The following is a 60948-nucleotide window of genomic DNA, read 5'->3' as shown; positions in this document are numbered from 1 at the left end:
TGTATGGGGACACAAAGTCTCTGAGTAGAAAACAAAAGGAAAAAGGTGAGGTTTATACTAAATTATATTCACTGACACTCAACAGGACCTAAAGTTGAATCCTGTTAACAATTTTTAAAGAATATTGTTTTTGTTTGTTTGTTTGCGGAATCCTTTAGGACTGATGCACAATGAGAACACTACTAGTTTTTTAAGCAAAAAAATGTTAATATGAATTGCATTTTCAATTGCACTTATTTCATATTGTAAATGTTATTCATCAAATTAACATTGAACATACAAGCCCTCTAAAGCTTAAGTCACTGAAAGGTTTGATTCACCTTTTTTTAACATGTTGATAGCACATTTTGTTTATATGTGTTCTTCCTTCGCGGTTTTTCATAAATGCTATTAACTCACAATTTTTTTTAAAAAAAGCAGAATGAACTGTACTGGATGTTTTTTATTTGCCTCTCCATTTCCACTCTCCACTGTTTTCCAGGCTGCTCTTTGCTGTGGGATTCTGATCTGCATTCTATATATGCTACATTAATAGTTTTTCTTACTCCATGGCTTCTGTTTTGCTTCAAAGAGGGAGGTCACTAAAGGTACTTACTTCCTCCACTCCTCTCCTGCCTTGGACTCACTACATCTCAACACTAAAAGCAACTCGTAGTTGAACACGTGGCCTCTCAACATGGGTGTTCTCCCCTCATCCCTTTAGATCTGGGGGTGGGAGTATCACAGTTGTTAATAGTTCCAGAGTATTGCATTATTGCTTGTTACCCTACATTCATCTTTGCAAATACAGCTGACCCTAGAACAACATAGGTTTGAACTGCACTGGTTCACATACAGGACTTGTTACAGTACTGTAAGTGTATTTTCCTCTTATGATTTTCTTTGTAACATTTTCTCTAGCTTACTATATTGTTAGGAACACAGCATATAATACATATAACATGCAAATGAAACATGAGACAGCTAAAATGTGTTCCTGAGGTTTTCACAATTTAAAATGTCCTATATTCTAATTTTGGAAATTAGAGGCAGCAGATTTATTTGTCCACCGAGATAATTTCTTCACAAGAATTATACTATCTACTTCTCAGACTGTTTAAAATTACATGAGAGAATGTTAATGTTTATGTTACTGGTAAGACTTCCAGTCAATAGGCTATTAGCAGTAAGCCTTTGGGGAGTCAAAAAGTTATACAGACTTTCAACTGCGCCAGGGGTCAGTTCCCCCAACACCCACATTGTTCAAGGGTCAACTGTCTTTTGCAGCCTCTGTCTCAATCTACAACTTGGGAAAATTGCAAATTTCCTTGTGACCATTTCATATAGGAAGAAAAAGCCTGGTTATGGTTGGAACTGTATGGTAAGCCAGATGTTCTATTTGTTCTATTTGTTCTATTTGACTATGGTATTTGCATTCAATTTTTTAAGGAGACATGCAGAATATGTTCTGCATTCCCATGCTGTTAAAATATGTTCAATAAAACCTAGATATGCTGTATTAGGTAGGACCAAAGAACTTTATATTTATTTTAAATATCAAAATAACACAACAAACTAGTTCAATATACAATACACTTCCTAGTCTTCACAGAGAACTGAATTTTTCTATAGACATTTGTATTTATGAAACATGAGACAGCTAAAATATGTAACTCACAAGATACTTCACACACAGTTGACAAAATAATGAATTTTGATATTTTAGATTTTCCTTTGTAATTGCTTTTAAGTGTCCTTTAATGATTAAAAACAAAACTTATGATTTGAAACTGAAGACTAAGTTCAAAAGCATTTCCACTTTAATGTACATCATAAATCCCCTTAATCAGAATATTTACTACACAACATGGAGCAGCTAAATGCCCACCTCTGTACTCATTATTATTATTATTTTTGGCAGCCACACTCATCAATTGTAATACAGTTGTGTCTATAGGGATAAGAAAAGTCCAATTGTTGGAAGAAACAAAAAATTCTGTATTACACCACAGTACACTGTCCAACTTTAACGCAAGCAGGAATACCAAGCAAAGAGGCGAAATAACAATGAAAAGTGTACATGCTCTTCATTCAAGAAATGTTTTAGAATCTCCAACAATGCAAGCACTAAATTACTTTTGTACTTAAGAATTAAAAAAAGATATGTCCGTCTTTGTAGAACCTCTATTCTGATATAATTCTTAATTTCTTTTTATATAAATGGCTGCAGAGACTAAATTTAAACTCTCTTGGGATTTTTTAATAGTCATAGATTTAAGATCAATACATAGCAAGTTGAATGAAACATGAAGAGGAAACAAAACATAGTCACTCTCTCTACCAAGACCTTCTTTCTCTCATCTTCCACACAACCTAATCCTATTTCTTCTATCTTATTAATGCTACTTCCAAAGAGAAGAGCAGAAAGCATGCTAATATTCTAGATAAAAGTATCTTTAAGTTGAAATAACATTAGAGGAAACAAAGGGGTGATCCCCCCAAAAGAACACTACAGACTTTACGGAGAGGAAAGTGAGAAAGAAAGGGAGGGCGGAAATCTAAGGAAGAAGTGCCTATAGTTCCTAGAAATTACTTAGAAAACTGTTCTCACATTATCCATTATTCACCCTAATCGCAAGTAATATTTACCATAATACTAAAGTTTTAGAAATGTTACCTGTTCCTTATTAAAGAATGTATTTTTAGTCATTTTAAATTTGACACTGAATCTTAGAATTATACAAGTATGACTTTAAAAGTCCTAAGTTTTCCTGAGTTCATCAACTCAAATTATATGTTGGCTGGGATGTTGCTGCTCCTAATGAGAAACTCATCTCGAACCATCACCTCTAGTTCAGTTTTAGGCAAACTGAAATGAGAAGCCATTCAATGTAGAGCTGTGTGGATATGGGGAACTGATTATTTTTAAAAAGGAAGGTGGGGGGGGGAGGAGAAGACAGAGAGGCAGACACACTACTCATTTTATTTTATTTGTCAGATTCCTCTAATAAGCATCTAGAGACAGGCCCTGGAGTGGCTTCACAGTAACTATAAAGGCCACAAAAGAGTTAAAAACAAAAAAACAAAAAAACAAAAATAAATGTTCACACTATTACTTAGTGCCATTTTCCTAATCATAAAGTAATCTAAAAAAAGTATTGCCTGACCAGCAGGCAGCACAAACATAAAACCCATAACAACAACAACAACAACAACAACAACAAAATCAAAATCATTTATTAACCAGTACAATCTAGCCAGCAGAATCAATTTTAAGCAACTACAACACATTGAAAAGGCACAAAGTATTCAATTCAGAAAAGATTGGGTATAAAAAGGACACTGTCGAAGAGCTAAGCTTTAAATCTGACTTTTCATCAACGATATGTTAGAATGATCTGGTAGGAAGAGAACTCAAACTTATAAACATACCAGTTTAACTGTAGTTTTGTTTGCGATTAAAGACTGAAAAGCAATGAATGATATTTAATTACTTATTAGCCCTTAACAGTTTACAGTCACTCTGCAAAGATGTTTGACACTTTTAAAGTTGACAGAAATTAGTGTACCTATATCATGACCTACAATCACTCAAAAGGAAGTCACTTAATAAAGCACCAGTTTAAAACCCTATTTTTGCTACTCCTTTTCTCCCAGCAAAAACAACTAAATTACTTAAAAGTATGCAAAGATCATTACCTTTACAGTTTGTTGGTTAAATCTTGCTGGCATGAAGAACAAACCCTAACCTTAAATGGTATTTTAGGCTGCAAAAAATAGGTGGGGTTTCTTATAAAAATAACTTCAACTTGTCTTAAAAAAAAAATTCTAAGGCAAAATTATTTTAATAGTGTAGTGTAAAAAATAAGCTTATTATTTAGCATTTAATAGTGTCCACTTAAAAGATAACATTCAATTAACTGAACTGAGGAAAACTGAGTATTCTTACTTGTAATTGGTTTGTCAGTATGACTATTCCCAGAGTATTTTCTTCTGTTTTTATTTTTATACATATAAACACAAACACTTAATCTTAGTATTCAAACTAATGATTTTTCTTTTTAAATCCATAATCCTAGGACTTCAACTGTGCTTCTTTGGACAAATATTTATTCGAACAACAAAGAATTTTAATTCTTTTAAACTATTTTAATACCTACTAAAAATCTTTGGTGCATTTAAGGAAAAACTGATTAGGTTAACACATTTCTACACTTGATAAATTATTCAATTTACATATTAAGTGCTAACTGCTATCAGCTAAAAAATTAATTTAAAACAATAAATTATGCTCATAAAATAAAAAATTCTGAATGAGGCTAAACTTAGTTGCAAGATTCAAAAATTTAAGTACAGTTACAAAATTAATGGATTTTAGAGTTAATGGAACACTTGTCCAAATACTCCAAATTAAATATTACAAAAGTTTAACTGAAAAGAGTAGGCCTCATTTCATATTTTTTGTGCCAACTTCAACAACTTATATACATTCAGTTTGCCCAAATCCATGAGGTTTTCACAATTTAAAATGTTCTATATTCTAATTTTGGAAATTAGAGGCAGCAGATTTGTTTGTCCACCCACTGAGATAATTTCTTCACAAGAATCATACTATCTACTTCTCAGACTGTTTAAAATTACATGAGAAAATGTAGTGCCTGGCACACAGTAAGCATTTATTAATGCTAGCTTTCTTTCCCTATTAGTAGCTCTGCCATTTTTAATGCTGAGAGCTTAAGTGAGTCCTTTATCTTAACCTCGGATTCTTTATCTCTAAAATGGGAATACAGCATGTCTTTTCTCTTTCAGATTTGGTTATGAGGTTAAACGAGAGAACTGTGAAAGTATTTTATAAAAGAGTAAACCAGTATTCAAGTTTATCTACAATAATAACTAAATATAGTTCTATTTCACTTTATGTAAGAGATGTATTCCAGAAAAGTTTCGTTCTGTAAACCAACTCCTATGATCAAATTATGTACTTATAGAATTAGGAAATTATTATTAAAAGAATCCTAAATACCTTCAAAAAAGCAAAGTATTCTTTTCAATGTGAAAATGCAACACCCTATTTCTTTCTTGCTACCAAGCATATAATATACCATACACAGACACATATATACCATTGCCTTTTTAGAAGTCCAAACTTTTCTACAACGGTTTATATGTAAGGCAGGGTATACTTTTAGGTATTACTTCATTTCATTATAGTAAGTTTTTGAGTTGAAGGTCTTGTTTTCATGAGAGGAATCAAAAAACATAAAGACATATTTTTAAAAGTCAATTTGAAAGACTAACAGACTAATAGTACCTTATACAGTCAAGTTTTATCACATAAGTACCCCAGATATAACATTTTCACACAAAAGTAAAAGTGTTTTGAAAAGAATACATTAATTATATCTACTGGTCCTAGACTAATTACAACGAAACCTTGATAACTGAGGCAAAACTCGGGTTGGTTTTGTTACTTATATGAGCTACTTTGGTTAACTGCCTCAATCTCAACATTTTTTTCTTTTATTTCCACTAATATGATGTGAATGTTCCTGTAAAGTACCTTCATTTCTTAAGTGCTTCAGCAAACAAGTTTCCCCATTAGTAAGTGGTTAAATTTTATTCATTAAAACTTCATTATTTTATTTGTGATTTTTTTCACAAGGGCTGGGCCAGACTTTACAGTTTACACAAAAAAAGTGCTTAAAGCAATTAGGAGTGTAAACAAAACTGAAATAGAAAAATCTTAAAATTGCTATTTTCCAGTAGTTTACATACAAATGACATGCTAATAATAAATCAACCCTGCCTATTCTAATCCTTCAAGCAGCTCCTAGGAAATATCATCCTAGTTTAAGTTTAAATGGACTTGAAAATATGGAAAGTGCACATCTTGAAAGGTATTTTGTAATTTTGACTGACTTTTTCCTCAATTTTTATCAGTGAGGTTTTTGCTCTAACTGCTATTTCCTCTCACCAAGTCCTCAACTTTTGTCTCCTACAAAAATAAAAATCAAGGATAATTACAGGCCTTAGGCTTATTGAAAAGCAAAATAAAGATCTAGATTACATGTAAATCTGTATACAAGTAGTGGTTCCCTTTAATTAAAGTAAACATGGAGGTTAGTTGGACATAAATTTTATAATTTGGCACCTTTCCTAACAGTTACATACGTAATACGTAGGTTCTGTTTCCCAGAATTTCACTTAGCCAAAGTAAATGAGACCAAAAGTAGCTTATAAATTAAATTTCACTGATTAGATATAATTGCCCCTCCTTTAGTGAAATGAAGATATATGCTATTATGTGCTGTTATTGTTTCTAAATAAATGACAAAATATAAAAGGTGAACTTACCTTGAAAGTTATCTAGTTAAAACGGTCATAATTTGCTTTCAATACCTTTTCAACTTTGTATAATTTAACACCTGCACATATGTTTGCATTTTGTATTCATGGTAACTAAAGCACTGGCAAAAACCAATCCTTTGAATAATTATTTCAATTCTGCGTTTCATTTAATAAGCTAATCTTACATTAAGTTAGCTTTCTGGCTTTGAGTTTATCAAAAGACCAAAGGATTAATAATAACCTGAAATTATGGCCAGATAAAAAAACAACACAAAAATATCCAAGATTTCCCTACAAATTTAGATCTAACTTCAAATTTTAAAAATGCAGAAGAAATGATAATGAATCTTAAGTTAGGATAAGAAGAGTTGCAATTATCAGTGTATTCTTATAGTCTTTCTGAAAGGCTACATGGTCCTTAAGCTTCTCTGGAAGATGTGGAAGGGAGAAAAGAGGATTGAAACTAAAGAAGAATAAAAACGTCCACTGATGATTAAAAACAAAAACAAAAACAAAACCATAAAGTCAACAGCTAGTAATATTGAAAAGTTTGAGGAACCATTAAAAATTAAGCACTAAGTTATCTTTAAAAATCACAAAAATGTTCATTTCAAATATTATACCTCAAAATGTGTCCAAATATTCGTATGTTCAGTAAACAGAAATACATATTTTTCTTGATTTGAAATGGTTCTGAGGACTTGAGAAACTAGAGAAAATGAAAAAAATAGCAGCCTTACTAATTTAAAAGCCATCAGTCTAGGCTACCATTAGCACATAACAATCAAGAAAGTCTGTGGAATGTTTAGATTTACTCATGAATGATGCTCATTATTAGAAATACTTTGTACAGCAGTAGCATTATCAAGGCCTAGTAGTGTTCCAAGATAAGACTGTTCTCTAGGGTCTAGCATTTGTTCAGGTCGTACTGGATGAACTATATTTGCAGGTTGAGGAGTAAGAGTATATTTTTCCAGAAAAGCTAAATCAGCTGCTCGGGGATAATCAGTTGATTGTGGCTGTGGTGACAAGATCTCATGAGAAGATGGTGGAAGCGTGGTTGTATGACGCACCAGATCACTCTGAGTGTCAGGCATCTGAACTGGAACCAATGTTACTGGAACACACACTTCAGCAGACACATTCTGTAACATAGTCTTGGCTTCTGACTGATAAACTTTGGGCTGGTCCATATATTGTTTTGTTTCTGTTTGAAAGATTTTATCATCAGATGAGTACTCTACTGGCAAGGATACAAGTTTTTCCTCAGAAGTACTTAGAGGATCGTCTGGAGATTTTATGCCATGAACATGGTCAATGTGGTATTTCAGCTTGTCTTTCCGCTTAAATGTTGCATTACAGTGCTGACAGTTGAAAGGTCGGGCATCAGAATGGATAACCAGGTGTTTTGTTAAAGTTTTCTTAATTCTAAAAGATTGATTGCAAATTTGACACTTGTATGGTTTTTCACCTGTATGAACAAAAATGAAATTAAGGTAAAATGCATTCAGTTGGGAAGACAATGATTTAAAGTAGCAAATTTTCCACATGAATACTTACAAGAACTTAACAAAAGCAGTGATATTATATGCTATCACAAAATGGAGACAGTACAGTAAGCCAGTAAAGACAATGGGCTCAAACATTAAAAAGATCCAGGTTTGAATTCTAGCTGTACCACTTACCAGCCAAACCCTGAGCAAGATACCCAACTTCTAAGCATAGTTTCTTCACCAGTAATATGCAACAACAATAGTGCCTACCTCAGAGATGGTGAATGGATTGAACAAGAAAACAAACAGTGCTGAGAACTGTAGCTGGCATAAAATAAGTACATGATGGACTCACAGACTATTATTATTGCTTGTTTTTATTCCCACTATAGCCCCTAAAAAAGGTATAAACCAGAAACATCCGATTTCCTCCCACCCAAGAAGGATTAAAATTAAAACAGCAACTCTGATTAACTGAGTTCTTAGAATCAAACTAACAAGTAGTGATACTTAATGTCTGGCCTGAGGTCAACGTAAGGAGAGTTGATCAGGATAAAGAACAAGGAAACCGAACTAGTTTTCAGTCCCTCCTGAGTCAGGTTTCTATGCTGTAGTTTTGTTGTTTTCCTTTTTGTTTTTAATATGAAACATTATAAATTCCTAGGTTAGCCAGTGTGGTAGGCAGAATAATGACCTCCCAAAGAGGAAATCTAGGAAGCTGTAAATATGTTACTTTCCGTAGCAACAGGGACTTTGCAGATTAAAGACCTAGAAATGGGGAGATTAGCTGGATTATCCAGCATGGCCCAATTCAAACACAGGAGTCTTCAAAAGCAGAAGATAACGGAAGAAGAATGCATCAGAGAGATGCAACAAGAGGAGAACTCAACCCCTTCACTGTTGGCTTTGAAAATGGGAAAAGGGGCCCGGACCCAAGAAATGTGGTGGCCTCTAGAAGCTGGGAAAGGCTCTCAGCTTACCACAAGTAATAAAACTAGAACCTGGGTCCTGGTCCTACAGCTCAAAGACAGTCTTATCATAATCCAACTGAGCAGGAAAGAGATTCTTCTCTAGAACCTCCAGAAAGAAACGCAGCCCTACCAACATCTAGATTTTAGCCCATGTCAGATTTCTCACAAACAGAGATCTAAGATCATACACAATTGTATTACTTAAGCCACTAAGGTTATGGTAATTTACTACAGCAGCAAGAGAAAACAAACCCAGACATACAATTGCACAACAAACACAAGGCATATATTTTAAAACTAAATGGAAAGATTTTACATTAATTGTTACATGGGTTTGTTGATATCACTGTTTTATCTTTCCATTTAAAAGAAAGACAGTTCTCCTAGAAAATTAAGAGAATTGCACCTTCAAGTTGAGCCACTAATACCAAACAATTAATTATTCATTAAATATTATTAATTGTTATTTTGTGGCCCACAGGAACTTTCAAATCCCAGTACAGAAAATGTATACAGGCTGCGATGCTGGTTCCTGGACTATTACATTTCTACTTGTTTTTGAACTAGTATCATGACTGATGTCACTAAAGAGGAAGTAAAACATGAAGTAAAACATTTATAAAGGGTTAAAATTCTTGAAAAGATAGTATTTGCAACTGTGTGTAGAACACACTGTATCCAACATTTGATTTCACCTGAAATGCCTACAATCAGGGACAATATGAAAAAGGTTATAAAAGAATGTTCTGAAAAAAAAATTACACTTCTAAAATGCAAGAACTTTCTATAATTCCTGGCATTAACCAGTCATGCCAGGAGTGTTCTATAATTAAAAAAAAAAAAAAAAAAGAAAGAAACTCTAGCATAGCATTACGAACACCACCACCAAGCACAGAATTTAGTTTTAAAGATAAAAGTATTGGTTTTAAGTATTCTCCTTTGGCACAGTTATTAGCCATGATAGTTTCTTAAGCACATTTTTTTTTTCAACGTTTATTTATTTTTTTTGGGACAGAGAGAGACAGAGCATGAACGGGGGAGGGGCAGAGAGAGAGGGAGACACAGAATCGGAAACAGGCTCCAGGCTCTGAGCCATCAGCCCAGAGCCTGACGCGGGGCTCGAACTCACGGACCGCGAGATCGTGACCTGGCTGAAGTCGGACGCTCAACCTACTGCGCCACCCAGGCGCCCCTTTCTTAAGCACATTCTTAAAAGCTTTTATAGATTATGTAAAGTCATAGTCAATCAGTTCCAGTGTCCCACAAATACTGTTAGGAAGCTGGGACTCAGGCATATTTCTTTGAGAAGTTTCTATGATCATTTTAAACAAATTTCATTTTCCACAGAAAAAATCAATTTATGTTTATAAGACAAAGATCCACAAAGGAAATGTTGATATTATTATATTTAAAAAGTAAATATGGAGTGCTTATAGATACACAGTGAGAAGGGTCAATACTGTGGACTTAATGAAAAAAGGAATACTTATTGAAGAAACATTCTACAGCAAGGCAAGGCTTTCTGTAGCAAAATTATCTATTTGATAACAATGAACTCAAGTTGGGTGAATCTCAGGATCACAAATCAGAGACCTAAGGAAACAAAGGAAAGGTCTCCTGCAAGATGCACAGAAAGGAGTCTATTTTTTAAGAGTGGAAATAGATAAAACAATGCTCAAAGAAATGTAATCTCTTTCTCAGCTAAAATCATAGTAACCTATGAGTCTTTAGAATTAAAAAATGTCTTCCAATAGATGAGTTATAGTTAGATATTAAAAATTAGTATATGAAAATATAACGAGAACTTGCATTCAAATTTGATGGAATAGTTTATATCACAACTATGTCTCTTGCTAGTGAAGAGGAAAAGATAAAAGATTTTTTAAAATTCAAAGAATCTACTCTTTGGAGGCACTGAAGCACAAACAAGGCAGCCAGGACATAAGGGGCCAAGATTCTGGAGGCACAGGAAGGTATGGACATGTGTTCTTTCCTCAGTGTACTTTCAGATTTAGTGACAATTAATAAATAAATAAATTCTCTGGGTATGGGGAAAAATAAATAAAATAAATTCCCTGGGTAGGGGAAATAAGAGGTCAAGTGGCAGCCGAGGGCCTGATGGCATTCCACTGGAATGGGAAGATAAAAGCTAGAGTTTGGGACTACCCAGGATTTAAGGGGTCAAGAGCCTGGAAAGGAAAGAACAACAGAGAAATGAACAAAAATACTGACATTTGCCAGCTCTCAAGATGAACATCTGCTGGATAAGACAGCTAGAAACCAGAGGCTGGATACTGAAGGGATGAAAAGATATTTTAGCAAACCCAAGGGTCCTGGGGAGATGAAGATTAGAGTTTAAGTCTCACCACAATAATGATGAACTAGCAGAAAGGTAGATCAGAAATAGATAAGAAGTGACCCATGCCATCTCATTCTATCTGCTTGTGAGAAGAAAATTAAATACATCTGAGAAAGAATACAACTTCAAGAACCTCTACAATTTTTCATTCACAAAATCGAAGGTTCATTTCAAAACGATCAGGCATGTCAAGAAACAGAACCAAATGACCAAATGTTGAGAGATGGGGGGAAAAAAGATAATAGATAGCCCTAAAGGTGAAGAGAAATTACATAAGACTGAAATATTAAGATGAATATGATTAATATATTCAAGAAAACACAGGAAAAGAGAATTTCACCACAGAATTGGAACTATGGGAAAAAGAAAATTCTGGAACAGATAACTGAATAATTCAGTAGATTGATTTAATAGCATATTAGACACCACAGAAGAAATAATTAGTATAATGGAAAATAGATTAATAGGAATTATCTATGTGGAAGCACAAAGAGAAATAGATTGAAAATATACAAAAAGCATGATATTCATATGTATATATACACACAGACACATATATATATGACAAAGTAACATATCTAACATAAATAAACTGGAATCCTAGAAAGAGGAGAGTTTTGTTTAAGAAGATTTACCCTATACAAAAGAAAAGACATCTCAAGTCACAGACCCAGTAAGTTCTACAAACCTCACAAAATACAAAAAAAAAACAAAGCAAAAAAACCACACATCTGTGCACACTATAATAAACCTACTAAAAGTTAAAGAGAAAAAAGCAACCAATTAAAAAGAGACATTTCATTTAAATGAACAACAAGAAGACTAACAGTATACTTTTCAACAACAAAAGAGGTTCAAGGAGGAAAAAAATCACATATTTACAATGTTGAAAGAAAATTAGCTGCTAATATAAATTATATAGTCAGGAAAAATATTCTCCATAAAGTAAAATAAAAACATTTTCAGACAGTCGAAACCTAAGAGAACCTGGTGCCTGCAGATACGCTCGAAAGGAGTCCGCATGTGGAAGGAAAATGATTCCAGGAGGAATAATGTGAATGCAGGAAGCAGTAAACAGTAAAGGGCACATATATGGTTAAAAATAAATAATATGGGTTATTTAAAACAAACCAAAAAATAATGTCTTATGTGGTTTAAAGTATATGTAAAATTAAAATACATACAATGCATAAAAGGTGAGAGGTAAGGGTGTTGTAAGGTTTTTTTTTGCGTTGTCTAGAAATTGATAAAGAATTAACTTAAGGTAGACTAATAATTTATGGATACACATAGCAATCTTTAGGGTGATTACTAATGAACAATGAAAGAACATACAACTGACAAGCACCGAGGTGAAAATGTGTAATAAAAATCCTTTGTGATTTCAAGGAATTGAAGACAAGAGAAAGAAAGCATCAAGGAAGAGATGGGACGAATAGCGTGATGATAGATTTAAATCCAAATAAATGAGATATCATGTAAAATTTAAATGACTAAGTATCTCAGTTAAAAGAGATTATCATAATAGATGATAAAATGATGCTCCAAAGACATACATCTTAAATACAAGTCCACGGAAGGACTGAAAGTAAAAAGATAGAAAAAACATATATAAACATTATCCAAAAGAGACCTGGTAAATCTTTATCCCAATATAAAGAGGAATATTTTGACCACGGGACAGAAAGATACGACAATCCGTACATATCTAATAACACAGCCTCAAAATATATACAGCAAAAAATTAAAGAACTCAAGATGAAAAAGTATAATTTTCAATCAATAGGTTAATAGATTTTAACATAGATCTCTCAGTAACTTATAGAATAAGCACACAAAAAAAGTATCAGTAAGAATGTAGAATATTCGAATAATAAAACATATTCTCTGGCAAAAGTAGAATTAAGCTAGACATGAGTAACATACAAATAGAAAATCCTCGAATATTTAGGAATTCAGCAATACAATTCTAAATAAGCCATAAATGAGAGAATTAATCTGAACAGACATGAGGAAATATTTTTAACTTATTTATAATGGAAACATGAAACATAAAGTGTGGGACTGAAAGCAATGTTTGAAAGGCAACTTAGGACATTAAAATACATAAATAAAAAAAAGAAATGCTAAAATTTATTAAGTTAGGCATCGATATAAAAAAGCTAGGGAAAGACAGCAATTTAACCCAAATAAAATAGAAAAACAAAAAAAGCAGAAATGAAATAAAAAACATGTCTAAACAAAGGAAATATCAAAAAATCCTATAGTCATTGAAAAGATACATAATATGATACCTTGAATTCTGTGGATAGATTTCATATTTTAGATTAAATAGAGTTCTTTAAAAATAAAAAAACAAAACAAAAAATGACAGCTCTGTAACTATTAAAGAATCTTTTTTTTTTTTTTTTTTTTAGTTTTATTTATTTTAAGAGACAGAGTGAGAGCAGGGGAGGGGCAGAGAAAGAGGGAGAGAGAAAATCCCAAGCAGGCTTCATACCATCAGTGTGGAGCCCGATGCGGACTTGATCTCACGAATCATGAGATCATGATCTGAGCTGAAATCAAGAGTCAAACGCTTAACCAACTGAGCCACCCACGCACCCCAAGAATCTCTGACTTAAATCTCTTCATAGAAAATAAGTTCAGAGGGATTTATCAGTGAATTCCTCCAAATACTAATGAGGAAATAATGCCAACTTTATATAAACTCATCCACTTCATTTAAAAAGATGTATTATTTCTCAAATTATTTTTTGATGCCAGCAGAGTCATAATAACGAAACCTGTCAGCGATATTACGAGGGGAAAAAAAGGAGTATGTCTAAACAACATAGCCAAAAAGAAAAAAAGAAACAAAATATAAGCAAATTAAATTCAACTATATAGTAACAGGATAATACACGACCAATCTGTGTTTATTTCAGGAATGTAAGATTTAATATTAAAAAAATCAATGTAATTTGTCACATTAACAAAGGAAAAAGATCTGATCACCTCAATAAATATAGGAAAAAAATCTAACACCTATCCATAACACTGTAAATAAATCAGGAATAGATGGTAATTTCTTTTTTTAACATTTATTTATTTGGGGGAAAGCCTACAGGGGACAGGCACAGAGAAGGGGACAGTGGATCCAAAGTGGGCTCTGCACTGACAGGCTGACAGCAGTGAGCCCGATGTGGGGCTCAAACTCATGAACCCCAAGATCATGACCTGAGCCAGTTGGACCTTCAACCAGCCACCCTGGTGCCTGTGGATAGATGGTAATTTGTTTACCTGTTAAACAGTATCTATAAAATATACAGAAAACATCATATTTAATTATGAAATACTGAAAGCTTTTCCCTGGAGATTGAGAATAAGACAAGGACGTCCACTATCAGTATTTCTATTCATACACCACTGATGATGTCAACCAAAGCAATAAGGCAGAGAGGGAGAGAAAAGGATTTAGAAAGGGAGAAATTAAATTGTCACTATTCACAGATGGCCAGCTTGTATCCTTGGAAAATCCAAAGAACTTAAACTATAGCAAAGTCATTGCATAAAAAGTCAATATACCAATTCAACTCATTTCTATACATCAAAAACAAATACAAATAAATACAATTTATAATTTTGTACAAAAACATCAAACATCTATATATAAATCTCATGAAGATGTTTAAGATATCTGCACTAAAAACTGTAACATCTTTTTTTTTTTTTTTTTTTTTTTAAGTAGGCTCCACGCTCAATGTGGGGCTTGAAGTCATGACCCCGAGATCAAGAGTTGTATGCTCCACCGGCTGAGCCAGCCAGGTACCCCCCAAAACTACAATATCAAGAAAAGTAAAAGGACTTAAGTTAGGGTAGGGATTGTTCATGGATTGATGATTCAATATAATAGAGATAATCAATTAGGAAAAAATTGACTATGTATTCACTGACATTCCAATAAAATTCCCAGCAGATTTTTATGTTTAGAAATTAGTAAGTTGTTTCAAAATCTATCTAAAAACATAAAGGAACAAGAATAACAAAGACACCAAAACAGAACAAAGTTGGGTAAGTTACATCACCAGATATCAAAAGCCATAACAATTTAAGTGGTACAGCAACAATGGAGCAAGGATATACAGACAGTGCAGTATAAAGAACAGAGCCCAGAGACAAACCACACACACAGCTTCATTTAATTTAAAACAAATATGCCAATGAAATGCTATAAAGAATGGATAATCTTTCCAATAAATGGTTCTTGGGTATAGAAAGCCACATGTAAAAAGAAAAAAATAAATAAAAGGAAAACAAGTGAAAAAAGAACTTTGATCTTTACCTAACAACCTAAGAAGAAACAAGTAAATTAGAGAAGGTTCATAATCTAAATATGTAAGTTATTTTTTTTTTTTTTTTTTCAACGTTTATTTATTTTCGGGACAGAGAGAGACAGAGCATGAACGGGGGAGGGGCAGAGAGAGAGGGAAACACAGAATCAGAAACAGGCTCCAGGCTCTGAGCCATCAGCCCAGAGCCCGACGCGGGGCTCGAACTCACGGACCGCGAGATCGTGACCTGGCTGAAGTCGGACGCTTAACCGACTGCGCCACCCAGGCGCCCCTAAATATGTAAGTTAAAATAGAAGGCAACAGAAATATTAACGACCTTGGAATAGGCAAAAGTTTCTTAAAGAGGATATAGCAAGAACCTAACTAGAAGGAAAAAAAAAAAACCAAAAACCAAAAACCAACAACAACCTGATATGTGACTTTCATAAAACTCAGAAACTTCAGTCACTGAAAGACACCATTACTAGAGCTCAGAGGCAAGTCACAGAGCATAATATATCTGAAATTTAGATATCCAACAATGGACTCATCTCCAGAATATAGCTAGAACTCTTATAATAAATCAATTAGAAAAAGACAGGAGCGCCTGGATGGCTCAGTCAGTTAAATGTCCGACTTTGTCTCAGGTCATGATCTCACAGTTTGTGAGTTCAAGCCCTGTGTCGGGCTCTGTGCTGACAGCTCAGAGACTGGAGCCTGCTTCAGATTCTGTAACTCCCTCTCTCTCTGCTCCTTCCCTGCTCACGCTCTGTGTCTCTCTCTCAAAAATAAACAAACATTAAAAAAAAAAGACAGACAATCCAGTTTAAGAAAATCAGCAAAATAATTAATCAGGTGCTCCATGAAAGAAGATATTCAAATGACCAATAAGTATATGGGAAGGTGCTCAATATCATTACTTACCACAAAGATGCAAATTAAATTAAAGCCACATTGAGATAGTGCTACATATTCATCAGAATAACTTTTAAAAAAAGGCAGTATCAAGTGTTGGTGAAAACCTGGAGCAACTGGAATTCTCATAAGCCATATACTTACTGGTAGGACTGCAAATTGGCACAATTACCTTGGAAAACTGTTCGGTAATGTCTACTAAGTAGAACATACGCATCCTATCGGCTAACAATCCCATGGCCAGGCATATACACAAGAGAAATAAATGCATTTTGTATGAAAAATCATGAACAGGAATTTCCAAAGCAGCTTTATTCATAATAGATCCAAGTAAATACAAACCAAATGTCCATTAAAGTTCAAGGGATAAATAAATTGTGTGGTATATTCATATGAAAATGAAAAGAAACAAACCACTTCCATGGATGAATCTCATGGACATCATACTGAGTGAAATAAACCAGACAAAAAAGAGTATATACTATATGATTCCATTCATATGAAGTTCAAACAGGCAAAACTAATTAGTGGTGATATAAGTCACAATAATGATTATTTTGCAAGGAGGTTACTCCTTGCAGCCAGAGAGGATACTTCTGCAATTCTGGTACTGTCCTATATACCAATCTTAGTGGTGGTTATGTGGATGTATTCATTTAGAAAAATTCATTGAGCAGTTCATTAAATTTTGGATACTTTACATACAGCGTAAACAATTCTGCCAAGTCTAGGGGCACCTGGGTGGCTCAGTTGGTTAAGCGTCCAACTTTGGCTCAGGTCCTGATCTCACGGTTCATGGGCTCAAGCCCCGCGTTGGGCTTTGTGCTGACAGCTGGAGTCTGGAGCCTGCTTCAGATTCTGTATCCCCCCCCACCTCTGTCCCTCCCATGTTCACACTCTCTCTCTCAAAAATGAACATTAAAAAAAAAAGTTCTGCCAACTCTAAAGTCAAGTCCTAAATTTATCAGCCTTAATGCCTGTTTAAAATAAATGCACTACATTTCAACAAGACTACTGCTAAAGAACAGATGTTATCACTACTCTGAGAATTACAACAAACAAAACACATAATGGATAAGAATAAGCCCTTTACAGAAGAAAATCTTACATCTGTATTCCAACCAATTTCTCTAATTCATTCAACAAATATTTATTAAGCATCTACTATTTGCAAGTTTGGGAATAGGCACTAATCATATCTACTCATTTGAACCAATTAAGTGTACTGACCTGTCGAAAACTGGAACCAATCCATTAGTTACACCTTGTCTAGAGAAAGAATATACTAATACAAAAATGTCTACATGGAGTCTAGTTAAGGGGATTTAAAAAATAAGAATTTAGCAATTTAGATAATGTACTAAAGGCATCCCGGCTAGGGAAAAATAATCTGGGGAGCAAAATTATTCTGGTCCCAAAAGAGATACCCATCTTTACATGGGTAAAGATGACTCAGTATTCCTCACCATTTCCTTGAGAAACTATTCCATAAAGTTACTACCTTAGTCTAGAACTACATTTAGCAGTTTTTCTAATCAACAAATTTAGCAACTCTACTTCCTTGATTAGAGAAAAAGGATACCTTGGCTAGTACACTCTTCATTTTCTACAGGGTGAAAAATAAGCTGACATTCTGGTGAATCTATTTCCAATGGTAATTATGAAGAACTCCTAAGAATACTTATAATCTTTGTGTACAGATGTAAAAATGATTTTCTGGACCTATAAATCTCAGGAATGGACTTGGGAACATGGCAACCAGTTCATGGAAGAGCCACACTGTGAAGTCCTGTCTGGGTAGCCTTCTGATCACTTTAGATTAAGAGCTGGCAAACCACAGCCCAAAAGCCAAACACAGCCTCTTGCCTGTTTCTGCAAATAAAATTTTATTGGAATGCGGTCATGTTAATTTGAACCTACATGGCTATAGTTGCTTCCATGCAAAAAAGCACAGTTGAGTGGTTATGAGAGAGACTGTCTGGCCCACAAAGCCTTAAATATTTATTATGTAGCCCTCTACCAAAAAAGTTTGCTGACCTCTGCTTTAGGTGATTTCTCATTCTCATTTCATAACTGCCATAATCTCCATCTTATTCTATAATAGAGCTCATACTCTATTTAAAAAGTGAAAATCCCAAGCAGTCTTCATACTATTTTTGAAAGAGAGACAGCACGAGCGGAGTAGGGGCAGAGAGACAGAGGCAGACACAGACTCCGAAACAGGCTCCAGGCTGTGAGCTGTCAGCACAGAGCCCCACGCGGGATGCGGGGCTCAAACTCACAAAACTGTGAGATCATGACCTGAGGCGAAGTTGACGCTTAACCCACTGAACCACCCAGGCGCCCCTCACGTCCTCAGTTTTCTTTTTTTTTTTTTTAATTTTTTTTTTCAACGTTTATTTATTTTTTGGGGGACAGAGAGAGACAGAGCATGAATGGGGGAGGGGCAGAGAGAGAGGGAGACACAGAATCGGAAACAGGCTCCAGGCTCTGAGCCATCAGCCCAGAGCCTGACGCGGGGCTCGAACTCACGGACCGCGAGATCGTGACCTGGCTGAAGTTGGACGCTTAACCGACTGCGCCACCCAGGCACCCCACGTCCTCAGTTTTCAACGTGAGAACAACTTGTCCCAAATTCCAACCAAGATGTTCAGAAATGGAAATTCTACATTATCATTGGTCATCGACTAATTACTATAAGTGAATGTTTTCAAAAAACTTCATGCAATTATGAAGCCAGTCCTTATTATATAAGTTTCTCCTCTAAAATAATTCCTGCAGTTTTACAATTCTTAAATCATCAATGGTTGAATTAACTTTCTGTAAGTTCATCATTTCTTTTAAATCATGAGTTTATTAAGTTTGTTATTTATAACTAATATGGAAGATATCATTAGTATAGTTTCCTCATTTTGTCCTACTTAGGTATCTCCAAATTGTGACTTTTTCTTTTGTAGGGAGCCGTAAATTTTTTTAACAGCAGCACTTCATAAGTAATAAATTCTTTACTGCAATTCTTTGCTATTGAAATTGCCCAAATTGTTATTTCTCATTCTGATATTTATGAAATCAGTTTTCTCTTCTACCACAGTAGCTTGACAAAATCCAAATAAATATAAAACAAAGCAGCCATAAATGCATAAGTAAGTTCCTTTTTTAAAAAGGAAAGCTTTAAAAATTATCAATTTATGTGGGAAGTCAAACAAGGACTAAGACAACGTATAAGAAAGAATCCAACATAGTCTGTATTTCAAAATATGGTAGCATTACCAAGGGGGAAAAAAGATTTAGGAAATGATATCTTCTGGGAAGCAGCTGAAGCAAATCATTCTACTATAACTACCTATAAATCACAACTCACTAAGTGAAAAGGAAAGTATACAACAGTAACTTGGTAAGCAAGACAATCAAATCATACCGATTTATTGTTTTAAAAGACAAAAAAAAAAAAAGAAATGTCTTCAGAGAGTTACACAGATATAGAAGAACTAAAAACCTCCAGAAAAGGGGAAAATTAGAGCTAGAAGTTGAGTAAATTCCCTATGGGAAAAAATTTTCCCAAATTCTACAAAATAATATTCAAAAGTACTGAAGCTTACAGAGAATCAAAGTGCAGAATATTGTTCATTCATGACATCACCTTTAACATAATAAATAAAAATCATACAGGGAAAAGGCAAAAAATTTAACCAAGAACAACAAAATTTAAATGTCCATATTTTATCCTGAATAATTACACAAAGATATATGTAAAGTACCTATTAACTTTTACCTGAATGCGTCCGAAAATGCATTTCCAGACTTGATTTGCCTTTAAAAATTTTCTTACAAACATCACATTGATGAAACGTTGCTTTATATCTGAGAAAAGTAAAAAGGGTTGAGTTTTCAATATAACTTTAATAACACAATAAAAATATGTTACATCATGTACAAAAATTATACATAGAATTCTCACATTAATAAAGCATAGAACTCCAAAGGAATGTGGAATTACTTTTAAAGTACCAAACTGGTGGCTCAGTTGGTTAAGCGTCTGACTTCGGCTCAGGTCATAATCTCAGGGTTCGTGAGTTTGAGACCCACATTGGGCTCCGTGCGGTCAGTGCAGAGCCTGCTTCAGATCCTGTCTCCCTCTTTCTCTGCCCCTCCCCACTCGTTCATTTTCTCTTTCTCAAAAATAAGTAAACATTAAAATTAAATTAAAAAAAAATGTACCAACCTTACCTCTGGTTCTTCCTCCTCCAGTTATATTCAGTGAACGAATCTATACAAAGAGGTCCTTAGACTTTTAACTTTAAACCCCTTTCTTTTAAGATTTAAATCACTGAACTTCTGTATTATTATTATTTGTTATTAAAAATATCAAAGGAAAAATTACTAGGACAGAAACAGATCAATGATGAGCTAAAGGAAGAAAAAAGGAGTTGAACAAAGCGGTGTAGTGGTAATTTAGGGGTGACAGAACTATTCCATATCTTGATTGTGGTAATGATTACATGACTGCATGCATTTATCAAAATGTACAAAACTACAGACTAAAAAAAAACATTTTTCTGTCTGTAAAGCATACCTTAATTTAAAAAATAGACGCTAAGTCTGACTGAAAAAAAACTGCAGTACTCTCAAAAATGTGCATTCATCAAAAAGGTGACACTGCTCTAAACTGGTTCACTTTATAACAAATATAATAAGTATCATAAACTTGAACTTAAAAATAAATTTTATACCTAAATCAAAAAAGAATGAGATACCAGTCCTTTTATTTTTATTACGAATTAATAGACATAAAAAGCTGCAAATTACTCAAAACCTAACTTATCAGGCAGTAAAGTGTAGTGCCTAAGAATACGCTTTGTGAGTTAAACAATCTTAGACTCCAATTTAATTGTGAGGATTAAGATATGTGTAAAATGATTAGCATTTAAGTTATAGTTATTAAAAGTCTATCATCTCACCCTGGAAGTAATTTATATCTAATTGAACACATGGCAAAATAATTAACTCAAACAGAGGCTACTATGATGTTCTGTAAGACAGTTTGCTCTTAACATCTGGGTTTTACTGGAATATTTAGCATATTGTTACAATATTCAATAGCAATAGTATGCCTAACATTTCAAATGCTATTCACACTTTTCAATTCATTCAACTCAACATTTAAAGAGTGGCTACAAAAACTCTATGCAAGGTCCTGTCTTCTAGAAACTTACTTCTACCTGATGAAACAAACATTTAGAAAGATAATGGGAGGGGTGCCTGGGTGGCTTAGTCAGTTGAACATCCAACTTTGGCTCAGGTCACGATCTCGCATTCATGGGTTCGAGCCCTGCACTGGGCTCTGTGCTGACAGCTCAGAGCCTGGAGCCTGCTTTGGATTCTGTGTCTCCCTCTCTCTCTGCCCCCACCCCTGCTCGCACTTTGTCTCTCTGTGTGTCCCAAAAAACAAAAACAAAACAACACAAAAAGTTTAAAAAAAAAATTTTTTTTTTAAAGATAACGGGAGTGTCACTGATAAACTTAGCAAAAGACCTGTAACCAACATACTTGGTTTGTCCTATTCCATTCATATCCCTGGTAAATACAAATAGAGATATAAACAGGGTCACCACAGGCACATACAGAAAGAAGCAGTGGTACCCAACTTGGGGCAATTTTGTCCCCGTGGGGCATTTAGTAATGTCTGAAGACATTTTTGTTTTTTCACAACTGGAGGTAAGTCGGTGCTACTGCCATCTAGTGGATAGAAGCCAGGAATACTGATAAATAAACCTACACTACACAGGGCAGCTCCCCAAGAAAGATAATTATCTGGCCCCAAATGCCTATAGTGTTGTGGCTAAGAAATTTAGATCTATAAAAGGGAAGAAGAAACATTATAAAATAATGGGTGGGAGGAGGGGTGCTAACCTTCATCACTCCCCACATTCTTTCCTTGGATAATCTGCTTTTACATATTCACATATAAATCTTGATAAACGCTCAGACTTCACTTCTGAGATTTAGACTTCTATTTACCTGTCACATTTTATGTTTGAGTTTCTATTAGGCATCTCAAACTCAATACACACCAAACAATTCATTGTCTCCTTCTGTAAATTTAGTCGAACTTCTGTATTCTCTATCTCAATGGCTGGTTTATCAACCACCCACTTGAAAACAGGAATTCTTTGAAAACAGGAATTATCCATGACTGCTACCATTCTTTCAATTAAAAAAACTAAGTATTTTTCAAATAAGTATCTGCTACTGTTCATTACTAATTCTATTCCCTAGTTTAAGCCCTCACCATCTTTTTCCTAAATTCTAACAGCCTTCTAACTGGCTGATTTACTTGTCTTAATTTATCCACCACAAATCCAGCCTCCACCCATCAATAAGAGTAATCTACCCCAAAAGAAATCCAACTGTGTCACCTTCTTGTTTAAAATTTTCCTTTATTTAAAAAAGTTTTTTTTTTAATGTGTATTTATTTTTGAGAGAGAGAGGGAGAAACAGAGCACGAGCAGTGGAGGGTCAGAGAGAGAGAGGGAGACACAGACTCCAAAGCAGGCTCCAGGCTCTGAGCTGTCAGCACAGAGCCCGAGGTAGGGCTTGAACCCATGAACCATGAGATCATGACCTGAGTTGACGTCGAACACTCAATCGACTGAGCCACCCAGGTGCCCCTCATTTAAAATTTTCAATGGCTTTTTATCACATAGGAATAAGTATTGGTTCCACAAAATGATATGTAAGGCTCCGTATTCTAGATCCACCATTAGCCAGCCCTCGTAGAAAGTGGAGCCTACAGGTTCTGGTTCCATAATTATCTAGGCCAGCAGACAGGTCCGCAGGCTCTTGTGGCAGGGAGGGAATCCCAAAACTCTTTCATAGGGTTTATAAGATCAAAGTTATTTTCAAAATAATACCTTAACATTTATGTTCCTTTCTCATTATGTAGACATTTACACTAATGACACATACAAAAGAAATGGTGGATAAAAGTGCTGGTACCTCAGTTCCAAACAAGGGAGTGGTACCAAAATGTACTAACAGTCATTGTGCTCTTTACCACCATGCGATCACAGGAAAAAAAAAAGTGGGAAAGGGGCTAAATTATAATTTTACTAACTTTCAACCTTTCCAAGTGTGGCCTTTTGAATGTTTTTTGTGATGAAATGGGAAGGACACAAGAAGCACTTCTACGGCATACCAAAGCATAATGGTTGTCTCAAAGCAAAGCACTTGTGAATCTGAGTTGTGAGCTGAAGTAGCCACTTTCTTCATGAAATACCATTTTACTTGAAAGAATGAAAGACAAACCACAGTTACAGACTTGAGTTTTTGCCAGATATTTTCATGCAAATTAAAGGAAGGAAACCTGTCACATCAAGGGAAAAAATGACAATATTTGTCAGCAATGATAAAGTCTGAGCTTTCAAGCTAGTATAAAAATTTTGGAAAACTTGCACCTGCCCTTGTGATCTTGACAGCTTCCCAATACTCTTTTCTGAGAGACTGGAGGCAATATTAACACATGTGATTTGTTGATCCTGTACTGTGAAATGTGCTTACATTTAGAAAATTGCCATAATTTAGTGAACCCATGTTTTCCAAAGGACAAATGCATCGTATTACAATTTGTGCATAGGTACAAAAAAATCATTCAAGTACAAGACCAACAGGCTGAGTGTAACAGAGTACAAAAACTTCATTAATTTTGTTTCAGATTTCACCTTGCAACTACCACTTGCTTAGTTTGGGTATAGTAGCAAAGACTAATATCCACAATTATCTAAGATTACTGCTATCACAGTACTCCTCCTTTTACCAACGACGTATAGAGTGAGGCTAGATTTTTTTTCATTTACTTCAAACAAAATAACACATGGCAGCAGATACAATACTCCAGCTATCTTCTATTAAAGCATTAGAGAGATACACAAAAATGCCAAACATGCCCCTCCTTTAATATTTTTGTTTTGTAAAGTTGCTATTTTTCACAAAATTGCTTTTTATGTGAGCATGTGATGGGTATATTACTATTTTCAAGTGAATTAATGAACAAGGTCTTCATTTTTATCAACTGAATTTCTGATATGATTTGTAGAGTTTACTTAAACAATAATAATTTTTTATATTATTATTTCTATAACAAGAGCTCCTGAGATACTGAATAATTTTTAAGGGTATAAAGGGGTTGAGAAAAAGTTAACAGAATTTCTGGAGCAAGTGAGTATGCAGTTCAGTCTATTTTCTAGCTATTCAAACAATATGTTGAAATTCTTATTTTCTTTTCTATACAGAATCATGTATATCTTTCTATCCCAGCCCTTGGCAGCATTCCTATTATCTAATGAATACAAGAATTCAATGACTACCATGAATACATTGATTCAGTGAGTGAATCACTGAACAAAATCAGTGAAACAATAAACAAGTATATGAAAATGTAAGAAAATGGACAGAAATCAACACTTCCTACTTTTCTTCAAAGTGTTCTGTTACTTACTACATTTAAAGGTACTATATATATTTTGTTGATCATGATCAGTACTATTAAACTACAACTACAGTTTCTTGGCACCTTAGACCATGTGCATTATTTAGCATTTGTGTCAAACACCTAGTCCAAGAACATGGATTCTCTGAACATAATACACTCAACAACTAATCTCAGTTAACCCTGAATATCTAAATTGCTTAAAAAGCTGGTGTTCTAAAGAAAAAAGGAGACAAGCGAAAAAAGACTTTTAGGAAATAAACTAAGTTACCTGAGAGAAGTGGGCAGGGGGTAGGTAAAATAGATGAAGGGATTTAAGAGTACAGTTATCGTGATGAGCATTGAGCAATGTACAGAATTATTGAATACATCTGAAACTACTATAATACTGTATGTTAAGTATATTGAAATTTTTTTTTTTAATTTTTTTTTCAACATTTATTTATTTTTTTGGGGACAGAGAGAGACAGAGCATGAACGGGGGAGGGGCAGAGAGAGAGGGAGACACAGAATCGGAAACAGGCTCCAGGCTCCGAGCCATCAGCCCAGAGCCTGACGCGGGGCTCGAACTCACAGACCGCGAGATCGTGACCTGGCTGAAGTCGGACGCTTAACCGACTGCGCCACCCAGGCGCCCCTATTGAAATTTTTTTTTTAAAGTTGGTGTTCAGGACAGCACATGCCTCCTTCAAATAAAATACCATTTAATTTAATTTATTTATTTTTAAAATTTCTTTATTTTGAGAGAAGGGGGACAGGTAGAGAGAAGGAGAGAGAGAATCCCAAGCAGACTTCACACAGCCAGCACAGAGTCCAACACAGGGCTCAATCCCACGAACCGTGAAATCATGACCTGAGCCAAAACCTAGAGTCGGAAGTTCAACTGACTGAGCCACCCAGGCACCCCCCCAAAGAAAATACCATTTTAACTGCTTAGTGTGATTAGAAATCTAAATTCTGACTAGAAACATTTCCAGCAGTAACTCTTTTTAAGTATAGTATATAGGCAGCACATTTATATTTTTTGCTAAGAGCCACAGCAACCAAAGATAAATGAAACGCCCAAAGAATGCCAAGACTGTATTAGTTATTAACTTCAATATCTACTACCTCCTAGCCTTGAGTCAACTGAAAACAAGTAAACAACAATATTTCCTTCAATTTCTTTGGGTCAACAGAGAAGCTACAGAAGCTAGAAAAAAAGAGCTAGTTAACCTATCCTCAATTAAACAAAATAAACTATGAGACCAGTTATAACTCTCTCCCAAACTACACTTATCCAATGCAGTAATTATGAGAAATTGCTTTTTCACTTACTTTTGCCACACTTTCTCTCCCAGGTGTACACTTTTGTAATGAACAGTGAGATGATCCCTACGACCAAAACATTTTCCACATTCTTCACACTGATGAGCCTTCTCACCTTAAAGACCCAAATAGTTTGATTATAATATGCACTTCAGTGTTCCCCCCAGAAATAGATGATCAAACAACAGGATAATATGATAGGAAATCAACCAGAAAAGTAAAGCCACCCTTTATTCTGGGCTATCTGCTTTATATTCCTTACTAAAGTACCTTTCTTCAATGAATCTATGCTTTTTTTCACGGATGTGAACCCTTTTCCCGACCTGGAGAAGGAATGAATAGCCTTTTTGCTGAAGACTTCAAATCTTACCTCTCAATGTAACAGAGCAAGATAAATGAAATGACTTCAAAACTCAGGAATTTTTTAGGAATATGTAAGTCTAGATGTCAAACACTTCAAATGAAAACACACTGAATCAAGATAAGGCTGTTTTACTGTTTATAAAAAGGACCTGAACATTTTCAGATTTTTGTACTTTTTTAAAAAAATATTTTTCATCTGTGGGGATTTCACACATTTGCAATAAGCTAAAACACAAATATGAAGGAAAATTCTAGATGAGTCCCATTTCTCATCTCTAATATTCAGTTATAAAGGCTTGCGCTTTAAAAATCACTCTTAACTTAATCCAGTATGCAATTAAGGCATGTGATCTCTAGAATTAGGAGTTAGAATCTTCCTCCTAAAAATGAAAATGCATAATTCCAGTGAAAAAGTCATCAGACCATTAGCATCTCTTAAAAGTTGATAACAGTTGATAACTGCAACTTGTAACCTCATTGGGATTTTTTTTTTAATTTTTTTTTTTTAACGTTTATTTTTGAGACAGAGAGAGACAGAGCATGAACGGGGGAGGATCAGAGACAGAGGGAGACACAGAATCTGAAACAGGCTCCAGGCTCTGAGCTGTCAGCACAGAGCCCGACGCAGGGCTCGAACTCATGAGCAGTAGATCATGACCTGAGCCGAAGTCAGACGTTTAACAGACCGAGCCACCCAGGCGCCCCTCATTGGGATCATTTAAGAAAGTAATTACATGTGTTGCATACTTCATATTTAGATTGTTTAAAATAATAGTAAGCACCTCTTCTACTGTGCTTATAGAGATGGCTCTTTCCAATTATTGTACTCACAGAGTTGGCTCTCTTAGCTCTTTCTGAACATCAATCAGAGAAGAAAATATGAAAGAAAGCCCCAGAATATAAAAATTATAAATACAGTATAAAGATCTGAAATTGATCAGGACTACTAAGGTACTCTTTTCCAAAGACAGGGTTTCAAAAATTCACTATTACATTAATGTTAACACCTAATTATAATAATTTCTCTTCAAATATCTGTTTTGCTAACTTCTTTCAAATCCAATAAAAATGAAAAATGTTATCTTGGCATCTCTCTTTATAGAAATGCCAATACCAATTATTGCACATATCCACATAATATGCATAGTGCAAATTTTGAGAACTTGATTAAAACAAATTTCAAAATATAGTCTGTAGGCATAAAAGGCAACCGGATTATTAAAATTGCAGTGAACAAAAACATGTCATAAAGTTATGTCCCTTTCAGATGTTTTAAAAGAAAGTTTTCAGAACCAGCATTATTGATGGGGTGACCAGCATATATATTACTAAAACTATTAAAATTATAGCCAACATAAACGTGATGTAGTATGTTCTATTCAGGTGCTTTTTTAAAGGATTTTGTAACCATCATTACAAAATACACCTTACCCGAATGTATTTTTTTGTGCTTTGTAAGGTGGTCATGACGAATAAATGTTTTCCCACATTCGTCACACTCATATCGTTTATCATCATGATGTACTCGTAAATGAAGTCTATAAAGAAAAAAATTGAAGAGCATAAAAACTGGTGCCACCAAAGGGAAAATCTTGATTAAGTAAGGGAAATTGGGCTGTTTACTCAGCCACCCTCATACATTATGTGCTCTACATCTACGACGTTCCATCTTTCCCACTCTTTTCACTACCTTACTCCAGGGTTGCTACTCACCTCTTTCACAAAAGCACTTCAACGTGTGCATATACACTATGTCTGGATGGCATTCCTTCCTGACTTTTTAGAATGTACTAAATATCTAGGGTTGTTATCTGTCTGCTGGTGGAGTTTCAGAGATAGCAAAAGTAGGCATGAGTCAGAAGGAATTAGACAAATAAGGTAAGTGACTTAAACATATGATACAGCAAATAATTAAGAATCCTATCCTGGACGATGGATACCACTTCTAAATTGATGTAAGAGAATTAAGTAAATTTTATAAGTAATCAACTTGCTGACAGTTACATTTGCTACTTTTCTTCACACTAACCAAAGTCCGGTTCGTTTTATAGTCACCCAAAGACAGATTATAAAGGTTTAAACTATTCAAATTCATTTAACTTGAATTATTCATATCCCCATAATCCTCCATCTATATATACCCTAGTGAAATGAATAGCTTTCCCATTCAAGTTGCCGAAACACGAAGTGAGGGCGATCTGGCTGCGACATCTGTCACCCCATTGATCGCCAGGGTTGATTTGGCTGATCTGCCTGGCTAGGCGGGTGTCCCCTTCCTCCCTCACCGCTCCATGTGCGTCTCTCCCGAAGCTGCACGATCGGTTGAAGAGGACGACCTTCCCCGATAGAGGAGAACCGTTCTTCGGTCAAGGGTATACAAGTAGCTGCGCTCCCCTGCTAGAACCTCCAAACAAGCTCTCAAGTTGCCAAAACAGGTGTTTATTCCATAACTATAACCAGCGAAATTGACTGAACTACATCTAAAGGGGGCACATTCTGTTTAAAATGAAAAAGAGGTAAATAATAAATGGAAGTATAAAAATTAAAGCCTTATGAATAAAAATCTTAGGAGCATTAATAAAAATTTAAAATGTACATATATCTCACAGTAGGTAGTCACCTATTATTTATTCAGGAAAAAGCCAACTTTTCACAAACTGCAAATGTGGTCAGGAATTCAGCTATAAAAACAATTACACAGGTTACAAATAATACACAAAAGACTTTCCAAAACTGATAATCCTACAGTTTTCAATTTTGCCATATTTCACACCATTTCTTTGATAGCCAAGAGTGACAAAATGCATTGAGATTAGAACATCAGAGCTTTAATGAATTTAATTCAAAGATTAAGTAATGAAATAAACATTTAAATGACAGCGACTCAGACAGTAAAGCATCTAGCAAACTTGGTGATGAAGAAATTATTTACTATTTTGCACTACAGAATGAAAACAATATTAAAAGCTATAATGTAGAGGGAAAAGTTTGTAAGTACAGTTTTTTGCATAATTTTGTTTACCACGAGTACTAGAAAATGTTTTAATTCACCAATGAACTAATGCAATGATAAGAAAATAGAGAATTAAAAGAGACATAATTTATCTTACTTAATACAGAGAAAAAATGGCTTGACTTACCTGTATGAACTTCCATGACGAAAACTTTGTCCACAAATACTACAAAGATGAGGTTTTTCTCCACTATGGATTCTCAAATGTTCTTTCAAAGTAGTCCTGTATTTTAAAAATACACATTTATCTTAAGGTTTTTTTTTTTTTTTTAAATTTTTTTTTTTCAACGTTTATTTATTTTTGGGACAGAGAGAGACAGAGCATGAACGGGGGAGGGGCAGAGAGAGAGGGAGACACAGAATCGGAAATAGGCTCCAGGCTCCGAGCCATCAGCCCAGAGCCTGACGCAGGGCTCGAACTCACGGACCGCGAGATCGTGACCTGGCTGAAGTCGGACGCTTAACCGACTGCGCCACCCAGGCGCCCCTATCTTAAGGTTTTTTAATACCAATATTTATATTAAACATAGATTTCTAGAAAGCTTACTAGAAAGGTGTTCAAGCTAAAGATATTATGGCAATTCTCCCTTTCTCCAACAGTATTTTTGCTTTTTATTGAATTAGTCTCACGAACACATAATCATGCTTGTTTTGTTTCTCTTCTTTAAAAAAGAAATTAACTTTGCCTTCCTTTGCCATTGGTTTGCTCAAAGATTTAACTATATAGCTTAAGCAACTTTCAAGAAGTAGAATGGAAAATGCTCAACTGTCACTACTAAATTAAGTAAAACTGATGTGAATTTTAGTGGAGAGAATTTAATAATATAGAAGGAATCCAGTTTATCAGTACTATTCCTTTCAAATTGTGCTCAGTATCTATTAAAAGAATGTTTTAAGCCAAGGAAATCTTTACAGGTGTTTGTGACTTCCAGATGCCAATGTGAAGAAGGGAAATAATATAAAGAATACAATTATTGCCATTTCTAAAGCCTCCAGCCCTACTGACACGATATGGGTTTGTTAAAATAAAAAACAGAGACCGGCCTTGAAAATTCCCTGAGCAGACAATATTAGTTTAGTCATAAAAACAAAGCCTAATGTAGCTTATTTTGCAAGGATAACTTGACCTGGCTCATTTGTTAATGCCTCATCTATGCCAGTAGATGGTGCTCTTCTACAAGGCCCAGCAACACTTGACCACGGCGCTTGCAGGTGTACACAGCTTTGGGGAAAACATTCCTAAAACTATCCTCGCACCCCTATGTATTAAGTAATTAAAAGTAAAAAGATGGAAGGTTGTTTTAGTTTTTGGTTTGTCTGCTTTTTGTTTTTATAGAAAGACCTTTAAGATAAAAATAATTTATAAGGCATAAAATAAAGTAGAATTTACCAGTCTATAAATATAAGTTTTCATATAAATATAGCATACTGATTTTTGTATTTTACCATGATATCAGTTTGTTATTTTAAGAAAGTGGCATTTCTAATGTTTTTAAATTATGGAACTTTTATATGCTGAAGGATATAAAATACGAATAGTGTTTAAAGAACAGTATTATTACATTTACATGCAGAGTAAGACATAGAATATTGCTATACCTTAGAATGCCTCCACGTTACTCTGTTCTCTCAGGGATAACCACGTATGTCAACCATTCCCCCTCTTCTTTGTTTTACTACCTAGTAGTATATATCACTAAACAATATACTGTATATTTTTGAAAAACTGAGTAGCAAGTACAAATCTAGTAACATTACCACTATTAGTTAAAGGGCCCACAAGATAAAATGAATAGGGTCTCTGTATCAAAGTCTGGCTGTAGCTTGCTTGAGCACTAGCAAAAGCCCTTTCCAGCATGTCAGTGGGGAAAGTCATGAATAAATACCGGAAAACATAAGGTTCACCACAATCAGAGCATCTGACAATCTAGAGTGGATCAAGTACGAGAAGTCTGACAGAAATACATACAAAGTAAATAGGCTATTGTATACACTTTGCTTCCAAACTTACTATGAACTATCTCTAATTCCCATGGACAGGTCAAAAAACATTTCTGTGAAATCAAACAAATATCCTCAGTCAAATCAAGCAGCAAGGCATAAATATAATCATAGGAACTTCACTGGCATACACGTGCCATACAGTGGCAGAGCATAGATAAGAATTTGAATCAGAATCAGGGAGAAGGAAATGGGGAGTTGCTACTCAATAGGTATGAAGTTTCAGTTATGCAAGATGAGTAAATTCTAGAGGTCTGCTGCACAACATCGTGCCTACAGTTAACAATACTGTATCATGCACTTAAACACTTATTAAGAGGGTAGATCTCATATTAAAAGTTCTTACCACATTAAATTAAAAGAAAAATATTTTGGGTCGGACCTGCTCTAGCATTCTGACTCCCAGTTCTTAAAAGAGGAAACATGCTAGCAGGGATCTCAGCAATGACAAGCCCCAACGTGTCATGGGTCACTACTACTACTAGTGTGGGCTAACTACCCATTGCACACACATGTTGCACAACTGACAACTTGGAAACCTCATTCACCATCCTCCTATGAATTCCTGTTGCCTCCCCCCAGTATTAGAATTCCTATTTCCCGTAGCCCTCATCTTCCTCTTCACCAGTTTACCTTCTCATTCTGGTGAAGCATGCCTTTTAGTTGCTTCATGAGAAAGACTACATCAAAGACTACCTTTTTGGTACCATGAAAAATGTCTTTATGATCCTTAGGTCTGATTGTTAGTTTAACTAAGAACTGAATTCTAAGCTGGAAATACTTTTCTTTCAGAATTTTGAAAGTACAACTGCATCATCTTATTTCTAGTGTTGCCGTTCAGAGAGATGTCCAAGTACTTCTAATTCGTAATTCAGCATATGTAACTTTTTTTCCCTGAAAATTAGAAGCATATAGAAGCTTCTCTTCGTCCCCAGTGTTCTGAAATATCACAGCAATATATCTTGGAGTAGGTTTATTTTCATCTAATGTCCTAAGCATTTGATGAGTAATTTCAGTCTGGCAACTCATGTGCTTTAGTTCTGGGAAATTATTTTGAATTATTCAGTGATGATTTTTTTTTCCCTTGCTATTTTCGCTATTCGTTCTTTCTTTCTAGACCTCTTGACTGGTTCCCTAATGCTCTAATCCTTATTTTACATTTCTGTATCTTTTTGCTCTACCTTTTGGGAGATTCCCTCAACTTCATTCTTCAATCCTTCCATTAGGCTGTTTACTTTGTCTATCATACTTTGAATGTGATTTGTTATGTGACTCTTTTATATAGCATCCTGTTCTTGTGTAATGGATTCTTTATCTTCAACTTTATCTTCAATGGAATATCCATAACAGTTGTTTATCTTCTTTTTTTTGGAAGTTTTCATCTTTCTGGATAATCTGTTTCCTTCAAGTTTTTTTTTCCCCTTCCTGATTGTGTTGGAATCTAGCTTTCACATTAAAGGTTTTCTTTCTCTGTTTTTTAATTCTTCTATCTGTCCATGATTAAGTGTGATAGACTAAAAAGTAGATGGGATGGTCAAAGAGCATGAGGGGGCCCTGATGACTTCAGAGTAGGTGATCTAGGTGTACTATTTGTTAGGGAATATATTTGCACTTTCGTTGTTCAGATTTTCAGAGAATTGTTTTCTAACTACTGCTGGGGGAATAAAATCTAAAACTCAAGAGGTCAGAAGGGATAAGGCCTGGGGCTCACTGCTTCCAGAATTCAGAAAGCATTCATCATATGACAACATGGTATAGTCCAGTCCAGATATCTGCTGAATTGGGAGAGGGGTCGGTGCCCACCAGCAATGACCTGTGTGGGTGTCAGAAGAAAATCCAAAGAGGGGCGCCTGGGTGGCTCAGTCGGTTAAGCGGCCGACTTCAGCTCAGGTCATGATCTCGCAGTCCGTGAGTTCGAGCCCCGCGTCGGGCTCTGTGCTGACAGCTCAGAGCCTGGAGCCTGTTTCAGATTCTGTGTCTCCCTCTCTCTGACCCTCCCCCGTTCATGCTCTGTCTCTCTCTGTCTCAAAAATAAATAAACGTTAAAAAAAATAAAAAAAAAAAAAAAAAGAAGAAAATCCAAAGAATAGAACTTCTAAAGAAGTTTTTACTCCAGTGCTCCTTGTTCTGCCTCCCCTTCACTCTAGTTCCAGAGGCATCTGATACTGCCTACTCCTATTCCTTCTGTGGATTCTCTGATGTAAACTATGTTCTCAATTTCTCCATCACCACCTTGGGATTTGTGTTTCTTAGACCTGCTAAGTCAGTTACCACTGATTCATCTGCTTTCCAGTTTCCAAATCTGTGTTGTTCTTGTCATCTTTCTGTTCTCCCTGTCTCTGTAGCTTACTATCTTTTAAATCAGTCAATCAATAACTTTTAATGTAGTTTTATTAGAGTTCCAGAAAGAAATGTTACCTGTGTTAAATTCACTATCTAAACCTGAAAATCCTGATTTCATATCATCTTCTATAACATTTTATATAATTTCTTCGCATATCCTTAAATTTCAAATTAAAGCATAATTCAAGTATCTCACATCTGGCATTACCCTAATCCTTCTAAACTATATTTGTTAATTATTTGTATATAACAGTACCAGGATTTTTCTGGGTGTGTAGATAATTCCTCACCTTTCTCGTACTGATTTTCCACAGATAAAGCAAGTCCATTTTCTCTTTCCACCATGGGTACATTCTATATGGCGTTTCAAATTTCCAGTGTCATTAAACTGGCGACCGCATATATCACATGGAAAAGGACCTACAAAGGAAAGAAAGTGTACATTTAAAGTTTAAAGAATCGATACTAAGTTAAATTTAATGGGCATGTTGTCAATGTATACCTACCACTGTAAGTACATACACAATTATGTATACCTACCATTGTAAGTACATAAATAACACAATAAAGTTATTTATTTATAGTTTTCTCTTCTCTTCTGGACTGTTCATTCCTAGAAGGCAACTTACAATCACCTCTATATGGTTAGAGCTGAGTTTAGGGTGTGGCATCTAATATAATAAATGTTGAATGATGTAATGGGTTAATAAATTGAAATGGCCAATTCCTAGTTTGAAATCAGACTAGAATAAAGTAAAAAATGTTATACACCAGATTTCTGGGGAGAAGGGGTACTGAGAAACTCTGGTAGAATAAACAAAGGACTTCAAAGAGTTCATAATCTGGAAATATATTGTCGTTCCTCAAAACCGCACATTTTTAACGACGTTGCCTAGACTGAAAATACTGTGGACTCTATTGTGAACTCTAATGAGAAATTAATCATGGCAGAACAATGGAAAGAAAATGGCATTTGGACACTGGAATTCAGAAACATCTATAAGCAAAACAGTTCAGTAGCCACAGTAGTTTTGGGGGGAATTTCAACACGTTTTTGAGAGATGACCTCAAAATGTATTAAGTATCTTCAACATATTTTTGTTTCATCTTCCATGAGATCTGAGTCTTTCATTCATTTATTAACTCATTCAACAAGTATTTATTGATTCTTAATTCATATTTAGCACTGGGTTAAGCAAAGCAGTGCTATGGAAAATCTCCGCCTCCTCTTACATCCCTCTTCACCAAAAAAGGCTCCAAGAAGGTGGGAAAAAAAGATTCAGCATAAACACAAAGATAAAGAAATGAAGTAAATAAAGTGCTAAGATGAGCAGATTACAGCAAGAGTAAGTTAGGCAGAGAGTGAAATAACTTTATGTGCTACTGAAGGCTCCAGTTGGGGGAAGAAAGAAAGCAGCTTTCTCTTTCATGCTCAGTTACTTATCAGAGTTTTTCAAATGAAATACCTACATTCTTTCCCCTCTATTAGATATCCAGTTTTGCATACAGTTAAACTTACTTGAACTTCTATTTATGAAGCTATGCTGGGAAGTTAGTAAAGCAGATTTTCATTCCAACTCTCTACATAGGATAAAATTAGAAGCTTTGACTTTATTTTTTTTTTTTTTTTTTTAAATTTTTTTTTTTTTTCAACGTTTATTTATTTTTGGGGCAGAGAGAGACAGAGCATGAACGGGGGAGGGGCAGAGAGAGAGGGAGACACAGAATCAGAAACAGGCTCCAGGCTCTGAGCCATCAGCCCAGAGCCCGACGCGGGGCTCGAACTCACGGACCGCAAGATCGTGACCTGGCTGAAGTCGGACGCTTAACCGACTGCGCCACCCAGGCGCCCCAGAAGATTTGACTTTAAAGCCCACTGTAACTTTTACACTTACACATGGAGATACATTAAAAATTCTTCTACCCTGGGGCACCTGGGTGGCTCACTCGGTTAAGCTTCTGACTCTTTATTTCGGCTCAGGTCATGATCTGGCAGTTCGCGAGACTGAGCTCCATGTCGTGCTCTGTGCTGGCAGGGCAGAGCCTGCTTGGGATTCTCTACCTCCCTGTCTCTCTGTCCCTCTCCTGCTTGCATCTTCTCTCGAAAATAAATAAATACACATTAAAAAAATTCTTCTGCCCTAACTGTTCAGATTGTATTTCTTAGATATCACTCCCTCTGATTTACAGAATATATAATCCTAATGTAGGCGGTGTGAATATGACCCAGAATAGCCTAAAGCAGTAATACTCATGTGTGTGGTATCTGGACCATCAGCATCAGCATCACCTAGGAACTTGTTAGAAATACAAATTCTTGGGCCACACCTCAGACCTGAACCACTAACCTAACATACAGTGATTCAAAAGATGCAAAAGAATTTGTGTGTGTGTGTATACAATACATACATATGTCATATATATTTACATATGCAATATATACATGTACATATATAAAACATATGCACACATGGTTCTAATTCAACCATCTTTTCAAGAATGCTTTCTTTAACAACTCTATTATCAGTTCAAGAATCTGCTCGTATACTTTTACTGATAGGAAAATAACTATTGTGCAAGACAACTTACTTCAATGTATAAGTTCCAATACTTTAAAAGATTTCTAAACTGAAACTAAATCTATACCTTAGGATTTCCACTCAATGTTCTTAGAATGCCTATTTATTTTCTAAATGATATACTTAACAAAAGCTGAAATAGAAAATCAGGAACAGAAAAAGGAAGTGGAAACAAATATGTTCACTATAAAAATTATATTTTGCTATGATGTTTCTATAACATGGGACAAAAAGGGATTGCCTATGATTTTCACCTCAAAAAGGAAGAAGCCCACCAATTCCCCAAGAGAAACTCTTTTTCCTGGAACTAATGTATAAAGAAACTTCTCACATGCAACATGCAATCATGAACGTGTCTCCAACTATATTTCTGATAATTATAAAACTTGCTTCATATGATGGTATCTTAGAAATGCCAAGATGAAATCCTATGATAGACCAACTTACTAAGGACAATTCAAAAAAGGACTAAGCTAAAAAATAATCTTCCAGCATACACTAGTCTTATATACAATTATAAAGATTTAAGTGTTCCTTATTGAACAATAAAGTCTCAAAAGTTTTCGAAGATAGGTGCTCTACCTTTCCCAAACAAAATTTCAAGGTCCTTCAAAAGTGTTTCACATGACATAATTTTAAGACCTTATGTCACCATAATTACCCACCTCTTGAGAATGTACTTGTCAATATCTATCTTGAATGCAGTATCCAGAAATGAATTCAGTATTCCAGATGAATTTAAAATCAGTGAGATAATTACCTCCCTGATTCTGACCAATAGATTTTTATTAATACAGTTTAAAACTACAGTAGTTTTTGTCAGTCATATGACATTACTGTTCAGACTGTGCCTAAAAAGCTTCTGCTTTTAAGCCCATCTATAAATAAAGGAGTTTGGATTCTATACCATTTTATAGTTCTGTAATCCCCAATGACCAAAGGTCAGATTATTCCCATGTTTATGACTTTGTATTTACTCTCAATTACTTTTAACTTCATTTATTTTAACTTTTTGTATAACACAAAGATTTTTTTTTTTAATCTTTATTTTCTGGTGTATTAGCTACACACGCCTATAATTTGGAAGGCAGCCATACTCACCACTACACCACCAATGCTGCGCAGCGAACAGCCTCTACTATGGATGACGACAATTCCCTAGCAGTATTGACTGTCATAAATGTACCTAACTGTACTACCATCTGGCACACAGGTTTCCACCTTGGCCGTAAGCATTAGACAGAGGATTTGTCAAATACAATGCTAAATTCCACATATACTAAGTTAATTTTATTCCCTTAAAAAAAGTTTTTTCCAACAAAAATGCCTTATTCAAGCACTCACAGATCTATCTACCAATTAACTATGAATAAATGCTGTTTATGACTACAGACACATCTGCCACCAAAACAAAACATAAACATATTTACTCATCTCTAGGAACAGCAGCAAATCCAGTATTCCTCCCAATTTATCTGACTTCCTTCCCCTAAGTGGTTCAACAGCAGCAGGCTCCTCTAGCATGATGTGATAATCAATAATTACTATGACTGCTTTTAGAAAAAGTAATTTGCTTACCCAGATGGAACTTTTCTTGATGCTTTAACCGTGCAAATCGTGATTTGAAATGTTCTTCGCAATAGGTACACTTAAAAGGTTTATCTTGAGAATGCAGAATCATATGTTCCTCCAAGTGTGGTCTTCGAGTAAAAGATTTCTTACAAATCTAAGAGAAATGTATGCAAAACATAAGGAAACCTGAATTAAAAATAAAATACAAAGCTCATGATGAGAAATAAACTCATGAATTCAAGCAGTTAAAGGAAAATTTCTCCCAACAGAAAAGTTACCCAAAATAGAATCAAATTTTAATCATGCAGAAAAAAGCCTTGGAGGAATTATAGTAAGGAATTATTTTAAATTCATACTAAAGGTTGATGAATTTCCACTCCTTACATTTCTAATAGGCTAATTTCTAGGATTACACAGTAACGTTAATACCTTAATTCTAGCCAAGATTTCTAAAATCCATTAAATTTATATTTTTAAATCACTTATATATCATAAATAGGTTTTATTATTGTTGCCATATACTTAATTAGGAATAGGAGCAAGAAACTGCAGAAAAATAATTTTAGAATTTATCTCTTAAAGTAGTCAAAAGGAAGAGATACAGCTTTTTAGAGAAATCTGGCAGACACAAGATTTAAAAAGGGGGAGGTCAATGAAGGTTCATCACTGTAACAGATATACCACTTCAGGGGAATGCTGTTAATGGGGGAGAGCAGGCATTTGTGGGGGCAGTGGGGTACGGGAAATCAATATACTTTCCTCTCAATTATATTGTAAAACTTAAACCGCTCTGAAAAATAAAGTCTCAATTTTCTTTTATTAAAAAAGGCGGGGGCTGTTAACAATGACAACAGTAACAACAACAATAATAATATAGCATGTACTATATACCAGGCACATGCTAAATAATTCATGGTTTATTTTACTTAATTCTCACAATAATCCTACGAGGTAGATATAATTATTATCACCATTTTACAGCTGAGTATAATGAAGTTTATTAAGGAAAAGAAACCAACTTATGTAGACCCAAATAATTAATAACTAACTTCAATTCCTACAAGCTGAAATCAGAGAGACAGTGAAAATTTTGCTGTAGAAATACATTGAAGCCTGAAAATAAGGAAGACAAATGACAGCTTGTGACTCCTTTAAACAATATTTACCTAAATAATGAAAAAGATGTTAGTGAATGTGGTGCAACAGGTATCTAAAAATTCTTTGCTACTACTGGAAAAACAGAAACGAATTCCCTTCCCCTTAAATCTGACCTGACTGTAGGGACTTGTTTGACCAACAGAATGTGTTAAAAGTGATGCTCAGTGACTTCTGAGGCCTAGGCCTTAAAAACTCCTATCATTTTTACCTAGGCTTCTTAGAGTTTAGCTGCCATGCTAGAAAAAAGATCAAGTAGCCTCATGAAAAGACCAAAGGGGAAAAGAACCAAGGTCCCCAGCCAACTGTCCTTGCTAAGCTCCTCGCTGTCAGCCAACATCAAGTTCCAGCCATGAGTGGCCCCAAAACACACCAGACCATCTGCGTCAGCTGAAAACAACTGAGTGACTTCAGATGACAACATGTGGAACCGAATTACCTAGCAAAGCTGTTCTCCAAATTTAGATGACTGACCCACAAAATGGTGGGATATAATAAGACAGTTGTTAAAGGCCCCTGAGTTTTGAGACAGATAACTAGAAATGGAGGGAAAATTCTAAACACTTTACACTCCTGTTAGTATAATAATGTCAGTTTATATACACAACATAAGTACACGGTATGGTAGTTACACTAAAAAACTGGGGCTGCTGGGTGGCTCAGTCGGTTGAGCCGTTTGACTCTTGGTTTTGGCTCAGGTCATGATCTCACAGTTCATGAGTTGGAGCCCTGCACAGGGCTCCATGCTGACAGTGCAGAGCCTGCTTGGGATTCTCTTTCCCCTGATCTCTCTGCCCCTCCCCTGCTCTCTCTCCCTCTGTCACTCTCTCAAAATAAATAAGAAAAAAAAAATTTTTTTTTAAATAAGAAATAAAAACTAAGATTTCCATCAGGTCCACCATCTAAACACTAACCCTTATGGGGTTTATTTTATAAATATTAAGATAACTTTGTGTAAGATTCTAAAAGTGAGATAAGCTAAGTTTATATTTTTTTAACATCTAATTACTTTCCCCAAAGGTAACATTATATTTATTTTGGTTTTTTACTACAAATTAAAAGGTCTTACATCACATTTCCAACTTTCACTCTTAGTCTTCTTAATGGAGATAAATTCTTGTGCATTTTCAGGATGAAATCTACAAGGAAAAAAAAAGACTGTTAGGAAAAGATTACACTAGTTAAGTCAGTATTCCATATGATCTGTCAACAGTGACTGTAAGAATCAGGCACTGATTTCTTTCATTAAGAGACAGACACATGTATATACCTTAAGAATATAGGTATCATTAACATTTAATAAATGAATGTATATGCCTAAATTTATGCAGAAATAGTCAAAGACAACGTAATCATATTTTAAATACATTCAGAAACCTAGCTATTCACAGATAATCTTCAAGGTAATTCACTTGTTTTTTTTAGTCCAAATTTCAGTAAATTTCCTTTCTTAAAGTTAAATATGGAACACTGACTAAACATGCTTTCTCTCACAAATTTTTATACACTAAAGACAAAGTTGAGCATGAGGAATAAGTTTCCTAGGTCTAAAAACATAGATTTTGAAAATATACTTGCCAAAACCCAAAATAAAAAACAGGATGACCAAAATGCTATCTTAAACTTCTATAGTTCTTGTTTCAACATTAAAAAACTTCATCTCAATAGCATCAATAAAAAATATAAACTAACATTTGCTGCTCTTAATATATCTGTAATCAAATATATTTGCAATCAAAAATGTTTGCAAAATACTAAGCAACGAAAGAATTGGAGACAAGCACTCCATAAATGTTTTTAGCTTACTCCATATTTAAATTAGAAGGCACAATAAAGTATATTATGGAAGCAAGATAATACTTGCCTCTTAACATGCTTGGCTAAAGTCTTCTTGCTTGCATGAAGTTTATTACAATAAGGGCACTTGTGCTCCTTCTTATGAAATTCTGTTTCATTACTGTGCTTCTTTCTGTGAACAGTTAGATTAGACTTTGTCGAATAGCGCTGGTGACAAATATCACACTCAAAGGGCTTCTCACCTGTGTGAACACGTGTGTGGCTCTCATATTTCCCTATAAAAAGAGAGAAACTAAAATTAAATTCATTGTATTTGGTACGAAGTAACTGAAATTTGACAGTGCAATAAAATCTCATGACTAGTAACATTTAATACACACATACCTACACACAAGTTTATACCTAAAATATGGTATATATCTCTGATAAACCTCAAGACTTATTACTTTGACCTCACTGCCTTCCTTGAAAACTTGGGTCATTAGAAAAAATTGTTCATGTTTACATTTTTTTAATGCTTATTTATTTTTGAGAGAGAGAGAGAGAGACACACACACAGCGTGAGCAGGGGAGGGGCAGAGAGAGGGAGACAGAATCCCAAGCAGGCTCCAGGCTCTGAATTGTCAACACAGAGCCCGACGCTGGGCTGGAACCTGAGATCATGACCTGAGCCAAAGTCGGATGCTCAACCGACTGAGCTACTCAGGCGCCCCCTCGTGTCTACACATTTTAAAAAACAAGACTTTGGGTAAATTTGCTGAACATTCTGTAGGCAAACTGTCGGAACTTAAAACTTTAAAATATATAGATATATTTTAAATGTTATTTATTTTGAAAGAGAGGGAGAGTGAGCATGAGCAGGGGAGGGGCAGAGAGAGGGAGAGAGAATCCCAAGCAGACTCCACACTGCCAGAGCAGAGCCCAGTGCAGGTCTCGATCTCGTGAACTGTGAGATCATGAACTGAGTCAAAACCAAGAGTCGGACCCTTAACCAACCAAGCCACCCAGGCGCCCCTAAAATATACATATTTTTTTAATTTAAAATTGACCTTCAGCAAAGATCTATTCTTCATTTAACACTTGTGTTTATATTTTACTTTTACTATGTATATCCATGAACTGAAATTTTCAGATTTGATAGTCCTTTTAAAAACATATTAAAAAGGAAAAATAATATGCTTATGTATCTTATAATATATGATAGTTTTATCTCTCTTCCCACAGAAGGTAATCTGGAAAGGGTATGACAAATCTAGAATTCTCAACAAAATCTCTACTTCACTACAACATATTCATATAATATCTCTCCAACTCCTAAGATATGAGAAAACAAGTAAATCACCTGTACTTCGATGCATGCGTAACGCTAAAGAGCTGAAGCCAACATATATGGGCAGTATCAGGGAAAGCAGGAAAAGGAAAAAATAAACTGGTATCAATGCACAGATACCAGGAATCATACTAATGTGAGATTTGTATCATCTGAATACACACCTAAATTCTGTACAATGTTATAGGTTTCTCGAACAGGGAAAAAAAAAAAAATCAAGAAATTTTAACATAGACTTTCCAGGAGAAAAAGTTACAATAAAAAATGAAATACAAAGATATTTTTTGGCTTAATTTTTATTTATATTCCTACTTAGACTAAAATTTTTTCACATCGTTATTTAGAACAGAAATTTCTAAAGTCCAGAGATGGAACAGCATCACAGGTAAGGGCACAGATCCTGGATACATGTACCTAGATATGAATGCTGGCTCTTTAAATAGCAGACTATGTGACCTTGAACAAATAATGTCTCTATGCCTCAAATCTTGCTCAGCTGAAAAAAATGGAATGAAAGTATTTACCTCAAAGGACTGTCATAGGCATAAATGAATACACATTAAAGCACTTCTAATGGTGTCTAAGTTATCAATTAACGTTGGCTATTATTATTCTGTAATAGAAGTTGTGAATGTGCACATCTAGTAGCTTAAAATAGAAATTTCAAGGATTCTTTTGAGCAAAAAGCAATAAAAATAAGAAAAAATACTATTGGTAAGAGAAGCAGTTTTCAGTTAAAAGCTAGCTTTGCTTTGCCCTGCAAAATAAATGTGTAAGTTTTTCTTCAGGCCAAAGCTAATGTAAAAGTATGGTATTTCAGTCATATACTTAAAAAATATTCTATGTAGATCACGGAAATTAGAAACAACCCAAAATATTCTATGTCACTGAGGAAAAAAGATAATCATAATTATTATTTTTTTTAAGTTTATTTATTTTTGAGAGAGAGAGAGCAGAGGAGGGGCAGAGAGAGACAGGTGGACAGAGGAGCTGAAGTGGGCTCTATGCTGACAGCAGAGAGCCGGATGCAGGGCTCAAACTCATGAACCGCAAGATCATGACCTGAGCCGAAGGCGGACTTAACAGATTGAGCCACCCAGGCACCCCAATCATAATTATTTTTCTACTTAATAAAATAAATGAGTTCACCAATTATATATATTTATGTATGATTAAGTTTAATAAACACATAGTATATTACCTAAAAATTAATTACATTGCACTTACATAAAAATACCCAGGAAAGGGAACCAAAGTATTTTCCTCAAAGTTGAGGGGGAAGGCTGACAATTATGGGCCAAGAAAAACAAAAGTATGATGAAAAATCCATTAGGTATTTATATATAGACCATATAGATAATGGTTGATGCATTTTTTACATATACGTAGTTAGAAAATTTAGTGTTTGGTCATCTGCTAAATTAGCTGTGTGATCTTAATTAGGCTAATATTTAACTTCTCTGTACCTGTGTTTATTAAAACTGCATAGGGCTCTGAGAAGTACATGAGTTAATATAGACACAATGCTTAAAACATTCCTGCACATAGTGAGCACTAATAAAAATCAGTCATTTATTACTATTATTATATGGATTACTAGTCACAGTGCAGACATGTAGTTATACCTCAAATATAAATACGGATAGAGCTGACATATGAATATACATTATAACAGATCAAACTGGGGTTTCAGCTCTCTGAGAACACTGGAAGAACTTGACTTTTTCCCCTTGCCATTGTTAAAATGGCCTATCACCTCTGTTCTCTGTCTGCCACCTCTAGGATGTACTCTCCATTTACACATGCATATACACACTCTACCACGAAAACTTCTGCTGTGTTCAAGGGATGAGATTTAATACTGGAATTTATTGGGGGAAATGTTCTTGTGTGCCACAAGGTGAAATCTGAAATGACTTTTGATAAATGTTACAGATAAGTAGGTTTTATAGAACAAGAGTTGAACTATGTTATGGTTTAAGTCAGTGTTTTACAAACTAAAGTTCATTAGTGTTCATGAAATAAATTACTTGAGTTGTGACTAGCAGTGGGGAGAAAAAGGAATAGAGTAGAAAATATCAGAGTGTACTAATACTAGTTTTGTGCATTTTTTTTGCTTCAATTTATGTATAAGCACATGTGTAAATATGCATATTGTATAATAATATATGTATCTCTGACCTTGAACTATCCCAAACACAGATTTATATTGTTTTTTGCAGGGTATAATCAGACCATTACTGCTATAATATCTTTGGGAAAATGTCTTCTGAGTTGATCTTATTCTTTTTCTATCATAATATGGCATGCATGATTAGATCCTTAACCTTTATTACACATCAATTAGATAAAAAGTACAGAATCCAAACATTATCAATATGTACTAAAATCCCACAATTTTAATTTTGAAAAGATTGAGGTCATTGCATGGAATTAAAAAGTTTTCCTTGACTATGAAGGAAATCCATTTTTATTAAACTTGCTTTTTAAAATTATATAAATCACACATACTTATGGAAAAAATGTAAACAAATCAGGAGTATACTGTGTAATTTTTAAACGATTAATTTAATGATTAAGTTACATGTAGTTGAATATTAAAACCATCAAAATGACAGTTAACTTAAAAATCAAAAGCACCTTTAACTATTAAACTTCCATTTTTCTACAGACCAGAATTAAGATTTAACCAAGAAAAAAAAAATTTAAACCAAAAGAGCCAAAATTTTAAAAAATTCATTTAAATAAATTCATGAGTCCAAGGAGACCAATGAAAATATATAAATTTGAATGATTCATTATGACATTAAGAATATCTGAAGTGAAAAAACTTTTTTGTTAAGTTATTAATTCAATTTTATGCATATTGGCATTGCAAGGCCAGTTATCTCTATGGATTTGCATTTCTGAACAATAGAAAGACATAACTTCTGAGGAAACACTGACCCCATGAGAGTCAGGTAGATCTCCAGGGGCCAGTGGGGAAAAATTTTAATTAGATATTAAATTGCATATTTAAGAAAATTGGTAGCAGTGTGGGAGGCACTCAGCATAAATATAGTCATCTATATCCACTTCTTTTTTTATGGGGTGGGGAAAATTCAACAATAAATCAAAGTGTGCATTTCAAATAAATTTTCAATAAAACATTGTATTCCTTCAGAGAATAATCTACTATGTCGACCATTCTTGATTACCAAAACACATAACATTAACAAATTTCATCCACAGAATTTTTTCTGAAAGAAAAGACACTTCTAAAGAAATTTTCACATGAAAAACTTGACCTTGTGCTTAAGAATTTATTATTCCCCCATATAGGTCATGCAAAATTACCTTTGTCAGGTTTTGTGAGCAGTTTTTACAAAGAGAAACATCGCCAAATTAGCTCATTATATATCTGATATTGCTAAATCTTCTATTATTCTTTGAATTTATTCATATGGTGTACTCTAAAGAATACATAACTAAGATATTTAACCTTAAAGTACTGTGTCACTGTTATAACTCTTCTCTATTAAGAACAAATTGGAATCTCTGTCAGGATGGTCTAGAGAGTCACATTTTTTAAAAAGCTATAAAACATTTTCTACCTCTAGAAGAGATTGTAAATTTAATCCAAGGAAAGATTTTAGTTCCCACTAGGAACAATAAAAAAGATAAATTATCCAAATTTTCTCTCTCATCCCATCTGTCATCTTTTCCCTATTTTTGCCTTTTCACCCACTAGGTTTTTTCACTCACTTTAACCTTAAGGGGGAAAGGTCAAAGGACTCTTATTTGCATGAGAATAGACTGAGGAAGACAGCTGGTAGCCTAAGGAAAAATATAACTGGATCAGAAGTCCCACTCCAAGCAACTATTAAATGCATCAGAAAGGATAAAAGATCCAAAGTAATGGAATCAAATTAGTGGACTACATATTGTGGAGCTAATGGTTCCAGCAGGTCCCACAGCTTATTCATTAATTATCATAACCCACTCCAAGACAGCAAAGTCAGAACCTTATAAAGAAGCCCAACTGACTTCTTCCAAGTCCAAAGTTAGGTCAGACACTCACCTTTCAATTTAGTTCAGCTAAATAGGAGCTTACTGAAAACTTGTTATTTGAAACGACCCTGGGTATCAAGAAAGGGCAATAACCAAAAGATACAAAAATTTCAGGCTTAAAATCTCATGAGAAATAAATAACAACCAAAAATCGAGGCAGACATCTTTAAATCTTATGATAGGAATGTGGATGACACCAGGCTTCAACAGTCCTTGAACTGTTTTTTTCTTTTTGTTTTTGTTTTTAAGAATAAACAGGATTTCTGGTGGACATGAGAATGGAGGGAGGACATTTAAGAAACACAAATCTGGGGCGCCTGGGTGGCGCAGTCGGTTAAGCGTCCGACTTCAGCCAGGTCAGGATCTCGCGGTCCGTGAGTTCGAGCCCCGCGTCGGGCTCTGGGCTGATGGCTCGGAGCCTGGAGCCTGTTTCCGATTCTGTGTCTCCCTCTCTCTCTGCCCCTACCCCGTTCATGCTCTGTCTCTCTCTGTCCCCCAAAAAATAAATAAACGTTGAAAAAAAAATTTAAAAAAAGAAACACAAATCTTCTCCTAATTCACAATTGAATTCTATCCATCACCCAGTCCACTTAATCTATTTTCAGTGCAACTCTCTGATCTACCCTCATCCAACAGCCCATTCTCAACGCTACTCATCTTCCTAGTCCAAGCCCACAATATACTTCTGGTCCTTTCAAATTTCATTCCCTGTACTGAAGCCAGGAAGACCTTCCTAAAACTTCAACAGGCTCTCATTTCCTTTGTCAAAGTTTTTTCAAGTTTTGGTCACTCACTGGATAAAATCTAAACTCTTCTGTTACAGCATAAAAACCATGCAAAATTTAACCTCTGCTTATGTGCCAATCTTCATCTCTTGTCATTTACAATATGCCTCCTCACCCACCGTGAGATCACCCACCCTTCAGCAATTTCCAGAACACAATATACCTCAATGTATTCACATATGTTGGTCCTTCTGCCCTATAAATCCTTCCCTATTCTCTAGTTCTTAGCTCAAATGCCACCTGCTCTATGAAATCTTCCCTGTTTCCTTTAGTCTTCTGAATTTTTCCTGATGAGATTATCTTCACTACAGTATGACTGTGTTTTTGCATGTATTCATTACTTTAACCTTCTTGAGAACACAGAGTACATCATTTCATAGCTGTCTAGCAGTAGTAGGCACATTAGAGATACTCGATAACTATATTAAACTAATGAACAATAAGAGTAGCTAGTATTCCTTGAACACCTAAATTTCACACAGTATTCTGAATGATTCAAGACTATCTCATTTAATCCTCATAATAATCTCCACGAGAAGGTACTATTTGCATTATATTAGCACCATCTCACTCCACTATGAGGAAACAAGAATGCAGACAGGTTAAGTAACTTGCCCAAGACCTGGACTCAAAAGTGCAGGCAGTTTGACATCCGTATAATTCCTGCTTTTTTAACTAGTATGATAGAATTTCAATCCCAATCTTTCTCTCTCTCTTAATCTTGGGGAAAGGCAAGCAGCCCCAAGGAGGCTTAAGCAAAAGAGAAGCGTGGATAAAAGAGGAGTATAATGTCCAATACGTTCAGAAAAGTAGGCTACAAGTAAGTCTACAATGTGACCTATTGATTCTCACAGTTATCTAGGCTGCCCTTGGTAAAAAAAAAGCTGCAAAACATCCTCCTCTTAGTACATCAGCAACTTAATCCTGAGCAGTGTTTTCCCAAACCGTGTGCAAAGAACTGTAGGTTTTTTTCTTGTTGATTGTTTGTTTTTTGGAAATTACAAGAAGTACCACAAAAGTGTCTTACAGTAAAATTTGAGGAAATGCCAGGCTAAATAAAATTACCAAGTTTCTTTACCAGAGAATTTGACAGAGTTAATACTGACCATGAATTATACAATATAGTTTTTTTCAATCTTACTTGAACATAGAACTCCTCTCCCTTAAAGAATCTCACAGTGCTGTGTTTGAGATGTAAGTATTGGGCCTACAATGCCATTTGGGAACTGACCCCTGCTTACTCATCTCAAGTCAAATCAGGTCAAATTAAGGCAGAACAGAGGGAGGCATGCACTAAGAATACAAAGTCCAAGAAGTAAAATCCATTGAAAAGATAACATGTTCTTAGGTGTCCCAATCAAAAATTATTCTCTTCTCTATACTCTTCATAGCACTTGTTTATAACCCTAAGGGCACATTTATCCAGGCTGAGTTTAGCAAGTTCCTTATATTCCTATGCTCTTCCAATAGAGTTACCCAAGAAAAGTTATTTTATCCACCTTTATACAGAGCCTCAAACACAGTAAAAACAGTAATAACTAATTATTAAACTGGATTGTCAAAAATATTCTGATTTGGAGCTTCAATGGCATAATAAAAAGCCAAAAAAGGTTACCACTTATGCCACAGTGTGTACTGTCCCATATTTTGAGAGCAAATGATTACTAATACCTCATAAAATCAATTTCCACCTGACCCAATAACATAAGTACTCAAAACTGCAAGATACATGGGGATATACTAAAGCGTAGAAGTAATTTTACAAGGTCAAACTGAACTTAAATGTTCCTTTTATCATTGTATGTGGTGGAATATATTTCACAATTTCGTAACTATGATTTATATAGAAATAATTGTTGCACTTTAAAAGTTCACATTTGAACAGTTCCTGTACGATATCTCCAAATATTAGACCTCTTGAAATTAAATGTTCACGGACATATTTTTAAGGTTAGAGATCACATTTCCTGCATATACTTTTCTAATAAAGGAAAAGTTGATTTGTTATTGTAATAACCAAAGACCACTACTAATCAAGACATTTCCAAAAGTCTCTACCAACAGAATTAAATTATATCCAGTTCAGTTTTATTCTTAACTATAAGCCTACACTGAGAAGGGACTACATTTCTAATTCAGATATTGCCATGTTCAAGGGGAAATAGTATACAAATACTAAATTTAATCTAATATAATCTAATTCAATTTTCTATGACTTGAAAACAGCACTTAGCTATGAAATTAACATATAAATCAAAGCAGCACATTCATAATTATTAATACTCTGTGGTTTTTCCATACCAAATACTTGAACTAATGATCTGTCACCTTTTAGTGGGGCATGAGGAAGAGAAAATAAAGGCTAAAAAGACTTAAATTCCTTCAAAAAAACCCACAAAAACCCCCAAAACCTTAAATTCCTGAATCGAAAGAAATTTAAAACAGGATAAAATATATAATGCCTATCAAATACCCATCTTCATTAAATATTCCTTTTAAAAGTTACCTTCAAAGTTTATTTTTAACTATCAGCTTTAAAATATCCAGAAAAGTAAGTAATTAGAGACAGAAAAAAGTTTTCTTACCTATGCGGTCAAATGTCTTATCACATTTAGGACACTGCAGTATTTTTTTGTTACTGTTCTGAATGACTACAGGAGTTAACCCCTCATGAATATTTCCTACAGAATCACCAGCCTCAGGTTCCTCTTCTGCATCATTCTGATCTTTTTCACTGTGTTCTTCAATGTCAGAGTATTCATCTGACATTTCCTCCTCTAGCTCATCTTCTTCAGCATTATATTCACTTCCAGGGTCCTCAGAATCATTTCTATCTGACTTTTCCTTATCAAAATGTTCTGGATTCAAATTGTCTGACCCATCGCCACTTTCTTGTTCATCGTCACTGGTGTCATCAAACTTAACAGGACACTTCCGATTCCTTTTTGATCTTCTCGTGGAAAAACTTCTCTCCAGCATTTTTAACCCATGTTTTTTCCCTAATAAAAGGGACCTATGGGTTTTAGCCAAATGATTCTCTAAAGACTTTTTGTAACAAAAATGTCTACTACAGAATTTACACTGATGATTATTTGATAGTCTTCCAGTTAATTCACTTAGTGTTTCTTCTGGTGAGGACTTTTCAGACAGCTCAGACTGAAAAGTGGCAACATTTTCATTATTTAGCAATTTAACTGCATCTATAATGTCCAGAAATTTTGCTGCCTCTAAAACAAGAGGTATTTCGTATTTGTACACAAAAAATTCTGATGTGTAAAGAAATTCAAGCAAATGCTGAAAAACTGAGTGTGTTACGTGATCCAGGGTGACAACATCAGTGCTTGGATTTTTGCTCAAACACGCATGAAAGTAACTACTGCCAACAGCAACAACAACTTTATGTGCACTAAATTCTTTTCCTTCTACTATGATAAGTAAGTCACAGAAAGATGGTTGCTTCTGCCTGTCATCATTTAAATACTTCAGCAAATTCTTGTTATACTGCAAAGAACTCAGAAGTTTTCTCTGATCTGGCGAGGGAGGAAGTTCCTGGTAACAGTGAAGAGCTTCAGGAGTCGGTCTTTCTGTGGAATGAGTGTAGGTTACTTCGTCACACTCCACTGCAACATCTCCTTCTGAAGAATCTTTATGGTAGCCTAGGTGGATCTTCTCGTCAAGATTTGAAGTAACCTTTCTCCTTTTCTTCATTGCAGTACAACAATTTCAGAACAAGAAACTTCATAAGTGTCTTAAGGGATTTATTAAAAAAAAAAAAAAAAAAACTAGATTGTCTTGGTTAACAGCTTCTGGAGGGGCGTGCCCGAGGGTTTCATGGTCTGCAAAAGAGTAAGAACCACGTAAAATAACTCTATGGCAAAGCAATCCCAAATCATTCAAGGCATTCGTCTACTAATCGTTTCCAAATCAGAACTAAATTATGATAAAGTCACAGCTTCCACTCATTCGTGGCTAAGGTTTTAGGGTGGAGAACAAGGAGGGCCGGGTTATAAAAGACAGCCAACAAAAGAATAATTTTAAAGGAAGCCAGAGCATACCTTTCGTGCCTAAATTCACGAACAGGGTGGAGACAAGGAGGGCGAAAAGGGAACGATCCTTCCAAGAACACTGAGGGTGCAGGTTGAGGCGCGCTACATTCATGGTTTTAGGGACGCTGGGTTGGTGACAATAAGGCCGTCGCGGCCGCGAAATCCAGGTCTCTCCATTAACATGCCTTTTCCCAGGGCGGGCAAGGCACACCTCCTCGGGGACAGACAGCGTCCCGCGGCCAAAATCACCCGGCAGGAGACGGCCCCAGGAGGGGCGCAGAGCAGGAGGAGTAGGGTCAACCAGAGGGACGACTAAAGGAAACAGAAGAGCCTTCCCAGGCCCTGCCCAGGAGGGGACTGCGCTCGCCGACGGCGAACCCGCTACCCTTCCCACCCCAGTTTCCCTGGGCAAAATCCCCACAGATCCATTACCGGGAACCCAGGGCTCCCCCGCTGGCTCCCAGCCGCTGAGCTCCACTCTCGGCGCGCTCGCTCCAGCGCCTACCCACTTCCGGGTTCAGCCCCCACCTCACCCTCCCTCCCTCCGCTCCTTCCCCTCCCAGAGCCTCGCCGCCTCCGCAGCCACGGAACACGTCAACCGCGCGCGCAGCCTCCAAGCCTCCCGGAGCGACCGGCGCGCGGCCCAGCACCCACCACTGCGCATGTGCGCGCTCCCGTCTTTGCGCAGGCTCCGTAAATGCTCCTTGCTCGCCGGAGGACCCTAGCTACGCCCCAAATCCGTTACTCCGGGTTTTCGCGGTGGTTTGGTGGCCTACTGTGATTGAACCAGTCGAAGCTTTGCGGGAAGCCTCGCTGGGGAGTAGGGGGTGTGGGGGGGACACTGATGAGTTTAGTAGAAATTGGCAGAGGCACCATAGCACAAATCTTCGCTAATAGCTTTAATAGTGTGTGATCACTCACGCAGCAACGGAGAGAAGCTAGTCTTAGCAAACACACTAAAGAACAGACGTTGCGATTTCGTGGGTTTTTTTTTTCTGCTTTAAACAGCTAACGCTGTTGATCCTAAAATTATTATGCAACTTCTTAATGAACACAGAAAGCATTGAAAAAATGTACATATAAGTGTACACTGTTAGGGCAGGCAACGAAGCCAAAATAGAAAAATACTTAACTTTTTGAAACCAGTACCTAAGATTTTGCATTTCTAACAGAGTGATGCTAATATTTGTGGTCGGAGGGTCACATTTTTAGTAGCAAAGTCCTAGATCATGTGATTTTACAGACGCAAGGAAAATAAGGCGGACGGAGGCTGAGGCTAAGTGGGATAACCAGATTGGTGACCCCACTCTACCTATCACCTCACCACAAAGCACAGCTGGAACCTAGAAGGGCCACCGCTATCAGTGGAAGAACTGAGGGAAGTGGAGGGGAGTTTCTCCTACGAAAAGACAGAAACTGTGAGGAAACCGACCGACTCAAATTGTCTTGTGATTTGAAAATAGTTAAAACTTTTAATGAAAATTCCTAGCAAAAACACACATGAATTATGGATAAGGATTCCTATCACCTGGGTGACTCATCCCACAAAAACCAGTCATCTAAAATGAGTAAAAGAACTATAAAGAGTAAACTATAAAAGAGTAAAAGAACTATAAAAACAGTATCTGTAGGCTTTGGATGCACGAAGCCCGAAGATACGGGATTCCCCAAAAACAGAAAATAAAATAAATATATTAAAAATACTTTTTAAATGAAAGAATTGAAAGGAAAATGAAAAAACAAGAAATTATTAAAAATACCCAAGCAGATTAGTAATTTAGAGATGAAAGTTATCATTATATTAGTACTTAGTACCCTGAATATAGATTGAAATGTATAGATATGAATTCTTTTATTAAAACAGAAGAAAGGTTAAAACAAGATAGAAAATGAATATATCCAAAGAAATGGAAAAAGAAAAGTGAAATGTAAGAGAAACAATAGAGCAAAAATCTGTATATTAGAATACTTCAAAAGTTGAGAAATTTCTGGCAACAAAAAGAGAAAATGCAAATATAAACCCAAGAGTTTATTTTCTTAACAGTTTTCTAAATCCTGTTGAATGCATAAACTGTTACTGTTAACAGAGTGACATTCAGATGAGTTCTTTAGAATTTACCTTAAAAACGTCCAAAAACGTTCCACCATTAATAATGTCTGTATACACAAAACAGTTTAGTTGTTCTAATGGAATTTGCTAGTCTTCCCTGCATGCTTAATTGAATGAGCGGTAAGTAAATCTGTCTGATGGACTGTCAAATCTTAGAAATGTAGAGAATATAACTGAATGCTGTAGTGATTAAAAGGATGGATATAATCTTCTAACAAAATAATACAAACCTGCACTTTAAAAATTGACAAAACTGAAATGAGAAAGACAAATCTAGATTCACATAGTAACTTACAGTAGCTGATTAGATCAGAAGATAGTTACTCAGAAGTATACCATTTCTTTAAAAATTGACATAAATGACCCACATGAAATAGTGCATCTAACAGCTACAGTATACATATGGAGCACTTATAAAAATTGATCAGGTTAAAAAAAATTGATCAGGTTAAAAAAGTTGATCAGATATTATACCATAAAGCAATATCAACATATTTCAAAGAAATGTAACAAGACTATCGGTGAATAGCAACAATAATAATAATTTAAAATTTTCCATATGGTGGAAACTAATATAAATTCCAAGTAACCTATGGTTCAAAGAAGGAATCACAATGGAAATTACCACATAATTTGAACTGAATGATATTAAAAATGCAGCATAGCAAAATTGTGAGATATATATATCTCAAGACATGTATTAAGGGTAGTTTATATCTTTAAGTTCACATGATACCAAAAAAAAAAAAGGCTAAAAATGAATGAGCATCTAAGTTCTCAAGAAGTTAGAAGAGTATATTGAAAATAAAGAAAAGCAAGAAAAAGGGTAAGATAGGAATTAATGAAATAGAAAAGAAACATATTTACAGATCAGCAAAGCCAAATGTTGGTTCTTTCAGAGAAAAAACAACATTGATAAGCCTGTAGCAAAAATGACTAAGAAAAAATATAGACCTATATCAAAAAGAAGGAAGCCATTACACATTCTACAATTATTAAAAGTTAATAGGACAATCTTATTCCAATAAATCCAATAATATAAAATGGACAAACTATTCAAAAACCAAAACTTATCATTTTAACAGAAATGAAATTGATATGTCACCAGCAAGAATATAAACAACAAAGGAAGGAACAAATAACATGAGGTATAAAGAAAGATATTATTACAGATTCTTCTAGTCACACTAAAAAGATAAGAAGAAGGTACTATAAGCAATTATAACAATAAATTTCAAAATTGACATAAAATAGACAAATTCCTAGGAAAACATAAATTATCACAATTGAATAAAAGGTTTAACAGTCTTATTCTTAGTAAATTCATTTAAAAAGTCTTCCTACAGATAAGAACCTAGATAGTGAATTCCATCATTTAAGGAAGAAAAATTACCAATTTTATACAATTCTTCCAAAAAATGTATTTAAAAAGAGGAAGGGAATAATTTCTACCTTATATTATGAGGCCAGCATGATCATAATATCAAAACCTGAGAATGACATTGCAGGAAATGATAATTACAGGTCAAATTCACTCAAAAACTTAGGTGCAAATATCTTAAAACCAAATCCAAGTGTTGTGTATGTGTGTTGTGTGTATATGTGTGTTGTATGTATGTGTGTTGTGAGAGTGAGGGAGGGAGAAAGGGTTATAATGCAACCAAATTGGATTTAATACAGGAATGCAAGAACCGTTTAATTTTGGAAATGAACTAATGTAATTCTTGTTAATAATAAAAGATAAAAACTATTGGCCATCTCAATAGCTGCAGAAATATATTTGATAAATTTAACACATAGTCATGACCTAAAAAAAATCTTGGGGTGCCTGGATGGCTTAGTCAGTTAAGCATCTAACTCTTAATTTCAGCTAAGTCATGATCTCATGGTCCTGGGATTGAGCCCTGGGTTGTGGGCACAGAGCCTGCTTGGGATTCTCTCTTTCCCTCTCTGCCGCATTCCCCTAAAAAAATATGTATAGTACTAATACTAATACTAATACTAATACTAATACTAATACTAACAAAAAAATAAAAACTCTTAAACTGAGAATGAAAATATCTTCTTAGATAAAGGGAATCTACAAAAAAAACCAAAACACAAAAAACAAACAAACAAAAAAACCCCAAACAAACAGCAAATACCGTACTTGACCAAAAACTGTTGAAGATTTCCACGGAGATTGAGAATGCATGAAGAACGCCACTTGTCATTACTTTAACTTGCTATGTTAACGGAGACCATTATCATGGATAAAAAATAAAAGGTATAAGGCTTGGAATGGAAGAATAAAATTATTGTTTGCTGAAGACATGATTAGACATTTACGGGAAAAAACTATGGATACACTGTTAGTTCATACAATAAGATTGTAGAACACAAAGTTAACATGCAAAATAAAATACTACACCATTGTGATGGATGATTGTATCTGTCAACATGGTCAAATGTTGATCAACCCTCTAGATTTTGCTGTGCGGGTATTTTTTAGATGTGATTAACATTCATATCTGTAGTCTTTAAGTAAACTAAATATCCTCCATAATATGGATGAAACTGTCAAAGAAAAGTTATTCCTCACATTTGTTAAAGAATGGTAAGGCTGACTGTATTCAGGGTGTCTACCACAAAGAGGTTTTGTGGTAGGGAGAGGGATTGTCCTCAATTCCAAATACAAGGAAAAGTGGGAATTTATAGCCCAGGAGCAGACTAGGGGAGGAGGCGTGTCAGTAGATGGGAAATTATTAAAAGGAAACATCAGGGTTAAGTGGGGGATTCTGGCTAACCTGACCTAATAGGATTCTTGCTAAAGGCAAGCCATCATGTTTAGTCATTGTCTAGGGTTTGATGAAGGATGTGGAACAAGATATTAGATAGTAAGGGTGGGAGATTCTGGCTAAACTTGTTCTTGTTAAAATTGAACAAAGAGAAGACAGACACAGAAGCTTAAAAGTCAGGACCTAGTTGAGAAAGAGCTTCGAGGGGTCCGATTAAAGTTTGGTCAAAAAGGGAATCTTTGTTAGACCTCATGTAATCAGTTGAAGGCCTTAGGCACAGACTGGGCTTTCCTAAAGAAGCAATTCTCCCTAAGACTTCAACATAGAAACTCTGCCTGATTTTCCAGCCTACTGCCCTGAGGTATTTGGACTCAAGACTAGAACATCACCTATTACCTGACTTTCTAGTGTACAGGCCTGCCCTATGGATTTCAGACTTACCAGCCCCCGCAATCAAACATGTAAACCAATTTCTTAACACATCTATATTTCTATCTGTCCATCTTATTGGTTCTGTTTCTCTGGAGGACTCTGACTAATATACCAGCAATGAACAATAAGGGATTAAAAAATTAAAAATAATGCCTTTTAAATTTCCTCACTTATATAGCATCAACTGCCATCTCTCCAAGATGTCAGAAGTTTTTGCCAGAGGAAGTATCTGGTGGGGCAAGGGCCCATGAGGAAAGAGCAGAGACAGAAAGCCACAGAAGAAATGAAACCTACCCTCTCCAGAATCTCTTTCCGGTGTTTTCCTTTTGCTGATCTGTCATGGTCTTAAATCAACATCCTTTAGCAGACTGTTTCACAAATTTTTTGAGAAAGTGAATGTGTTGTTCTTCATTTATTCATTGAATATCCATTGAACAACGAATATGTACCAAGAATGTAACATTTTAAATAAACTTAATCATAAAAATAAGTTTTTCAACAGCATTAAGAATGTAAAATATTGGGGCACCTGGGTGGTTCAGTCAGTTAAGTGTATGACTCTTGATCTCAGCTCAGGCCATGATCTCATGGTTCATGAGATTGAGCTCCATGTCAGACTCTGCACTGACAGTGTGCAGCCTGCTTGGGATTCTCTGTCTCTCCCCCTCTCTCTCTGTCCTTCCCCTGCTTGCTCTCTCTCTTTTTCTCTCAAAATAAATAAATTAATTAAAAAAATATAAAACACCTGTGAACTAATCTAATGAGATGTTCAAGACCTTTATACACAATTCTCTACAACAGGGCTGACACACTTTCTTCTGTATAGGCCACATACTAAATATTTTAGGCTTCTGAGCTACAGATAGTCTCTATCCCATTTCAGTCTCCATTTTATTGACAACACTTTAAAATGTAAAATGTAGGGGTGCCTAGGTGGCTCAGTTGGTTAAGCGTCCAATTTTTTATTTCAGCTCAGGTCATGATCTCACAGTTCATGGGATCGAGCCCTGCATCAGGCTCTGCGCTGATAGCACGAAGCCTCCTTGTGATTCTCTCTCTTTCTCTCTCTGTCCCTCCCCTGCTTGCTCATGCTTTTTCTCTCTCAAAATAAATAAATAAACTTAATAAAATAAAATAAAATTAAAATAAAATAAAATAAAATGTAAAATTTAATCTTATCTCATGGATGTACAAAAACAAGCCATGGGCTGGTTTTAACCTATTGGCCATTGTTTTCTGATCCCTTCTCCTAAAACACACCTCAGAGAAGTTAAAAACCTAATAATTGAAGAAAGATGTCTTATCCATAGATTGGAAGAATCAATATTGTAAAGATATCAATTGTCCAAAAATTGATCTATAGATTTAAAGACATCATTAAACTGGTTTCCATTAATATTAAATGCTTTTTTTTTTCAAAAGATAAGAAAGTAAAAAGGCAATTCAAAGATTAGGGGAAGATATTTAAAAACATACACCTGGCTAAGACTTCTATCCAAAATATAAAAATAACTTCTATAACCAATGAGAAGGAAAAATATACATAAAATGAGCAAGTGAGCAAAACATTTGGACACTTCATGAAAGAAAATATGCACATGAAAGATCTTTCTTATATTTATATTGCATCTCAAAGAAGAACTAATTAAAATCACAGTGAAATCCCACTATATATCCATTAGAATAACTAACCTTATAAAGACTAATGATATCAAGTGTTGGTTATGATATGGCTCAACCAGAAATATCCTACACTTCTGGAAAACTGTTGAGCAATTTCAAAAAATGTTAAACTTACACACACCATAGAAGCTGACCATTCCATCTTTATCCAAGGGAAACAAAGCATTATATCCACAAAGTCTAATATACAAAATTTCATGGCAACTTTATAATAGTAAAAATGGGACTTACCCAACAATACATTTAAAAAAATCATTCACCACTATCAAGTGGGATTTATTTGTGAGAAGCAAGGGTGGTTCAATATTCGCAAATCAATCAATGTGATAGATTATATCAATGAGAAAAAGGATAAAACCCACATGATCATTTCAATAGATGCATAAAAAGCAATGGACATAGTATAACATCCATTCAAGATAAAACCCTAAACAAAGTAGCTTTCGAGGGAACATACCTCCACATAATAAAGGTCATATGTGAAAAATCCACACGAACATCATACTCAATGGGGAAAAACAGAGATTTTTGCCAAAGATCAGAAACAAGACAAGGATGTCCAGTCTCACCACTTTTATTTAACATAGTACTGGAACTCGTAACCACAACAATCAGACAAGAAAAAGAAATAAAGGATCGAAATTGGTAAGGAAGAAGTAAAACTTTCACTATTTGCAGATGACATGATACTATATATGAAAAACCCTAAAGACTCCATGAAAAAACTGCTAGAATTGATAAAAGAATTTAGTAAGGTCACAGGAAACAAAATCAACATACAGAAATCTGTTACATCTCTATACACAAAAAAATGAAGTAGAAGGAAGAGAAATTAAGTAAAGAATCTCATTTACAATTACACCCAAAATAATGAAATATCTAGGAATAAACTTAATCAAAGAGGTGAAAGATCTGTACTCTGAAAACTATAAAACATTGATGAAAGAAATTGAAGATGACACAAAGAAATGGAAAAACATTTCACACTCATGGATTGAAAGAACAAATATTGTTAAAATGGCCATACTACCAAAAACAATTTACATATTCAATGCAATCCCTATTAAAATACCAACAGCGCTTTTCACAAAATCAGAACAAATAATCCTAAAATTTGTATGGAACCAAAAAAGACCTTGAACAGCTAAAACAATCTTGAAAAAGAACAAAACTGGAGGATCAGGATCCCAGGTATCAAGACACAGTGCAAAGCTATAGTCATCAAAACAGTATGATACTGGCACACAAAAAAGACACCTAGATCAATAGAACAGAATAGATCACACAAAAATAAATCCTCACTTATACAGTCAATAAATCTTTGCAAAGAAGGCGAGAATATGCAATGGAAAAAGTCTCTTCAACAAATGGTGCTGGAAAAATTGGACAGCTGAATGCAAAAGAATGAAACTGGACCACTTTCTTACGTCATACACAAAATTAAACTCAAAATAGATTAAGGACGTAAATGTGAGACATGAAACCATAAAAATAATAGAAGAGAATATAGGCAGTCATTTCTCTGACACTGGCTGTAGCAACCTTTTTCTAGAAATGTCTCCTGAGGCAAGGGAAACAAAAGCAAAAATAAACTATTCAGACTGCATCAAAGTAAAAAGCTTCTGAACAGCAAAGGAAACAATGAACAAAAATAAAAGACAGCCTACTGAATGGGAGAAGATATTTGCAAATGACATATCCAATAAGGATTAATACCCAAAATATAGAAAGACCGTCTACAACTCAACACCAGGAAAACCAAATAAATCCAATTTTAAAAAATGAGCAGAGCATATGTACAGACATTTCTCCAAAGAAGCATCCAGAGGGCCAACAGACCCATGAAAAAAATGCTCAATATCACTCATCATCAGGGAAATACAAATCAAAGCCATAATGAGATATCACCTCACCAGTCAGAATGGCTAAAATCAAAAACACAAGAAACAGCAAGTGTTGATGAGGATGTGGAGAAAAAGGAACCCTCATATGCTGTTGGTGGGAATGTAAACTGATGCAGCCACTGTGGAAAACAGTATGAATGTTTCTCAAAAAATTAAAAATAGAACTACCATATGATCTAGTAATTCTACTACTAGGTATTTACCCCAAGAAAGTGAAAACGTTAATTCCACAAGATCTATGCCCTCTAAGTTTATTGCAGTATTATTTACAATTGCCAAATTATGGAAGCAGCCCAAATACCCATCAATAGATGAATGGATAAAGAAGAATGGTGTGTATATACAATGGAATATTTTTCAACCATAAAAAGAATGAGATCTTGCTATTCACAAAAACATGGGTGGATCTAGAAAGTATAATGCTAAGTGAAATAAGTCAATCAGAGAAAGACTGATTTCACTCATAGGTGGAATTTAAGAAACAAATGTACAAAGAAAAAAGAGACAAACAAATAAAAGAACCATCTTAAACTGATGGTTACCAGAAGGGAGGTGGGCGGGAAGTGGGGTGAAATACATGAAGGAGATTAAGAGTATACTTATGATGGGCACGGAGTAGTACATATAATTGTTGAATTACCTAAAACTAATATAACACTATATGTTAACTATAGTGGAATTAAAATTTTTTTTAAAAACTGGAATTAACCCAAAGGTCCAACAACAGGTGACTTCATAAACAAATTGTAAATCAAAATATAGAATACTATTACTTGACAATAAAAAAGAACAAACTAATGATAAAGGCAATAATATAGATGAGTCTGAAAACAATTA

General features: G+C 35.0%; 1 protein-coding gene across 2 annotated transcripts; it reads right to left on the bottom strand.

Annotated features, from left to right (window-relative positions):
* Window positions 1–1498: 1498 nt before the first annotated feature.
* Window positions 1499–51704, bottom strand: ZBTB41 (zinc finger and BTB domain containing 41). Of its 2 annotated transcripts, none has more exons than XM_047076727.1 (11): window positions 51638–51704; window positions 49745–50995; window positions 41062–41269; window positions 40267–40336; window positions 38049–38196; window positions 34182–34311; window positions 29675–29770; window positions 27966–28072; window positions 26181–26286; window positions 20151–20239; window positions 1499–7798 (listed from the first exon to the last, which is right to left on the bottom strand). In XM_047076727.1, the coding sequence occupies exons 2-11, from the start codon at window positions 50865–50867 to the stop codon at window positions 7143–7145; spliced, it is 2733 nt and encodes a 910-aa protein (XP_046932683.1). In that variant the 5' UTR covers window positions 50868–50995; window positions 51638–51704; the 3' UTR covers window positions 1499–7142. The 2 variants fall into 2 exon arrangements, with proteins under 2 accessions (XP_046932683.1, XP_046932684.1); XM_047076728.1 differs by lacking the exon at window positions 51638–51704 and adding an exon at window positions 51215–51471.
* Window positions 51705–60948: the final 9244 nt, after the last annotated feature.

Source organism: Lynx rufus, unplaced genomic scaffold (genome assembly GCF_022079265.1).
Source record: "Lynx rufus isolate CCGP_SWC_20201006 ecotype Redwood Valley unplaced genomic scaffold, mLynRuf1.p SCAF_15, whole genome shotgun sequence".
NCBI classification, from domain to species: domain Eukaryota; kingdom Metazoa; phylum Chordata; class Mammalia; order Carnivora; family Felidae; genus Lynx; species Lynx rufus.
The sequence above is the reverse complement of the archived record's forward strand: the minus strand, read 5'-3'. Positions and strand labels throughout refer to the sequence as shown.

Bases quoted from the DNA above. Each gene is read 5' to 3' on its own strand.
- ZBTB41 (XM_047076727.1), bottom strand. From the start codon at position 50,867: ATGAAGAAAAGGAGAAAGGTTACTTCAAATCTTGACGAGAAGATCCAC. The intron at 41,270-49,744 runs GTAAGAAAACTT...CTCTTTTTATAG, and splicing joins TAAGACATTTGACCGCATAG to GGAAATATGAGAGCCACACA. The intron at 28,073-29,674 runs GTAAGTCAAGCC...TTTTCTTTATAG, and splicing joins CGTCATGGAAGTTCATACAG to ACTTCATTTACGAGTACATC.